The 72,089-nt window shown below is 39.1% G+C and overlaps 2 non-coding genes across 2 annotated transcripts; one reads left to right on the top strand and one right to left on the bottom strand.

Annotated features, from left to right (window-relative positions):
* Window positions 1–20,205: 20,205 nt before the first annotated feature.
* LOC130937269 (small nucleolar RNA R71) lies at window positions 20,206–20,312 on the bottom strand. Its single transcript, XR_009068493.1, has one exon. It is a non-coding gene; the product is annotated as a small nucleolar RNA R71 (small nucleolar RNA).
* Window positions 20,313–42,191: 21,879 nt separating this feature from the next.
* On the top strand, window positions 42,192–42,299 carry LOC130937387 (small nucleolar RNA R71). Its single transcript, XR_009068609.1, has one exon. It is a non-coding gene; the product is annotated as a small nucleolar RNA R71 (small nucleolar RNA).
* Window positions 42,300–72,089: the final 29,790 nt, after the last annotated feature.

Here is a 72,089-nt window from a genome sequence, read left to right as displayed (position 1 = left end):
CTGGCCAATCCTGAAACAAAAGTGGGAAGAAACATGGTTCAAGAGTTCTATGCTAATCTATGGCAGACAGAAAGGCAAAGAATCGTTGGAGCTGCTATCTTTGATCATAAAACTGTGGTCAGAGGAAAGATCATTCATACCAATCCTGACAGGATCAGGGAGATATTCAAGATTCCTCAACTAAAAGACGACCCAGACTCCTTTAATAGGAGAATGATGAGGGTCAATAAAGGATTGGACAGGATCTTGGAAGATATATGCGTTCCTGGAGCCAAGTGGACTACCAGCACAACTGGCGACCCAGTTCAACTAAAAAGGGAGGATCTAAAACCAGTAGCCCGAGGCTGGCTGGATTTCGTAGGGCGTTCCATATTGCCCACCAGCAACCGTTCTGAAGTAACCATCAAAAGAGCTGTCATGATTCACTGCATCATGTTGGGAAAAGAGGTAGAAGTCCATCAACTGATCTCATGCGAGCTATACAAAGTAGCAAACAGGAACTCTAAAGACGCCAGATTGGCCTATCCAAGCTTAATTTCTATGCTCTGCAAAGATGCCGGAGTGAAGATGGGAATAACAGAGTACATCCCAGTTGAAAAGCCAATTACTGGAATATCAATGGTCAGACAGCAACAAGATGATTCAACCAGGAAGAGAGCACAAGAAGCTCTCCAGAATTGCCTCAATTCGAATATTGGGAACATCTTGAAGCCTCTATTTCCAGATTGCAAGAAGCTATGGATCAAATAAAGGAAGAACAGAATAATCAAAGTAGCATGCTTTGCAAACTGCTCAAAGAACAGGAGGAGCAAGGGCGTGATCTAAGGGAGCTGAAGCGCCAAAAATTAATCCTTGAACAACACCCCAGAGATTAGAAGAACACGTCCTTCCTCAAAACAAAAGGTTGCTGAGTTCCAATTTTCCTGCTTTAATTTAGTGATAGCATTTTTTTTATTTGAAATTCACCTTAGGAGATATTTAGTAGTAATTAGTATGTCTATTTTGATTTTATTTCCAATTAAGCTATAGTTTATTTTTCTCATCATCATCAGGCATGAATAAAGTAGTAGATTTATTTTAGAATAAAGAAGTAATCTATATTTTTCGAGTTCTTAATAATAAAATTTATAATTAATTATATGTGGTGGCAATACTTTTTGTTCTCTGAATGAATGCTTGAACAGTGCATAAATTGTATTTTGAATTTGATGAACATTGGCTCCTGAAAGGATGAGGAACACGAAAAATATTATTGATGATCTGAAAAATCATGAAATTGATTCTTGAAGCAAGAAAAAGCAGTCAAAAAAAAAAAAATATATATATATATATATATATATATAATTACAATCAAAAGGAATAAAAGCCAAGCAGCCCTTAAAACCAAAAGGCAAGGGTAAAAAGGATCCAAGGCTTTGAGCATCAATGGATAGGAGGGCCCAAGGAAATAAAATCCAGGCCTAAGCGGCTAAATCAAGCTGTCCCTAACCATGTGCTTGTGTCATGAAGGTCCAAGTGAAAAGCTTGAGACTGAGTGGTTAAAGTCGTGATCCAAAGCAAAAGAGTGTGCTTAAGAGCTCTGGACACCACTGACTGGGGACTCTAGCAAAGCTGAGTCACAATCTGAAAAGGTTCACCCAGTTATGTGTCTGTGGCATTTATGTATCCGGTGGTAATACTGGAAGACAAAGTGCTTAGGGCCACGGCCAAGACTCATAAATAGCTGTGTTCAAGAATCAACATACTACACTAGGAGAGTCAATAATACTATCTGAATTCTGAGTTCCTAAGGATGCCAATTATTCTGAAATTCTAAAGATACAGGGAGATGCCAAAACTGTTCAGAGACAAAAAGCTACAAGCCCCGCTCATCTAATAAAGATCTGAGCTTCATTTAAAACTCTAAAATATATATTACTTCTTAATTTCTGTTAGAACCTATTTTATTCATCTAGTTGCTTGAGGACAAGCAACAGTTTAAGTTTGGTGTTGTGATGAGCGGATATTTTGTACGCTTTTTGGGGATAATTTCATGTAGATTTTAGCATGTTTCAGTTAGTTTTTAGTAGAATAATATTAGTTTTTAGGCAAAAATCATATTTCTGGACTTTACTATGAGTTTGTGTGTTTTTCTGTGATTTCAGGTATTTTCTGGCTGAAATTGAGGGAGCGGAGCAAAAATCTGACTTAGGCTGAAAAAGGACTGCTGATGCTGTTGGATCCTGACCTCCCTGCACTCGAAATGGATTTTCTGGAGCTACAGGAGTCCAATTGGCGCGCTCTCAACGGCGTTGGAAAGTAGACATCCAGGGCTTTCCAGCAATATATAATAGTCCATACTTTGCGCGAAGATTGACGACGTAACTTGGCGTTGAACGCCAAGTACACGCTGCTGTCTGGAGTTAAACGCCAGAAAAACGTCATGATCCGGAGTTGAACGCCCAAAACACGTCAAAACCTGGAGTTTGACGCCAAGAAAGGCCTCCACACGTGGAAAGCATTAGTCTCAGCCCCAGCACACACCAAGTGGGCCCCAGAAGTGGATTTCTGCACCAATTATCTCAGTTTATTCAATTTCTGTAAACCTAGGTTACTAGTTTACTATTTAAACAACTTTTACAGACTTATCTGGTACCTCATGACATTTTCAGATCTGAATTACATACTTTTGATGGCATGAGTCTCTAAACTCCATTGTTGGGGGTGAGGAGCTCTGCAGCGTCTCGATGATTTAATACAATTCCTTTGTTTTCCATTCAAACACGCTTGTTCTTATCTAAGATGTTTATTCGCGCCTAACTGTGGAGAAGGTGATGATCCGTGACACTCATCACCTTCCTCAACCCATGAACGTGTGCCTGACAACCACCTCCGTTCTACATCAGACTGAATGAATATCTCTTAGATTCCCCAACAGAATCTTCGTGGTATAAGCCGGATTGATGGCGGCATTCATGAGAATCCGGAAAGTCTAAACCTTGTCTGTGGTATTCCGAGTAGGATTCCGGGATTGAATGACTGTGACGTGCTTCAAACTTTAACCTGCTGGGCGTTAGTGACAGACGCAAAAGAGGGATTCTATTCCAGTAGGAGCGGGAACCAACCGGTGATTGGCCGTACTGTGACAGAGTGCGTGCATAGCTTTCACTGCGAGGATGGGAAGTAGCCATTGACAACGGTGACACCCTACATAGAGCTTGCCATGGAAGGAACCTGCGTGTGAGAAGAGGATTTCAAGGAAGAGTTGAAGTCAGAGGACAAAGCATCTCCAAAACTCCAACATATTCCCCATTACTGCACAACAAGTAACGCTTTTATTCTCTATTATTAAAGTAATAACTATTTATTCTACGCTCTAATTGGCAACGAAAATACGAGGCTAAAGAATCCTATTGGTATCCTGACTAAGCCAAATAAAATAACATTGATTGCTTCAAACCAATAATCTCCGTGGGATCGACCCTTACTCACGTAAGGTATTACTTGGACGACCCAGTGCACTTGCTGGTTAGTTGAACGGAGTTGTGTACATACTAAAGCTCAAAAGATAGAAATCACAATTTCGTCCACCAGGCAGCTATGGCAAATTATATATCAAATCGAAGCCCCGGACGTTAGCTTTCCAACGCAACTAAAACCGCATCGTTTGGACCTCTGTGGCTAAAGTTATAGCCGTTTGAGTGCAAAGAGGTCAGGCTGGACAACTTAGCAATTTCTCCATCTTCTTGTATTCCTTCCACTTTTGTATGTTTCCTTTCCATCCTCTGAGCCATTCCTGCCCTGTAATCTCTGAGATCACTTAACACACATATCAAGGCATCTAATGGTAATAAGAGAGGATTAATAATAAGCAAATATAAGATCAAAGAAGCACGTTTTCAATCATAGTACAAAATCAGGAAGGAAATATAAAACTATGCAAATATTATGAATAAGTGGGTAAAAGATTGATAAAATCCACTCAATTGAGCACAAGATAAACCATAAAATAGTGGTTTATCAACCTCCCCACACTTAAACATTAGCATGTCCTCATGCTAAGCTTAAGAGAAACTATAAAGATGAAGAGGAATGGTAGAATGCATGAAATGCAACCTATGAATGCAACTACATGCAAAATATTTCTACCCACTTAGTTAAAAGTAAACAACTCTTTCAAGAGGAAATATGAACTGGATTTCACTATTTCAAATCATGAAAATGAAGTACAAATAAACTTGCAAGAAGAAAATAGCTCATGAAAGCAAGGAACAAGGGATTGAGCATCGAACCCTCACTGGTAGTGTATACACTCTAATCACTCAAGTGTTTAAGGTTCGATTCTCTCAATTCTTCACTAACCTTGCTTTCAAAGGCTTGCTCTTCATCTAACAATCAACAAAAATTTAATGCACAAATACACAAATCAAGAGGTCTTTTAAGGGTTGTAATGGGGTTAGGGTCAAGGTAGGATTGTATTTGGTCAAGTGGACTAAAATCTGAATCCTTAATTAACTTAAACTTTCCACCTAACTTTAGACAATCGATGTAATCATAATACCACATCTAACTATCCATTAACTATGTTTTTCACATATTCATGCATTATAATTTCAAGTACAACTCATATGCATTGCTTTCACCACTTACTTTGGGGCATTTTGTCCCCTTTTATTATTTGCTCTTTTTCTTTTCTTTTTTCTCCTTTATTTTCTTTATATATATATATATATATATATATTTTTTTTTTCTTTTTTCTTTTGTTTTTCTCAATGCATATGATTAAAGTATTGAATGCATGAACATATTCTCAACATTCTTCACATTTTCAAAAAATTCTAACATACTCAATTCTCAAACCAAATGTTTCCAAACCCACTTTTCCCCACACTTAATTCATGAGCACTCTCACTAGTCTAAGCTAACCAAGGATTCAAATTAAGGACAATATTATTTTTCTGCTTAGAGTTAGTGATGAGCTAAAGTAAAGAACAAAGGGGTAAAATAGGCTCAAATTGGTTTGCAAAGGATAATGAAAGGTAAGGCCATATGGGTATGTAAGCTCAGTGAAACAAAGGCCTCAATCATATAAGTGCATGTATACATCAAACAATGGAAATATAGAATTAAGCAAGACAAATATCACAATTTTAGAGAGAAAAATACACACTAAAACAGAATTTTGGTTGATAAAATGCAACCAATTCAAATAGGCTCAAAAATCTCACAGGTTTTGTGTGTTCGAGTTCTAAACCATGTTCCAGTATAATATCTCTTCAAACAAGTGTAACATTAAATTTTATTCAAATTAGTGAAATTTTCTAAAAGGTTTCTTGAAAAAGAAAATATTACTTTAACCAAGCGGTAAAATATGCAAAAAAATCAAATAAATATGCAATTAAATATGCAAATGCAACAACTAACAAGAAAAATAAACCATTGGTGTTTGAAATAGGAAGGTACTAACCCACGGAGATCGGTATCGACCTCCCCACACTTAAAGATTGCACCGTCCTCGGTGCATGCTGAGATTTGCAAGTGGACTGGGGTTGTGGTTCCTCAGCTGGGGCTCTTTTGTTTCTTTCCTTGCCGGTAGTTTGGGAGTAGCTTTCTCTCCTTCCTTGGTGGCCATCCTGAAGAAGGAAAGAGAAAGTAATTTAAATTCAAATAGATATATAGCAAGGAAGAGAATGGAAGAGTGGTGATGGATGCACATTAGGATGTAATTGACATTAACACATGCTCTCGAGTACATGTGAAAAGCCAGCAATGAAAAATAGCCAGTGCATCGAAAGATAAGTGGATGCAAGGTGTTTATTGGCATGCCGGAAAAGGGCATGAGTAGCATAGACCAAGCATTACTTGTAATAAATTACCATGTTTGTATTGACAATTATATTCAATTAAAATAGTAAAGGGAGTTTATGGAAAGCAAGCATTCAATAGTATAAAGTATAATAGAGAAGTGCATAATGCCATATGGGCTTTTTCACAAATACATAGCATGTATGGTAAATAAGCGATTTGAAAGTATTAAATTGAACATGCAAGCAACCCTTTAAAAATTTAATTGTCAAACAATTTTGCAATAATCCATAATGACCCAAATAAAATTCCAACACCAATGAAAATAATGCAATGAATGAAAGTATGCAAATAAATTAAAATAAAATGAAAAAGAAAAATAAGAAGAATGAGGAAGGGAAGAAGGGAAGAAGAAGTAAGTAAGAAAGGAGGGAGGAAAAATTAGGATTGGGAAAGATAAAATATTTTGGCATATTAGGTTAAGGTGTGCGACGCTGGCGACGCGGTCGCGTAGGTAACGCGGCCGCGTGGTGCGCAATAAGGTTCGGTGACGCGGACGCGTGGGGCACGCGATCGCGTGACTGGATTTGTGCTAGTGGCGCGAGTGCAGCCTCGCGGTCGCATAACTCTCTGTTCAAAACTTAGTATTGCCAAATCCAGGGTGACGCGGTCGCGTGGTCGACGCGATCGCGCGGGTGGCCTTTTTCTTAAAATGACGCGGCCGCGTGGGGCATGCGGTCGCGTGGTAGGGCTTGGGCTTCCAGCACGAATCCAGCCCTATTTCAGCTCAACTTTCGGCCATGCACTCTTTTGACGTCGAAATCCTGGGCACGCGGCCGCGTGGGGCACGCGGTCGCGTGGGAGGCCATTATTCCCATATGACGCGGTCGCATTAGTGACGCGGTTGCGTGGGGTAATTTGTGCCGTTGGCACGCCTCCAGCGCTGCTCCTGCGAAACTCTCTGTTCATATTAATATTGTCTCCCATCTCCTTGCGACGCGGACGCGTCGCTGATGCGCTCGCGTCGCGTGCTCGCTTTTTTTTTAAATCTGAAAAATGAAGAATGCAGTGTTAATATGAATGTTATGCAAAACTCCAGGTTCAATATAATAAAATAAAATAAAACTTGAAAACAATCAAAACTAAATAAAATTAAAATTGGAAAAGGGACGATCATACCATGGTGGGTTGTCTCCCACCTAGCACTTTTAGTTAAAGTCCTTAAGTTGGACATTTGGTGAGCTTCCTATTATGGTGGCTTGTGCTTGAACTCATCCAGGAATCTCCACCAATGTTTGTGATTCCAGTGTCCTCCGAGGTCCCAAACTAAGCATGTAAAGCCCTTAAGAAGCTTCAAACAGATTCTTAGGCTCCCGGGGTGACAAATGCCAGAACAAATTCCAGGATCCCAAACTTTACTTTTACACCTATTTTTGTCTCGATCTGCATTTTTCCAGCCGGGTGAAAGGTGATCTGAATTCTCACTGTAGCGACCAAACAACTTCCTAGATCCATTCAGTTGAGCTTTATACCAACCTTTGCGTTTAAACTTAAAGCTTCCAACCATGATGAACCTTGCAGGACAATTCTTACCACTGGCCATCTTCCTCTTACTCTTAATGTCACAAAGAGATCTAAGTTGACCATCCGTCTCCAATAGCCCATATTCAAGTAGGATTAGAAAGCTATGGGATATGAATTTTACCCACTTGAATGTTGTGAAGGATGATGGCAACTTAGGGGGAGGTATTTTTAATGAAATTGCAAGCTCCACTCCCTTGTGCTCTTCTCTGATAATTACCACCTCCTTGAAAGCTTCTTCAATTTCAACCTCTTCTTCTTGGTAGCTTTCTTCCAATTCAATCTTCTCTTCATTGCTTTCCAAGGGCATGGGAGGTTGTGCTTCTTCTTCTTGAATCTCCATCTCTTGATCAACCTCTTCCAAGTCTTCAACTGTGATATGCCTTGGAGGTTGTACACCCTCCTTAGCATCAATTTCAAACGTCTTGGAAGGGGGTTCTATGACTGGACTTTCCCATGGAGGTTCTGCATCTCCTAAGTCTTCAACTAGCTCTTCTTCTTGAACAATGACAGCTTCTTCTACTTGTTCTAGTACGAATTCATTCTCTGTCTTGTCCACTGGGGTTTCTGGTATCTCCTTCATGCTACGCTCTTCACTAAATTGTCCACATGGAGCTGTGGCTGAGCCTTGTATATTTGAGCGCCTAGAAGCCCATTGAATTAATGCTTGCTCCACTTGTCGAATGGTTGCCTGAAATCGATCCACTGTTTCCTTGAAACGATCCTTTGTCTCTTGATGCACTCGGCTTTCATAAATAGGATCATAGTGCTCTTGGATTGATGGATATGGAGATGGTGAATATTGAAGTGGTGGTTCTTGTGAGTAATTGGGTTGGAATTGGGGTGGTTCTATATATGGTTCATATGGCTCATAAGGTGGTTGGTATGGTGGTTGAGGGTTAGGGTCATATGGAGGTGAATGGCGGAAAGGAGCTTGTGAGTATGGTGGTCCAAAGTTATGTTGAGGAGGGGGTTCATAGGCATATGGTGGCGGTTGTTGATAGTCCATTGGAGGTGTTTATTGCCATGAGGATTGATCAAGTCCTTGTGGCTCCTCCCATCTTTGATTGTTCCAACCATGGTGCCTGTTCTCATTGTAATTTCTTCTTCCTGCAACATTATTGTAACCAGACTCATAGCCAAAGGGGTGAGAGTTCATAGTAGCAAATAAAAAAATTAAAAACAAAAATAAAAATAAATTTAAATTAAAAGGTTATTTAAATTTTGAATTTGAAAATTAAATTTTGAAATTTGAATTTTTGAAAATTGATTTTTTGAAATAAGATAAGATAAAATAAAAATTTTAAAAATAAAAATATGAATTTTTTTTTCGAAAAAAATTAATTAAAAATATTTTTGAATTTAATGATAAAAGAGAAAAACAATAAAATGACACCAAATTTCAAATTTTTAGATCAAAACAAAGAAAACAACTAAGAACAGCTTGAAGGTCAAGATGAACGCGAAGAACAACTTGAAGATGAAGATGAACACTAAGAACAAATTTTTTTGAAAAATTTTGTAATAACTAAATAAAAACCAATAACCTCTTAATTTATGAAAAAGTAAAAATAAAAACAAATAAACAAGCAAAAATAAAATATTTACAATAACCAATAATAAGGCACACGTTTGCAATTCCCCGGCAACGGCGCCATTTTGACGTCGGGATTTTTGCCAGTAAAGAATTATTAAAAATATTCGTATTGTAGATATAGTCTCTAAACCGACAGAAATCACTTCGTACAAACGTTTTGGTTGTCACAAGTAACAAACCCCTAAATAAATTGATAACCAAAGTATTTAAACCTCGGGTCGTCTTCTCAAGGAATTGTAGGAAAGTATGTTCTTATAATTGGTTATGAAAAAGGTAAAATTGGGGTTATGGAAGAAAGGTGGGAATATATTATATGACAAGTAAAATAAAATAATAATAATTGTAAAATAAACCTTTGGTAAGGTACAAGAACTGGATGTCCTATCCTGGTTATCCTTATCAATTATGAAGAGAATTGGGTTCTTCTCCCACTTTGTTAATCTCTAACTATGAAGGTAAGTTAAGTGCATGAATTAATTCGAATCCTCAAATCCTAGTCTTTCCTTAGGAAAGACTAGAGTTATTGGAATATGAATTAATGAAATGAAGAAATCCAATTTTCAATCAATACTGAGTTTGATAACTCTAGAGTCACCAATTATTTAACCAAAGCCAAAAGGAATGAAAATTGAAACTACTGGAATAAAAATGCCTTCAGATGGGAAGCAATAATCATGTAAATAAAAGAAAGCAATAATAACAGAAATACCTCAAATAATATTAATTCAAAAGAGTAATCTGTAACATGGAAGAGTTCATAAATTAAATTGGGATAAATAAAAATAAAGAACCTGGGATTGAGAGTCACTCTTAAAACTAAGAGAAATCTTAAATCCTAATCCTAAGAGAGAGGAGAGAACCTCTCTCTCTAAAAACTACATCTACTCCTAAAATTGTGAATGTGAAAGCTTCCTCATGAATGAATGGATTCCCCCACTTTATAGCCTCTAATCTGTGCTTTTTGGGCCACAAACTGGGTTAAAAACAGTCCAGAAATCGCCCCCAGCGTATTCTGGTACGTACAGGTCGCGAAAAAGTGACGCGGCCGCATGGCTCACGCGGCCGCGCGGGTTGTGTTCCTGCCAGGTCACGCGTCCACGTGACCCACGCGTCCACGTGACCCACGCGTTCGCGTCGCCTGGCGTCGGGGCAGCTATGGCAAATTATATATCAAATCGAAGCCCCGAACGTTAGCTTTCCAACGCAACTAGAACCGCGTCGTTTAGACCTCTGTAGCTAAAGTTATGGCCGTTTGAGTGCAAAAAGGTCAGGCTGGACAGCTTAGCAATTTCTCCAACTTCTTGTATTCTTTCCACTTTTGCATGCTTCCTTTCCATCCTCTGAGCCATTCCTGCCCTGTAATCTCTGAGATCACTTAACACACATATCAAGGCATCTAATGGTAATAAGAGAGGATTAATAATAAGCAAATATAAGATCAAAGAAGCACGTTTTCAATCATAGTACAAAATCAGGAAGGAAATATAAAACTATGCAAATATTATGAATAAGTGGGTAAAGGATTGATAAAATCCACTCAATTGAGCACAAGATAAACCATAAAATTGTGGTTTATCATAGACTTCACAAAATCAATGGGAGAAATAAGAGAATACATAATAAATAATAATGAAAGAGATTAATTAAAGGTAGAAATAATCTTGTATTAATAAACTATGAAAAATAATCCAATGTCAACTCTGGGTAAATTAAGAATATGGAAGAGTAAATGAAAAGTAAAATAACAAACTATGATGATCAGTACTGGAGGTAGACTCTTCTCAAAAGCTAAAGCCAAAATTCTTCAAAATCCTAATTTATGAATGTTCAAGTGAAAAACCTAGGGGAGGAGTAAATTCAGATCTAAAAACTTAAAATTGTCTGGAATGAATTCTTCCTCTGTCTCTGCATGTTTCCTGGCTCTAATCTGTATTTCTGGGCCAAAAACTGGGTTGAAATGCGGCCCAGAATCTCTGCCAGCAACTTTTGTAATTCTGCAGATCGCGCACATCACGCGGCCACAATGTCCATGCAATCACGTCACTCAGCATTTTTCGTACCACGCGTGCGCGTCGTTCACGCATTCACGTCATTCGTGCAGCTTCCAATTAGCGCGGTCGCGTGAGCCATGCGAATGCGTCACTCTGATTTCTTCCATTTCGCGCGGTCGCGTGAGCCATGCGACCGCGTGACTTCTCGCTGGTCATCTCCTCAATTCCTTGTGTTTCTTCCATTTTTGCACGCTTCCTCTTCATTCCTTACGCCATCCTTGCCTTATGAAGCCTGAAACACTTAAACACACAGATCACGGCATCGAATGGTACGAAAAAAATAAAAATATACAACTAAAAGGTCTTTAGGAAGCAAGTTTTCAATCATAGAATATTTTTAGGAAGGAATTATAAATACATGCAAATCATATGAATAAGTGGGCGAAGACCTAATAAATACATGCAACCTATATACATATGAATGCAACTATATGATTTTGTCTACATGATTAAAAATAGATAAGTTCTCTAAGATAAAACATGGGGCAGATTTCACTAATTCAATTCATATTGTAAAAGCAGATAAATTTGTAAGAAGATAGCTCGTGAAAGCAGGGAATACAGGATTGAGCATTGAACCCTTACTGTTGGTGTGTGTGCACTCTAATCATCTCTAGTATATGGGGTAATCACTCTATCCTTCTCTAATCATGCTTTCGAAAATTTTGTTTTTCACCTAACCAATTAACAATTTTAAAATGCCCATGCAAACATCATGAGGTCTTTTCGTGGTTGTAATGGGGCTAAGGTAAGGGTGAGGATACACATATGGCTAAGTAAGCTTATACATTGAATCTTTAATTAACCTAAGCTCTCACCTAACATACATATATTCTATATAATTTTAACATTCATCTTAGCTACCCAAAATCTCCTTTTCACATTCCATATTCATGCATCAACCTTTATTTTAATTTTATCACATGTGCATTGATTATTAAACTCTGACTTATCATTGGGGTGATTTTGTCCCCTTATTTACTAACATAAAGGAAATTTTTTTTTATAGCTTATTAATGCATATAGATTTGTAATGTTCTTTTATGGTTTCAATTGGGATTTTTTATTGTTTTTCTGCTTAAGGCTAGTAATGTGGTAAAATATAGAATAAATGAGATTAACAACAGCTCAAAGTGGTTAACAAAGGTAATTAAAAGGGCTGGCTTATTTGGGATATGTGAGCTAAACAAACAATGGCCTCAATCATATGCATGCACATAACACATTAACATTGGACATATATGATAAAACAAAATTTAGATTACAATCATAGAGAAGAAAATACATGAGAAAAAAATGTTTATGGTTAAATAGTGTAACCATGCATTTAGGCTCAAAATCTCACGGGTTGTGTGTTCTTTTAGCTCAGAAATCCTATTCCAATTTCAACTTCAAACAAATTTAACATAAATGTTCTGATTTAAATTAGTGAAATTTTCAAAAAAAAATATATGGTCTTAAAAGAAACTTATTATCTTTTCAATCAGGTAGAACATGCATGCAATTAACCTACTAATATGCAATCTATCCTATTCTAAAGAAAAAGAAGTTGGTGTTAGGGGGAAGAATTATCTCCGGAAGTCAGGTACTGACCGACCTCCCCACACTTAAGGCTTTGCACCGTCCTCGGTGCCATCTGTCAGTAATAAGGGTGGGCTGGTGGCAGTATCTCCATAGTCGGGACCGTCATGGCTCCCTGTGCTGGTAAAGCAAGTGGAGTCTGGAGTGCCTGGGTCCTCGTCAGGTCTGTGGCTGCCTGTGAGTAGCTCCTTGAGGTATTTGAATCAGCGGTGGTTGTGGCGCTCTCGTAGCTTTCCTTTCTGGTCTTGTTGGTCTAACCTCTTCAGTATTTGATGCAGCAGCTGACTAGTAGATGGTGGAATGTCTGCAGCATCTTCTATGGACTGGCTGGTAGTGGCAAGTGGTGGCCTGAGATATCTCCCGTTAGGAACGTATTGATCATCCCGTGAAAGTATGGCTTTGGTGTCCCCAGCTTTGTGGGAGACTCCGGCTGCTGAGTCAAGATTTGAGACCAAGGCGGGAAAAGGAAGGTTGCCCATGATTTGCACGTGTCCCATAGCATTTCGGATGTGTCTTGGTAGATTTAGAGGCTAGTCTGTGAAGATGCACCATAGTAGAATGGCCATGTCTGCGGTGAAGGAGGACTCATGAGTGCTTGAAAAGACGTAATGGGACATAATTTGTGCTCATACGTGAGCCTCTAAGGTGAGTGCGGAAGCTGAGATCCCCTTAGGATGGGAACGATGGTTTTCGAAGATCCATTTGCTGCTAGGTTATGCAATAACTCTGAGAACAGTGTCCCAGTCAAATCTGTACACCTGGCACTCGAGTGCGCCTTCTTGAAATGCGTCCAATCCTTCTGGAGCAGGGGGAAGATCTAGTGCTCACTGAATGGCCTCTTCTGTAATGGGGACTTGCTTCTGACGGACATAAACAGACTGTAGGGTCGGCAGGTGAAAATTGGAGTAGAACTCAACTACCCAAGAAAGGTTAACCTGTCGTGGCTGTCTCTATAGGAATCCCCAATGTCTTTGTGCAATTTGTGGCTCAACAAAGTTGGTAATACGAGGTGGAAGGATAAGAAGATGTTTGTTGTTGTAATTTCGAGCTGCCAGAATGGGGAATATCTGCTCACAGTAACGATTGGGAAATCGTGCAGTGTCCTTTGCTGGGAAGGCTTTCTCCTTTTCATCGACCTTGATAATCCTTTTAATTCTTTTTGTTGAGGGCTTAACTGTAGTTAAAGAAGGCTCTGCCACCAATGCTCTTTTTGTTCTTTTTCTTACTGTAGATTTGGGGGTAGCTTTCTCCTTGCCTTTCTTGGTGGCCATCCTGAAAGGAAACGAGTAAAGACATGAATATTTCAAGGGTCATATCAAGGAAAAGAATGGGAAAGGTGGTAATCAATGCACAGGAAAGGATAATGATGTGAACACATGGTCATGACTACATGTGGCAAATCAACAATGGAAATAAAGCAAGTGCATGTGATGACAGTCAAATGCCAGGTGTTTATTAGCATGCCGGCAAGGGCATGGGTAGCATAGATCAAGCATTCAATGTCCAAGGTAGATTACCAAATCTTTCCAACTAACAATATGCTTGTAATAACAATTATATTTAATTAATAAAATATAAAAAGGGTTTTGTGAAAAGCAAGCATTCAGAGTAGTAGATTAAAAGAAATCTAAAAATAGTGCACAGTGTCATATGGGCGTTTTAACAAACACATAGTATGCATGTTAAATAAGGGATGAAAAAATTAATTTTGAACATGCAAGTAACCCTATAAAAATAATATATAATTGTTAAACAATTCCTAAATAATTTACAAGCAACATATAAGAATAATGACCCAAATAAATTTCCAACACAAATAGAAGGAAGAAGAAAAGAAACATAGATAGGGAAAGTAGAAGAGAAAGAAACAAAAAAAGAAAACATGAAAATAAAAAGAAGAACGAAAAAGTAGGAAAGGGAGAAGAGAAGAAAAACCTTGATAATGGTGGTAGGAAAGAGGGGGTAAAAGAGAGAAAGAAGGGAGGAAGAAGGAAGGGGGAAAAAATAAAACAGGAATGGGATGAGAAAAGAAAAGATAATCTGGCAGATTTGAATGAGTTGGGCGGCGCAAGCGACGCGGACACGTGGGGCACGCGATCGCGTGGAAAGCCCGTAGATGAAATGATGCGGACACGTCGGTCACGCGGACGCGTGACATGATTTGCGCTAGTGGCGCGAGGGCAACTTTGCGCTCGCACAACTCTCTATTTAAATAATGTTTTGCCAAATTTTGGGGTGACGCGATCGCGTGGTGGACGCGATCGCATGGATGGCCAGATTGATAAAATGGCGCGGACGCGTGGGGCACGCGTTCGCGTGGCAGGGCTTGTGCTTTTAGCACGAGTCCAGACCAAGTCCAGCTCAACTCTCGGCCATACACCCTTTTTACGTCGATTTATAGGGCACGCGTTCGCGTGGGCGATGCAGACGCGTGGGAGACCTTTTTCCCACATGACGTGGACGCGTGGGCGGCGTGGTCGCGTGGGACAATTTGTGCCACAGGCACGCCTCCAACCACACTTTCGCGTGACTCTCTGTTTCTTTTCTTCTCGTGTCTAAGGCACCTATGACGCAGACGCGTCATCGACGCTGTCGCGTCGTGTGCTCTCTTTTTTTTAAAGTAGGAATATGTAATATGAAGTATGTGGATGAGATGGAAAAGATAGGCATTAGTACTGAGAAGAGTTATTGACAAGGGAGGATAAGGAGAGGGGACGGAACGATCATACCATGGTGGGTTGTCTCCCACCCAGCACTTTGCTTTAACGTCCTTAAGTTGGACGCTCCACTAGCTCAGTCTTCTGCTGTGGGTGGATCTTCCAAGAGGAAGATCTCTAGTTCCTGGTTTTTCACCATCTTTTCACCATGGAATAACTTCAAGCGATGTCCATTGACCTTGATAAGTTCAGAGCTTGAAGGATGGCTCAAGTGAAAGACTCCGTATCGTTCCACCCGCTCTACTCGATACGGAGCATCCCATTTGGATCTCAGCTTGCCTGGCATGAATCGCATTCTGGTGTTGTAAAGTAGGACTAAGTCCCCTAGTTGGAATTTTCTTCTCTTAATGCTCTTGTCATGCACAGCCTTCACCATCTCTTTGTACAGCCTGGAGTTTTTATAAACTTCAAGGCGAAGGCTCTCTAATTCTTGTAGTTGCAACTTCCGTTCAGCTCCGGCTCTCTTATAGTCCAGGTTGCATTCCTTTACCGCCCAGAAGGCTTTGTGCTTTAACTCAACTGGGAGATGACAGGCCTTTCCATAAACCAAGCGAAAAGAACTCATCCCAATCGGTGTCTTGTATGCTATCCGATATGCCCAAAGCGCGTCTTGGAGCCTGGTGCTTCAGTCCTTTCTATGAGGCTTGACTACCTTTTGCAGTATGCGCTTTATCTCTCTGTTAGACACCTCTGCTTGCCCATTAGTCTGGGAATGATAGGCTGTTGATACTTTATGAATGATCCCATGCCTCTTTAGTAAAGCTGTTAGTCTCCTGTTGCAAAAGTGAGAGCCTTGATCGTTCACGATTGCTCGTGGTGATCCAAAGCGACAAATAATATGGTTTCTAACAAAGGAAACAACAGTGTTAGCATCATCAGTATGGATAGGAATCGCTTCCCATTTAGAAACATGATCTACAGTTAACAGTATATAAAGGTGGCCATTAGAATTTGGAAATAGACCCATGAAGTCAATGCCCCTGATGAGCGGATAATTTATACGCTTTTTGGCATTGTTTTTAGATAGTTTTTAGTATAATCTAGCTATTTTTAGGGATGCTTTCATTAGTTTTTATGCTAAATTCACATTTCTGGACTTTACTATGAGTTTTTGTATTTTTCTGTGATTTCAGGTAATTTCTGGCTGAAATTGAGGGAGCTGAGCAAAACTCTGATAGAAGGCTGACAAAGGACTGCTGATGCTGTTGGATTCTGACCTCCCTGCACTCGAAATAGATTTTCTCGAGTTACAAAACTCAAAATAGAGCGCTCTTAACAGCGTTGGAAAGTAGACATTCAGAGCTTTCCAGCAATATATAATAGTCCATACTTTATTCGAGATTAGATGACGTAAACTGGCACTCAACTCCAGTTCCATGTTGCATTCTGGAGTCAAACGCCAGAAACACGTCACTAACCAGAGTTGAACGCCAAAAATACGTTACAACTTGGCGTTCAACTCCAAAAGAAGCCTTTGCATGTGTAAAGCTCGAGCTCAGCCCAGGCACACACCAAGTGGGCCCCGGAAGTGGATTTATGCATCAATTACTTACTTCTGTAAACCCTAGTAGCTAGTCTAGTATAAATAGGACATTTTATTATTGTATTAGAAATCCTGTATCCTGGATTGTATTTTTGATCCTGTGATCATGTTTTGGAGGCTGGCCATTCGGCCATGCCTGAACCTTCATCACTTATGTATTTTCAACGGTGGAGTTTCTACACACTATAGATTAAGGGTGTGGAGCTCTGCTGTACCTCGAGTTTTAATGCAATTACTACTATCTTTTATTCAAATTCAATCTTATTTCTATTCTAAGATACTACTCGTACTTCAATCTGATGGATGTGATGATTCGTGACACTCATCATCATCCGTCCCTATGAATGCGTGCCTGACAACCACTTCCGTTCTACAAGCAAAAGCTAGAGTGTGTATCTCTTGGATTCCTGATGCATGACGCATGGTTGCCCTCACCTGACAACCGAGCCTTCCATTCCGTGAGATCAGAGTCTTCGTGGTATAAGCTAGAATTGATGGTAGCATTCATGAGAATCCGGAAAGTCTAAACCTTATCTGTGGTATTCCGAGTAGGATTTCGGGATTGAATGACTGTGACGAGCTTTGAACTCGCGATTGTTGGGCGTGATGACAAACGCAAAAGAATCAAGGGATTCTATTCCGACATGATCGAGAACCGACAGATGATTAGCCGTGCTGTGACAGAGCATTTGGACCTTTTTCACTGAGAGGATGGGATGTAGCCATTGACAACGGTGATGCCCTACATACAGCTTGTCATGGAAAGGAGTAAGAAGGATTGGATGAAGGCAGTAGGAAAGCAGAGATTCAGAAGGAGCACAACATCTTTATACGCCTATCTGAAATTCCCATTGATGATCTACATAAGTATTTCTATCTTTATTTTCTGTTTATTTATTATTATTATTATTCGAAAACTCCATAACCATTTATTATCCGCCTGACTGAGATTTACAAGATGACCATAGCTTGCTTCATACCAACAATCTCCGTGGGATCGACCCTTACTCACGTAAGGTTTATTACTTGGACGACCCAATGCACTTGCTGGTTAGTTGTGCGAGGTTGTGAAGAAAGTGCTGAGTTAGTAAATGCGCACACCAAGTTGAATGCCATTATAAGAGATCACAATTTCGTGCACCAAGTTTTTGGGATTGTTCGAGTTTGGACAACTGACGGTTCATCTTGTTGCTCAGATTAGGTAATTTTCTTTTTGTTTTATTTTCGAAAAAAAATTTTCAAAAATTTATCACCTATTTTCGAAAATTTTTAGAGTTTTTAAGAATGAATTCTAGAGTTTCATATAACATGTTTTAGCTTGGCTGGCTATTAAGCCATGTCTAATTCATAGGATTTTGATTGAGAACTTTGGATTTATTACTTTCTTTTTCCTATATGTTTTTCGAAAAATATAAAATAAAATACAAAAAAATAATAAAATCATAAAAATAAAAAATATTTTGTGTTTCTTGTTTGACTCTTGAGTCAACCTTTAAGTTTGGTGTCAATTGAATTTTTCTAAAAATTTATGCATTTTTCGAAAATCCATGCATGGTGTTCTTCATGATCTTCAAGTTGTTCTTGGTAAGTCTTCTTATTTGATCTTGATGTTTTCTTGTTTTGTATCTTTTGTTGTTTTTCATGTGCATTTTTGCATTCATAGTGTCTAATCATTAAAGATTTCTAAGTTTGGTGTCTTGCATGTTTTCTTTGCATCAAAAATTTTTCAAAAATATGTTCTTGATGTTCATCATGATCTTCAAAATGTTCTTGGTGTTCATCTTGACATTCATAGTGTTCTTGCATGCAACATATGTTTTGATCCAAAATTTTCATGTTTTGGGTCATAATTGTGTTTTTCTCTCTCATCATTAAAAATTCAAAAAAATAAAAAATATATCTTTTCCCTTTTCTTCTCTCAAAATTTTGAAAATTTGGGTTGACTTAGTAAAAAATTTTTTTTAAATAAGTTGTTTCTTTTAAGTCAAGTCAAATTTTCAAATTTAAAAATCTTATCTTTTTCAAAACTTTTTCAAAAATCAAATCTTTTTCATTTTCTTTTATGATTTTCGAAAATTTCAAAAATTATTTTCAAAATCTTTTCTTAATTTTATTTAAAAATTTTTGAAACTTAACTAACAAGTAATGTGATTGGTTCAAAAATTTGAAGTTTGTTACTTTCTTATTAAGAAAGGTTCAATCTTTAAATTCTAGAATCATATCTTTTAGTTTCTTGTTAGTCAAGTAATTAATTTTAATTTTAAAAAAAATTAAATCTTTTCCAACCATATCTTTTTAATCATATCTTTTTATCATACCTTTTTCAAAATTTTATCTTTTTCAAAAATTTGATTTCAAAATATCTTCTTATCTTCTTATCTTTTCAAAATTGATTTTCAAAATTTTTTCAACTAACTATTTGACTTTTTGTTTATTTCTTATCTTTTTCAAAATCACCTAACAACTTTTCTCTCTCTAATTTTCGAAAATATCTCCCTCTTTTTCAAAAATTCTTTTTAATTAATTAATTTTTTAAATTTTAATTTTAATTTTATTTCTTATGTTAATTTTCAAAAATCATTAACTCCTTTTTAAAATTATTTTCGAAAACTTCTCTCTCTCATCTTATTCTATTTATTTATTCATTTACTAACACTTCTCTTCATCTCCAATCTCTGCCCCTATCCTCACCCTTGTGTTTGGATTATTCATTATTCTTCACTCTTATTCCCTTTCTTCTTCTACTAACATAAAGGAATCTCTATACTGTGACATAGAGGATTCCTCTTCCTTTTCTGTTCTCTTCTTTCTCATATGAGCAGGAATAAGGAAAAAGGTATTCTTGTTGAAGCTGATCCTGAACATAAAAGGACTCTGAAGAGGAAACTAAGAGAAGCTAAATTACAACAATCCAGAGACAACCTTACTGAAATTTTCGAACAAGAAAAGGATATGGCAGCCGAACCCAACAACAACAATGCAAGGAGGATGCTTGGTGATTATACTACACCTACTTCCAAATTTGATGGAAGAAGCATCTCAATTCCTGCCATTGAAGCAAATAATTTTGAGCTGAAACTTAAACTAGTGGCTCTAATGCAACAAAACTACAAGTTTCATGGACTTCCATCAGAAGATCCCTACCAGTTTTTAACTGAGTTCTTGCAGATCTGTGAGATTGTTAAGACTAATGGAGTAGATCCTGAAGTCTACAGGCTCATGCTTTTCCCTTTTGCTGTAAGAGACAGAGCTAGAACATGGTTGGACTCACAACCTAAAGATAGCCTGGACTCTTGGGATAAGCTGGTCACGGCCTTCTTGGTTAAATTCTTTCCTCCTCAAAAGCTGAGCAAGCTTAGAATGGATGTTCAGACCTTTAAGCAAAAAGATGGTGAATCCCTCTATGAAGCTTGGGAAAGATACAAGCAGATGACCAAAAAGTGTCCTTCTGACAAGTTTTCAGAATGGACCATGATAGATATATTCTATTATGGTCTGTCTAATTTCTCTAAAATGTCACTGGACCACTCTGCAAGTGGATCCATTCACCTAAAGAAAATGCCTGCAGAAGCTCAGGAACTTATTAAAATGGTTGCAAATAACCAATTCATGTACACTTCTGAGAGGAATTCCGTGAATAATGGGACGCCTCAGAGGAAGGAAGTTCTTGAAATTGATGCTTTGAATGCCATATTGGCTCAGAACAAAATGTTGACTCAGCAAGTCAACATAATTTCTCAAAGTCTGAATGGATGGCAAAATGCATCCAACAGTACTAAAGAGGCCTCTTCTGAAGAAGAAGCTTATGATCCTGAAAACCCTGCAATGATAGAGGTAAATTAGATGGGTGAACCTTATGGAAACACCTATAATTCTTCATGGAGAAATCATCCAAATTTCTCATGGAAAGATCAACAAAAGCCTCAACAAGGCTTTAATAATGGTGGAAGAAACAGGTTTAGCAATGGCAAGCCTTTTCCATCATCTTCTCAGCAATAGACACAGAATTCTGAGCAAAGCACCTCTAACTTGGCAAATATAGTCTCTGATCTGTCTAAGGCCACTTTAAGCTTCATGAGTGAAACAAGGTCCTCCATTAGAAATTTGGAGGCACAAGTGGGCCAGCTGAGTAAGAAAGTCACTGAAACTCCTCGTAGTACTCTCCCAAGCAATACTGAAGAGAATCCAAAAAGAGAGTGCAAGGCCATATGGCCGAACCTAGAGAGGAAGGGGAGGACGTGAATCCCAATGAGAAAGACCTCACGGGACGTCTCCCAACCAAGAAGGAGTTCCTTATTGAGGATCCAAAGGAATCTGAGGCTCATATAGAGACCATAGAGATTCCATTAAACCTCTTTCTGCCATTCATGAGCTTTGAAGACTATTCTTCCTCTGAAGAGGATGAAGATGTAACTGGAAAGTAATTTGCTCAATATCTAGGAGCTATCATGAAGGTGAATGCCAAGTTATTTGGTAATGAGACTTGGGAAGGTGAACCTCCCTTGCTCATTAGTGAACTAGATACCTGGGTTCAGTAAACTTTACCTCAAAAGAAATAAGATCCTGGTAGAATCTTAATACCCTGTACCATAGGCACCATGACCTTTGAAAAGGCTCTGTGTGACCTAGGGTCATGCATAAATCTTATGCTACTCTCTGTAAAGGAAAAACTGGGGATCATTGAGGTACAGCCGGCCATATTTTCATTGCAAATTAAATGGCAGACAAGTCAATAAGACAAGCTTATGGATTGGTAGAGAACGTGTTGGTAAAGGTTGAAGGCCTTTACATCCCTGCTGATTTCATAATCTTAGACACTAGGAAGGTGGAGGATGAATACATCATCCTTGGAAGACCTTTCCTAGCCACAGTAGGAGCTGTGATAGATGTTAACAGAGGAGAATTAGTCCTTCAATTGAATGGGGACTACCTTGTGTTTATGACTCAAGGGTGTTCTTCTGTATACATGGAGAGGAAGCATGAAAAGCTTCTCTCAGTACAGAGTCAAACAAAGCCCCCACAATCAAGCTCTAATTTTGGTGTTGGGAGGCCACAGCCAAACTCTAAGTTTAGTGTTGAATCCCCACATCCAAACTCTAAGTTTGGTGTTGGAAGTCTACAACATTGACCTGATCACCTGTGTGGCACCATTAGAGCCCACTGTCAAGCTATTGACATTAAAGAAGCGCTTATTGGGAGGCAACCCAATTTTTATTTATCTAATTTTGTTTTTCTTTTATTGTTCTTTAATGTTTTATTAGGTTCTTGATCATGTGGAGTCACGAAAAAAATACTAAAATTAAAAACAGAATCAAAAACAGCAGAAAAGAAATCACACCCTGGAGGAAGGACTTACTGGCGTTCAAATGCCAGTAAGGAGCATCTGGCTGGCGTTCGACGCCAGAACAGAGCATTGATCTGGTGTTGAACGCCAGAAACAAGCAGCATCCTGGTGTTTGAACGCCAGGAATATACCCTGAGGAGAGCTGGCGCTGAACACCAGAAACAAGCATGGAACTGGCGTTCAACGCCAGAAACATGCTGCAATTGGGCATTGAAAGCCCAAAATAAGCATCAATTCGGCGTTTAAATGCCAGAATTGTATGCAAAGGCGTTTTACATGCCTATTTGGTGCAGGGATATAAATCCTTGACACCTCAGGATCTGTGGACCCCACAGGATCATCCCAGGATCTGTGGACCCCACAGGATCCCCACCTACCTCAACTCACCTTCTCTCCTCTTCTTCACATTCATCCTCTCTTCCCCATAAACACTCTTCCCCAAAAACCCTTTACCAATCACCTCAATCTCTCTTTCCAATTACCCACCTTCACCACTCACATCCATCCAGTCTTTCCCATAAACCCCACATACCTTCAAAATTCAAAATTTCTTTCCTACCCAAACCCACCCTAAATAGCCGAACCCACTCCCTCTCTCCTCATTATATAAACCCCTCCATCCTTCTTCATTTTCACACAACACAACCCCCTCTTCTACACCTTAGCCGAATACACATTCCCTCCTCTCCTCCATATTTTCTCTTCCTCTTCTTCTTTTCTTTCTTCTTTTGCTCGAGGGCGAGTAATATTTTAAGTTTGGTATGGTAAAAGCATAGCTTTTTGTTTTTCTATAACCACCTATGGCACCTAAGACCGGAGAAACCTCTAGAAAAGGGAAAGGGAAGACAAAAGCTTCCACCTCCGACTCATGGGAGATGGAGAGATTCATCTCCAAAGCCTATCAAGACCACTTCTGTGATGTTGTGGCCAAGAAGAAGGTGATCCCTGAGGTCCCTTTTAAGCTCAATAAAAATGAGTATCCGGAGATCCGACATGAGATCCAAAGAAGAAGTTGGGAAGTTCTGACCAACCCCATTCAACAAGTCAGAATCTTAATGGTTCGAGAGTTCTATGCCAATGCATGGATCACTAGGAACCATCATCAAAGTATGAACCCGAATCCAAAGAACTATCTTACAATGGTTCGGGGGAAATACTTAGATTTTAGTCTGGAAAATGTGAGGTTGGCATTCAACTTGCCCATGATGCAAGGAGATGTACGCCCCTAGACAAGAAGGGTCAACTTTGATCAAAGGTTGGACCAAGTCCTTATGAACATATGTATTGAAAGATCTCAATGGAAAAGAGACTCCAAAGGCAAGCCGGTTCAATTGAGAAGACTGGACCTCAAGCCTGTGGCTAGAGGATGGTTGGACTTCATCCAACGCTCCATCATCCCTACTAGCAACCGATCCGAAGTTACTGTGGATCGGGCCATCATGATTCATAGCATCATGAATGGAGAGGAAGTAGAATTTCATGAAGTCATCTCCCTTGAATTCTACAAAATAGCCAAAAAGTCCTCCACCATGGCAAGGCTAGCTTTTCCTCATCTTATTTTCCATCTATGTTACTCAGCTGGAGTTATCATAGAAGGAGACATTCCCATTGAGGAGGATAAGCCCATCACTAAGAAGAGGATGGAACAAACAAGAGAGCCCACTCATGGATCCCAAGAGACGCATAAGGAAGCTCATCACCAAGAAATCCCAGAGATGCCTCAAGGGATGCACTTTCCTCCCAACAACTATTGGGAACAACTCAACACTTCTCTAGAAGACTTGAGTTAAAATATGGATCAATTAAGAGTGTAACATCAAGAACACTCTATCATTCTCCATGAAATTAGAGAAGATCAAAGAGCAATAAGGGAGGAACAACAAAGGCAAGGAAGAGACATTGAAGAGCTCAAGGACATCATTGGTTCTTTAAGAAGAAAGCGCCACCATCACTAAGGTGGACTCATTCCTTGTTCTTATTTTTTTTTTGTTTTTCGGTTTTTATGCTATATGTGTGTTTATGTTTTGTGTCTCTACCTCATGATCATTAGTATTGAGTAACTATGTCTTAAGGCTATAAATAATTCCATAAATCCTTCACCTCTCTTAAATGAAAAATGTTTCTAATTCAAAAGAACAAGAAGTACATGAATTTCGAAATTATCCTTGAATTTAGTTTAATTATATTGATGTGGTGACAATACTTTTTATTTTCTGAATAAATGCTTGAACAGTGCATATTTTTTATCTTGTTATTTATGAATGTTAAAATTGTTGGCTCTTGAAAGAATGATGAACAAAGGAAATGTTATTGACAATCTGAAAAACCATGAAAATTGATTCTTAAAGCAAGAAAAAGTAGTGAAAAAGCAAAAGCTTGCGAAAAAAAATGGCAAAAAAAATTAGAAAGGAAAAGAAAAAGTAAGCAGAAAAAGCCAATAGCCCTTAAAACCAAAAGGCAAGGGTAAGGATCCAAGGCTTTGAGCATCAACGGATAGGAGGGCCCAAGGAAATAGAATCCAGGCCTAAGCGGCTAAATCAAGCTGTCCCTAACCATGTGCTTGTGGCATGCAGGTTCAAGTGAAAAGCTTGAGACTGAGTGGTTAAAGTCGTGATCCAAAGCAAAAAGAGTGTGCTTAAGAGCTCTGGACACCTCTATCTGGGGACTTTAGAAAAGCTGAGTCAGAATCTGAAAAGGTTCACCCAGTCATGTGTCTGTGGCATTTATGTATCCGATGGTAATACTGGAAAACAAAATGCTTAGGGCCACGGCCAAGACTCATAAAAGTAGCTGTGTTCAAGAATCAACAAACTTAACTAGGAGAATCAATAACACTATCTGAAATTCTAAGTTCCTATAGATGCCAATCATTCTAAACTTCAAAGGAGAAAGTGAGATGCGAAAACTGTTTAGAAGCAAAAAGCTATAAGTCCCGCTCATCTAATTAGAACTAATATTCATTGATATTTTGGGATTTATAGTATATTCTCTTCTTTTTATCCTATTTGATTTTTAGTTGTTTGGGGACAAGCAACAATTTAAGTTTGGTGTTGTGATGAGCGAATAATTTATACACCTTTTGGCATTATTTTTAGATAGTTTTTAGTATAATCTAGCTATTTTTAGGGATGCTTTCATTAGTTTTTATGCTAAATTCACATTTCTGGACTTTACTACGAGTTTGTGTGTTTTTCTGTGATTTCAGGTAATTTCTGGCTGAAATTGAGGGAGCTGAGCAAAACTCTGATAGAAGGCTGACAAAGGACTGCTGATGCTGTTGGATTCTGACCTCCCTGCACTCGAAATTGATTTTCTGGAGCTAAAAAATGTCAAATGGAGCGCTCTCAACGGCGTTGGAACGTAGACATTCAGAGCTTTCTAACAATATATAATAGTCCATACTTTATTCGAGATTTGATGACGTAAACTGGCGCTCAATGCCAGTTCCATGTTACATTCTGGAGTCAAACGCCAGAAACACGTCACGAACCAGAGTTGAACGCCAAAAATACGTTATAACTTGGCGTTCAACTCCAAATGAAGCCTCTGCACGTGTAAAGCTCGAGCTCAGCCCAGGCACACACCAAGTGGGCCCCGGAAGTGGATTTCTGCATCAATTACTTACTTCTGTAAATCCTAGTAGCTAGTCTAGTATAAATAGGACATTTTATTATTGTATTAGAAATCCTGGATCCTGGATTGTATTTTTGATCCTGTGATCATATTTTGGAGGCTGGCCATTCGGCCATGCCTGAACCTTCATCACTTATGTATTTTCAACGGTGGAGTTTCTACACACCATAGATTAAGGGTGTGGAGCTCTGCTGTACCTCGAGTTTTAATGCAATTACTACTATCTTTAATTCAAATTCAATCTCACTTCTGTTCTAAGATACTACTCGCACTTCAATCTGATGGATGTGATGATCCGTGACACTCATCATCATCCGTCCCTATGAACGCGTGCCTGACAACCACTTCCGTTCTACAAGCGAAAGCTAGAGTGTGTATCTCTTGGATTCCTGATGCACGACGCATGGTTGCCCTCGCCTGACAACCGAGCCTTCCATTCCATGAGATCAGAGTCTTCGTGGTATAAGCTAGAATTGATGGCGGCATTCATGAGAATCCAGAAAGTCTAAACCTTGTCTGTGGTATTCTGAGTAGGATTCCGAGATTGAATGACTGTGACAAGCTTCAAACTCGCGATTGTTGGGCGTGATGACAAGCGCAAAAGAATCAAGGGATTCTATTATGAGATGATCGAGAACCGAAAGATGATTAGCCGTGTCGTGACAGAGCATTTGGACCTTTTTCACTGAGAGGATGGGATGTAGCCATTGACAATGGTGATGCCCTACATACAGCTTGCCATGGAAAGGAGTAAGAAGGATTGGATGAAGGCAGTAGGAAAGCAGAGATTCAGAAGGAGCACAGCATCTTCATACGCCTATCTGAAATTCCCATCGATGATCTACATAAGTATTTCTATCTTTATTTTCTGTTTATTTATTATTATTATTTGAAAACTCCATAACCATTTATTATCCGCCTGACTGAGATTTACAAGATGACCATAGCTTGCTTCATACCAACAATCTCCGTGGGATCGACCCTTATTCATGTAAGGTTTATTACTTGGACGACCCAGTGCACTTGCTGGTTAGTTGTGCGAGGTTGTGAAGAAAGTGCTGAGTTAGTAAATGCGCACACCAAGTTGAATGCCATTATAAGAGATCACAATTTCATGCACCAGCCCCAAACATCAAAAATTTCACAGAAGAGCATAATTTGTTAAGGTATTTCATCCCTCTGGGATATATTACCAAACCTTTGGCATGGAGGACAAGATTTACAAAGATCAACAGCATCTTTAAAAAGAGTAGGCCACCAGAATCCACAGTCTAAAACTTTTCTAGCAGTTCGTTGAGGGCCAAAATGTCCTCCACTCACATCTCTGTTATGATTGTCCCTCCAACCTTGGTTGGGGTTATCCTACCATCCATGGTTGTAGCTGCCACCTTGATTATACCCTTGATTGGGGCGGTCATAGAAGTTTTGAGTGGCTGCCACAGTGTGGTCTTCCTGTTGGAGTTACGGACACTCATCAGTATAATGACTGTAATCTGCACAGATCCCGTATACTCTTTGTGGAACCAACTGTTGGCTGTGCTGTGGTGGAGAAGGCTGAACTTGCTGAGCTTGTTGTTGACTTAGTTGCATCTGCTTCAGTAAGTTGGTCATTTCACATAAGCTCTGAGTTATAGCAGCAGTCTCTTTGCTAGAGTATACCTCTGCAATAGCTCTTGACCGACCTTGTTTTTGCCTGTAATTTCTAGTAGATTCAGCTAAGTCGCTGATCAATTGCCATGCCTCTTCCGTGGTCTTGTACTTTTTCATAGACCCATTGCTAGCACCTTCCAATGTGGTCTTATCTTGAGATTTCATGCCCTGTGTAAAGTAGCCGAGCATCACCATCTTCTCAATCATATGGTGGGGACATGCTTCCAGAAGATTATTGAAGCGCTCCAAATATTCATAGAGAGTCTCAGATTCATCCTGAACGATCATGGACATGTCTTTCCTCAGTTTATCAGTAACCTCAGCTGGAAAGAATTTTTCCAAAAATTCTCTTCTAAGCGTATCCCAGTTAGAAATAGTTGCATCGGGTTGAGTGTAGCACCACTCTCTTGCCTTCCCCTCAAGAGAGAATGGGAAAGCTTTTAACAGAATAGAAGTTTCGTCAGTACCATCACTCTTAACAGTAGAACAAGCAGTCTGAAAATCCCTAAGGTGCTTGATAGGCTCTTGAGCAGGTAAGCCATGAAACTTGGGCATCAAGTTGAGTAGTGCAATCTTTATTTCAAAGTCCACAGCCACTGTTGGGTGGTGTGCCCGGAATGGCTGTAGTGTAAAATCAGGGGCTCCAGCCTCCTGGATAGTGACTCTCCTAGGTGCTATCATTTCACCTGCACGTAAAGCAACTGGATCAGTAGAAAAGGAGCTGGTTTCTTCCTTAGATGACGTTTCAGATTCGTCCTCGGAGAGGACTAACCGACGCCGAGCTTGCCTTATATGTGAAATAGTTCTTTCAATCTCAGGGTCAAATACTGGCAAGCTTGGATCAGAAAGTGAATGCGTCATTTAACGAAAGAAATGTGCAGCTCATAGTAACAAAAATAAAAATAAAAAATGCAATTAAATAAATTCCAATCAATAAATTAGCACACTATTGCAACTCCCCGGCAATGGCACCAAAAATTGACGTGAGCAAAAATTGGAAGATTAAGAATTAATTAGAGAAATGGCGTTGTGAGTACAGTTTTTAACCGGCAAAAATCCACTCGTCAATTTAGTAAACGGTTGTCACAAATTTTAGAAATAAAATACTAGGAGTATGAGTCCCAAGTCGTCTCCCAACGAGTTGCAGGAAGATGTGCTATTTTATCAATCAGAGGTTTTCAAAAGGGGTTTTGAATTTGATGAACAGAAAATTAAATTAGAGAAATTATATGATTTAAATAAAATCTTGACCGGGAGAAGATTAATTGGAAGTTATATCCTTGTTAGAATTTTATCAAGAGCAATTAATAATTAGTCATTGTTTACATTTAGTTAACCCTCAACGAATGAAGGAAAGTCAAATTAAAAGTCAACTTCTATTCACAAGTCCTAATCCTCTCCCTTGGGAATGATTAGAGTTAGTGACTAACAAGCCAACCAATAATGAACCAATTACAATTGAACTTTTGAGTATTCTAACTCAAGGTTCTCCTTTTAATCATCTCCCAATCAAGTTGGGGGACTACTCTATAATCATAATTGTAGACTTCACAAAATCAATGAGAGAAATAAGAGAATACATAATAAATAATAATGAAAGAGATTAATTAAAGGTAGAAATAGTCTTGTATTAATAAACTATGAAAAATAATCCAATGTCAACTCTGGATAAATTAAGAATATGGAAGAGTAAATGAAAAGTAAAATAACAAACTATGATGATCAGTACCGGAGGTAGACTCTTCTCAAAAGCTAAAGCCAAAATTCTTCAAAATCCTAATTTATGAATGTTCAAGTGAAAAATCTAGGGGAGGAGTAAATTCAGATCTAAAAACTTGAAATTGTCTGGAATGAATTCTTCCTCTGTCTCTGCATGTTCCATGGCTCTAATCTGTATTTCTAGGCCAAAAATTGGGTTGAAATGCGGCCCAGAATCTCTGTCAGCAACTTTTGTAATTCTTCAGATCGCGCACGTCACGCGGCCGCGTCGTCCACGCGATCGCGTCACTCAGCGTTTTTCGTACCACGCGTGCGGGTCGTCCATGCATTCGCGTCGTTCGTGCAGCTTCCAATTCGCATGGTCGCATGAGCCATGCGAACGCGTCACTCTGATTTCTTCCATTTCGCGCGGTCGCGTGACTTCTCACTGGTCATCTCCTCAATTCCTTGTGTTCCTTCCATTTTTGCACGCTTCCTCTTCATTCCTTACGCAATCCTTGCCCTATGAAGCCTGAAACACTTTACACACAGATCACGGCATCGAATGGTACGAAGGAAAATAAAAATATACAACTAAAAGTATATTTAGGAAGCAAGTTTTCAATCATAGAATATTTTTAGGAAGGAATTATAAATACATGCAAATCATATGAATAAGTGGGCGAAGACCTAATAAAACCACACAATTAAACACAATATGAATCACAAAATAGTGGTTTATCACTACTTCTCCAACGAACCGTGTTTAAAGGCGTACTCTGTCACACTTAAAGGTGCGATCTTGGTGGTGGCATAAATTGTGCGAACCTGAAAGTTGTGCCTGCATTGACTCCTTGCATTGTATGTGGGAACACTGTGGGTGGCCTAACATATGCATTGGATGGCTGCTGAAGAGTGTCCAAAGTTGGAGCCTGAGGCACAGGGGTCTGAACTTGTGATGGAGGAGGCCTCTTGGTGGATCTCTTTGTTCTCTTTATTTTTGTGGTTGGTGGCCTAATTGGTGGTGGCACTTGTGGTGTATGCAGCATATTAGGAGATGGATTCAATGTGGTAGTGGCCTATAATTTAAATTAGACATGAATGTAAGTAAACTCAATAGCTCAAAAAATGTTTAAGCAATTTAACAAATTTATATTTTACCTGTGGTTGGGTTTCGGCACCCAGAGATGCCTCAAATTCAGCTACTGCAGCATCCAAGGCTGCCTCTGCCTCTACATCCTCTAAGGTTTTCTCCCAATACAAATGAATGAACCATCTTCTAGGATTAGTAACCGTCAAAGATTCCAACAAGACAATATACTCACCACAATGACATCTTCCATCCATAATTTTTTTCTTCTTCATTTTTGAATGTGAAGCTCCTGAAAATCTGCTTCCTTCGCTTGTAGTTACCTCTTTCCTTGACACTGCTCAAATTCTATGAGCATAAATTAATTCAGAAATTAGGGTTCTTCGCTTGTACTTACCTTTGATGCCTGTGCTCGGGTTACCCTACGAAAATTGGGTTCTAAATGAGAAGAACGAAGAATTTGGGTTTAAATTGACCTTAAATGGTATTGAGTACACGTATGCCTACCAACACGTGTAATCGTCAACGTAAACAGTCCACGTATGCCATTCTGCTAAGGCTACATCAGACTTGGCTATTTTTGACAAACGGAAGAAATCAATTGTGGGTATCTGAGAAATTTTGATCTTCTATGGTTACTTTTGTTAGCGAATCAATCTTTCATGGTTACTTTTGGTGGTTTAGTCAAAACTTAATAAAAACTAAACAAAAACTACTAAAAACTATATGAAAGTGATGCCAAAAAGTGTATAAAATATCTGCTCATCACAACACCAAACTTAAACCGTTGCTTGTCCCCAAGCAACTAAAAACACAATAGGATAAAAAGAAAATTAAGATACAATAAATTTCTAAGTTTCAAATAAAGCTTAGTTACAATCAGATGAGCGGGACTTAGTAGCTTTTTGGTTTTGAATAGTTTTGGCATCACACTATCCATTGAAACTCAGAGATGTTGGCATCCTTAGGAACTTAGAATCTAGATAATATTATTGACTATCTTAGTTAAGCTTATTTTGATTATTGAACACAGGTTTTAGAGTCTTGGCTGTGACCCTAAGCACCTTATTTTCCAGTATTACCACCGGATACAATAATGCCACAAATACTTTAACTGGGTGAACCTTTTCAGATTGTGACTCAGCTTTGCTAGAGTCCCCAAATAGAGGTGTCCAGAGTTCTTAAGCACACTCTTTTTGCTTTGGACCACGACTTTAACCGCTCAATCTCAAGCTTTTCACTTGACACCTTCACGCTACAAGCACATGGTTAGGGACAGCTTGGTTTAGCCACTTAGGCCAGGATTTTATTCCTTTGGACCCTGTGATGACTTTCATTATTTACCCTTTTTACCTATGCAAAAGGACCATAAAAAGAGCACATATTCATTGTTTCAATGCAATTTCATGAGCTAAGTTAAGTATTGTGGTACATTGCTTTGAAATTGTTTGTGTTGAATTTCAGGTGAAAAGTGCAACAAAAAGGAAAGAAAAGAACAAAACAAAGCTGAGCGTATGAAAGTGGCGTGCCACTCGGAGCAAACGCCATAAAAATACATGGGCGCAGCACGCCAGGAGCTGGGCGTGGCACGCTCGTACAAGCCTCCAGAGAGCAATGCTGAAGGCCACAAAGGGGGCGTGGCACGCCAATCTGGGCGTGGCACGCCAAGACCATCAACCACTATGGGCGTGCCACTTGAAACATGAGGTGTGGCATGCCAGTTCATTAATCCTAAGGCCCAAACACTTGGGAATGCCACTTGATGCCGAAGGCGTGGCACGCCAAGCTCTTATCATCACTTGTGCGTGCCACTTAAGAAGCCAATCGTGGCACGCCAAGCTTGGAGAAGGCCATCAACACTTGGGCATGCCACTTGAGAATCATGGCATGGCACGCTAGTACGAAATTCCATAGGCAAGATTGAAGGTCCAAACACAGGGGCGTGCCATTTGGCCTCAAAGGCGTGGCACACCAGTCCTCATCCTCATTCGGGCGTGCCACTTGAAGGCCAAGGCGTGGCACGCCAAGTTTAAAAAGGGGGCAAAGTAACACATGGGCGTGCCACTTGGTATCGAAGGTGCGGCACGCCAAGCCCTCATCCTCACTCGGGCGTGCCACTTGAAGGTCCAACCTGTCCCTAACCATGTGTTTATGGCATGAAGGTCCAAGTGAAAAGCTTGAGACTGAGTGGTTAAAGTCGTGATCCAAAGCAAAAAGAGTGTGCTTAAGAACTCTGGACACCTCTAACTAGGGACTTTAGCAAAGCTAAGTCACAATCTGAAAAGGTTCTCCCAGTTATGTGTCTGTGGCATTTATGTATCCGGTGGTAATACTGGAAAACAAAGTGCTTAGGGCCACGGCCAAGACTTATAAAGTAGCTGTGTTCAAGAATCAACATACTGAACTAGGAGAATCAATAACACTATCTAAAATTCTGAGTTCCTATAGATGCCAATCATTCTGAATTTCAAAGGATAAAGTGAGATGCAAAAACTGTTCAGAAGCAAAAAGCTACTAGCCCCGCTCATCTGATTGGGACTAAGTTTCAATGATATTGTGAGATTCATTGTATATTCTCTTCTTTTTATCCTATTTGTTTTCGGTTGCTTGGGGACAAGCAAAAATTTAAGTTGTGTTGTGATGAGCGGATAATTTATATGCTTTTTGGCATTGTTTTTACATAGTTTTTAGTATAATTTAGTTAGCTTTTAGTATATAATTAGTAGTTTTATGAAAAATTCATATTTCTGGACTTTACTATGAGTTTGTGTGTTTTTCTATGATTTCAGGTATTTTCTGGCTGAAATTGAGGGACCTGAGCAAAAATCTTATTCAATTGATGAAAATGACTGCAGATGTTGTTGGATTCTGACCTTCCTGCACTCGAAATGGATTTTCTGGAGCTACAGAAGCCCAATCGGCGCGCTCTCAAATGAGTTGGAAAGTAGATATCCTGGGCTTTCCAGCAATATTTAATAGTCCATTCTTTGCCCGAGTTTTGATTACGCAAACTGGCATTCAAACGCCAACTTCCTGCCCTATTCTGGCGTTAAACGCCAGAAACAGGATAAAAGCTGGAGTTAAACGCCCAAACTGGCATAAAGCTGGCGTTTAACTCCAAGAAAAGTCTCTACAAATGAAAGCTTCAATGCTCAGCCCAAGCACACACCAAGTGGGTCCGGAAGTGGATTTCTGCATCATTTACTTATTTCTGTAAACCTAGTAACTACTTTAGTATAAATAGGACTTTTTACTATTGTACTATAGATCTTTTAGACCATTGTTCACGTTATGAGAGGCTAGCCATTCGGCCATGCCTACCCTATTTTCACTTATGTATTTTCAACGGTGGAGTTTCTACACACCATATATTAAGGTGTGGAGCTCTGCTGTTCCTCGAGTATTAATGCAAAGTACTATTGTTCTTCTATTGAATTCAAGCTTATTCTTATTCAAAGATATTCACTCGCACTTCAACCTGATGAATGTGATGATCCGTGACACTCATCATCATTCTCACTCATGAACGCGTGCCTGACAACCACTTCCGTTCTATCTGCAATCGCTTGAGTGTATATCTCTTGGATCTCTAATCAACGATTCACATCGTTTCCCCTCTGACAATGGGGCATCTGAATCTGAGAGTAGAATCTTCGTGGTATAGGCTAGAAACAATTGGCAGCATTCCTGAGATCCGAAAAGTCTAAACCTTGTCTGTGGTATTCCGAGTAGGATATGGGAAGGGATGACTGTGACGAGCTTCAAACTCGCAACTGTGGGGTGCAGTGACAGTGCACAAAAGGATAATTGGATCTTATTCCGACACGATCGAGAATCGATAGCTGATTAGCCATGCGGTAGCTGTGCCTGGTATTTTTCATCCGAGACGAGAAATCTGACAGTTGATTAGCCGTACAGAAACTATAGAAGACCATTTTCACTAAGAGGACGGGAGGTAGCCATTGACAACAGTGATCCCCAACATACAGCTTGCCATAGAAAGGAGTATGAATGATTCAATAAAGGCAGTAGGAAAGCAGAGATTCAGAAGGAATAACGCATCTCCATACACTTGTCTGAAATTCCCACCAATGAATTACACAAGTATCTCTATCTTTATTTTATGTTTATTTATCTTTTAATTATCAAAACTCCATAACCATTTGAATCCGCCTGACTGAGATTTACAAGATGACCATAGCTTGCTTCAAGCCGACAATCTCCGTGGGATCGACCCTAACTCACGTAAGGTATTACTTGGACGACCCAATGCACTTGCTGGTCAGCTGTGCAAAGTTGTGAAGAGACGTGTGAATCATGGTATTGTGCACCAAGTTTTTGGAGCTATGCCTGGTGATAACGATTTCGTGCATCAAGTTTTTGGCGCCATTGCCGGGAATTGTTCGAGTTTGGACAACTGACGGTTCATCTTGTTGCTTAGATTAGGTAATTTTCTTCTTGTTTCAATCTTTATTTTATTTTCAAAAAGTTTTCAAAAATCTTTCAAAAAATTTTTCTTCTTTTTCGTTTTTCCAAAATAATTTTCAAAAATTCCAAAAAAAATTTTAAAATCATAAAATCAAAAATATTTTTGTGTTTCTTATTTAAGTCTAGAGACAAGTTTTGAGTTTGGTGTCAATTGCATGTTTTAATTTTTCTAAAAATTTTTGAAAACTCATGCATGGTGTTCTTCATGATCTTCAAGTTGTTCTTGGTAAGTCTTCTTGTTTGATCTTTACATTTTATTGTTTTGTGTCTTTTTCTTGTTTTTCATATGCATTCTTGAATCCTTAGAGTTTAAACATTGAAAATTTCTAAGTTTGGTGTCTTGCATATTTTTCCTTTCTTGAAAATTTTTTAAAAATAAGTTCTTGATGTTTATCATGATCTTCAAAATGTTTTTAGTGTTCATCTTGACATTCATAGTGTTCTTGCATGCATCATTTGTTTTAAACCAAAATTTTTTTGTGTTGAGTCATTTTGTGGTTTTTCTCTTTTCTCATTAAATTCAAAAAATAAAAAAAATATATTTTCCTTATTTCACTCATAAATTTCGAAATCTTTGGGTTGATTTAGTCAAAAATTTTTAAATTAAGCTGCTTCTTGTTAGTCAAGTCAAGATTTCAATTTCAAAAATTTATCTTTTCAAAATCTTTTTCAAAATCAAATCTTTTTCATTTTTTTTCCTTTGTTTTTCGAAAATTTTCAAAAATCTTTTTGAAAACTTTTCAAAATCTTTTTCCTATTTTTACCTCATATTTTTCGAAATTAATACTAACAATTAATATTTTGATTCAAAAATTTCAAGTTTGTTACTTTCTTGTTAAAAAGATTCAAACTTTAAATTTTGGAATCATATCTTTTTATTTCTTGTGAGTCAAGTCATTAATTCTGATTTTAAAAATTAAATCTTTTTCAAAATAAATTTCAATCATATTTTTTCAATCATATCTTTTTCAAACTTAATTTTCAAAATATCTTTTTCTAACTTCTTATCTTTTCAAAATTGATTTTCAAATTTTATTCAATTAACTACTTAACTTTTTGTTTTATTTTAAAATTCTTATTTTTTTCAAAGCCATCTAACTACTTCCCTCTCTCTCTCTAATTTTCGAAAATCATTAACTTCTTTTTTAAAATTCTTTTTAATTAACTAATTGTTTTAAATTTTAATTTTATTCTACTTCTTCCTCTATTTTTGAATTCTAACTAAATTTTAAAATAAAAACAAAAATATTTTCCTTTTCCTTTTAATTATTTTCAAAAACTCTCTCTCTCTCTCATCTTCTTCTATTTATTTATTTAATCACTAACACTATTCTCTTCTTCTTATAATTCGAACCCTCTCTTCCTCTCTGTGTTCGAATTCTTCATCTCTTCTCTCTACATCATTCTTCTATTCTTTTCTTCTTCTACTCACATAAAGAAATCTCTATATTGTGACTAGGGGTGGAAAAAGGCCAAGCGGTCTGCCAGGGGCTTGCAGCCTGGCCTGTGTTTGGCCTGGCCTATTATAAAATAGGTATAGTCCCAGGCTCTTTTAAAAACCTTAATACATTAACAGGCTAGGCCCAGGCTTACTAATTAGCCTTATAGGCCTGTCAGGCCTGCTTGGGCCTGTTAAAATATAATTAAATATATAAATAATTATTTATTATTAATAAAATTATGAGATACTTTAAATTTATTATATTTTATTATAAATATTTTTTTATATTTTAAATATGTTAAAAGTTTAAATTTTTTTATAAATATTAAATATATGACATATTACATATAACTATTTTTATTAAAAAATAATTTTTTTAAATAATATTTTTATTTTTGTAAAAAAAATTATCAAGCCTTTTAACAGGCTTCAGGCCAGGCTAGGCTGAATAACAGGCCAGGCCTAGTACTTTATAAAGAGCCTATAACAGGCTGCAGGCTAGGCTCAGGCCAATCAACTGTATGACATGCCAGGCCTGTTAAGAGCAAAGCCTGGCCTGTTTCCACTCCTAACTGTGACATAAAGGATTCCTCTTCCTTTTTTGTTCTCTTCTTTTTTATATGAGCAGGAGCAAGGACAAGAACATTCTTGTTGAAGCTGACCCTAAACCTGAAAGGACTCTGAAGAAGAAGCTAAGAGAAGCTAAAGCACAACAATCCAGAGAAAATGGTGCGCGAAATTGTGACCACTACAACTTCACACAACTAACCAGCAAGTGCACTGGGTCGTCCAAGTAATACCTTACGTGAGTAAGGGTCGATCCCACGGAGATTGTTGGTATGAAGCAAGCTATGGTCACCTTGTAAATCTCAGTCAGGCAGACTCAAATGGGTATAGTGATAAAGGAATAAAGCATAAAGATAAAGATAGAGATACTTATGTATATCATTGGTGTAAGAGCTTCAGACAAGCGTATGAAGATGCCTTCCCTTCCATCTCTCTGCTTTCCTACTGTCTTCATCAATCCTTCTTACTCCTTTCCATGGCAAGCTCGTGTAGGGTTTCACTATTGTCAGCAGCTACCTCCCATCCTCTCAGTGAAAACGATTGCATATGCTCTGGTCACAGCATAGCGGAATTCATCTGTCGGTTCTCAATCAGACCGGAATAGAATCCAGTGATTCTTTTGGCGTCTGTCACTAACGCCCCGCCCTCAGGAGTTTGAAGCACGTCACAGTCATTCAATCATTGAATCCTACTCAGAATACCACAGACAAGGTTTAGACCTTCCGGATTCTCTTGAATGCCGCCATCAGGTCCTGCCTATACCACGAAGATTCCGATTAAAGAATCCAAGAGATATTCACTAAGCCTTGGTTGCTTGTAGAACAAGAATGGTTGTCAGTCACCTTGTTCATAGGTGAGAATGATGATGAGTGTCACGGATCATCACATTCATCAAGTTGAAGAACAAGTGATATCTTAGAACAAGAACAAGCGGAATTGAATGGAAGAACAATAGTAATTGCATTAATACTCGAGGTACAGCAGAGCTCCACACCTTAATCTATGGTGTGTAGAAACTCCACCGTTGAAAATACATAAGAACAAGGTCTAGGCATGGCCGTGAGGCCAGCCTCCCAATGATCTAAGAACTAGATGTCCAATGATGATAAATACAATAGTAAAAGGTCCTATATATAGAGAACTAGTAGCCTAGGGTGTACAGAGATGAGTAAATGACATAAAAATCCACTTCCGGGCCCACTTGGTGTGTGCTTGGGCTGAGCAATGAAGCATTTTCGTGTAGAGACTCTTCTTGGAGTTAAACGCCAGCTTTTATGCCAGTTTGGGCGTTTAACTCCCATTTAGGTGCCAGTTCCGGCGTTTAACGCTGGAATTTCTTGAGGTGACTTTGAACGCCGGTTTGGGCCATCAAATCTTGGGCAAGGTATGGACTATCATATATTGCTGGAAAGCCCAGGATGTCTACTTTCCAACGCCGTTGAGAGCGCGCCAATTGGGCTTCTGTAGCTCCAGAAAATCTACTTCGAGTGCAGGGAGGTCAGAATCCAACAGCATCTGCAGTCCTTTTGAGTCTCTGGATCAGATTTTTGCTCAGATCCCTCAATTTCAGCCAGAAAATACCTGAAATCACAGAAAAACACACAAACTCATAGTAGAGTCCAGAAAAGTGAATTTTAACTAAAAACTAATAAAAATATAATAAAAACTCAACTAAAACTACCAAAAACATACTAAAAACAATGCCAAAAAGCGTACAAATTATCCGCTCATCACAACACCAAACTTAAATTGTTGCTTGTCCTCAAGCAACTGAAAATCAAATAAGATAAAAAGAAGAGAATATACTATAGACTCCAAATTATCAATGAAACTTAGCTCCAAATTAGATGAGCGGGACTAGTAGCTTTTTGCCTCCGAACAGTTTTGGCATCTCACTTTATCCTTTGAAATTCAGAATGATTGGCTTCTTTAGGAACTCCGAATCCAGATAGTGTTATTGATTCTCCTAGTTAAGTATGATGATTCTTGAACACAGCTACTTATTGAGTCTTGGCCGTGGCCCAAAGCACTCTGTCTTCCAGTATTACCACCGGATACATACATGCCACAGACACATAATTGGGTGAACCTTTTCAGATTGTGACTCAGCTTTGCTAAAGTCCCCAATTAGAGGTGTCCAGGGTTCTTAAGCACACTCTTATTGCCTTGGATCACAACTTTATTTCTTTCTTTTTCTTTCTTTTTCTCTTTTATTTTCTTTTTTTTTTTCGTTTTTCTCCTTCTTTTTCTCTCTTTTTTTTTTGTATTCACTGCTTTTTCTTGCTTCAAGAATCATTTTTATGATTTTTCAGATCCTCAGTAACATGTCTCCTTTTTCATCATTCTTTCAAGAGCCAACAATTTTAACATTCATGAACCACAAATTCAAAAGACATATGCACTGTTTAAGCATACATTCAGAAAACAACAAGTATTGTCACCACATCAAACTAATTAAGCTAGTTTTAAAGATGAATTTGAAATCCTGTACTTCTTGTTCTTTTGTGATAAAAACAGTTTTCATTTAAGAAAGGTGATGGATTCATATTCATAGCTTTAAGGCATAGACACTAAGACACTAATGATCATAAGACACAAACATGGACAAACATAAGCATAATTTTCGAAAAACAGAAGAATAAAGAACAAGGAGATTAAAGAACGGGTCCACCTTAGTGATGGCGGCTCTTTCTTTCTCTTGAAGATCCTATGGAGTGCTTGAGCTCCTCAATGTCTCTTCCTTGTCTTTGTTGCTCCTCTCTCATGATCCTTTGATCTTCTCTAATGATGATGGAGTGTTCTTGATGCTCCACCTTTAGTTGTCCCATGTTGGAACTCAACTCTCCTAGGGAGGTGTTAATTTGCTCCCAATAGTCTTGTGGAGGAAAGTGCATCCCTTGAGGTATCTCAGGGATCTCATGATGAGAGGGGTCTCTTGTTTGCTCCATCTTCTTCTTAGTGATGGGCTTGAGGTCATGCCTTCTCAGTTGAACCGGCTTTGGATGCCATAATGGTTATGGAAAAACAAAAAGCAATGCTTTTACCACACCAAACTTAAAAGGTTTGCTCGTCCTCGAGCAAAAGAAGAAAGAAGAGAGTAGAAGAAGAAGAAATGAGGAAAAAGGGAATGGCTTTGTGTTTCGGCCATTAGGGGAAGAAGTGGTGTTTAGGTGGTGTGAAAATGAAGGAGTGAAGAAGGGTTTATGGGGAAGAGGTATTGAGGTGATTGGTGAATGGGTGAAGAAGAAGAAAGGGTGTGGTGGGTTGGTGGGGGTCCTGTGGGGTCCACAGATCCTGTGGTGTCAAGGAAAAGTCATCCCTGCACCAAATGGCATCAAAATCCACGTTTTGAGCCATTTCTGGCGTTAAACGCCGGGCTGGTGCCCATTCCTGGCGTTTAACGCCAGGTTCTTGCCCTTTTCTGGCGTTTAACGCCAGTCTGGTGCCCCTTTCTGGCGTTAAATGCCCAGAATGGTGCCAGACTGGGCGTTAAACGCCCAACTGCTAGCCTCACTGGCGTTTAAACGCCAGTGAGTTCTTCCTCCAGGGTGTGCTGTTTTTCTTCCTGTTTTTCATTCTGTTTTTGTTTTTTCAATTGATTTTGTGACTTCTCATGATCATCAACCTACAAAAAAGATAAAATAACAAAAGAGGATAGTTAATTATAAAACATTGGGTTGCCTCCCAACAAGCGCTTCTTTAATGTCAGTAGCTTGACAGATGGCTCTCATGGAGCCTCACATTTTCTCAGAGCAATGTTGGAACCTCCCAACACCAAACTTAGAGTTTGAATGTGGGGGTTCAACACCAAACTTAGAGTTTGGTTGTGGCCTCCCAACACCAAACTTAGAGTTTGACTGTGGGGGCTCTGTTTGTCTCTGATTTGAGAGAAGCTCTTCATGCTTCTTCTCCATGGTGACAGAGGGGTATCCTTGAGCCTTAAACACAAAGGATTCTTCATTCACTTGAATGATCAGTTCACCTCCATCAACATCAATCACAGCCTTTGCCGTGGCTAGGAAGGGTCTGCCAAGGATGATGGATTCATCCATGCACTTCCCAGTCTCTAGGACTATAAAATCAGTAGGGATGTAATGGTCTTCAACTTTTACCAAAACATTCTCTACAAGTCCATGAGCTTGTTTTCTTGAGTTGTCTGCCATCTCCAATGAGATTCTTGCAGCTTGTACCTCAAAGATCCCTAGCTTCTCCATTATAGAGAGAGGCATGAGGTTCACACTTGATCCTAAGTCACACAAGGCCTTCTTGAAGGTCATGGTGCCTATGGTACAAGGTATTGAAAACTTCCCAGGATCTTGTCTCTTTTGAGGTAATTTCTGCCTAGACAAGTCATCTAGTTCTTTGGTGAGCAAGGGAGATTCATCTTCCCAAGTCTCATTTCCAAATAACTTGTCATTTAGCTTCATGATTGCTCCAAGATATTTAGCAACTTGCTCTTCAGTGACATACTCATCCTCTTCAGAGGAAGAATACTCATCAGAGCTCATGAAAGGCAGAAGTAAGTCCAATGGAATCTCTATGGTCTCATTTTGAGCCTCAGATTCCCATGGTTCCTCATTGGGGAACTCAGAGGAGGTTGGTGCACGCCCATTGAGGTCTTCCTCAGTGGCGTCCACCTCCTCTCTTTCCTCTCCATACTCGGCCATGGTTATGGCTTTGCACTCTCCTTTTGGATTTTCTTCTGTATTACTTGGGAGAGTACTAGGAGGGAGTTCAGTAATTTTCTTGCTCAGCTGACCCACTTGTCCTTCCAAATTTCTAATGGAGGACCTTGTTTCAGTCATGAAACTTTGAGTGGTTTTGATTAGATCAGAGACCATGGTTGCTAAGTCAGAGGTATTCTGCTTAGAACTCTCTGTCTGTTGCTGAGAAGATGATGGAAAAGGCTTGCCATTGCTAAACCTGTTTCTTCCACCATTATTGTTGTTGAAACCTTGTTGAGGTCTCTCTTGATTCTTCCATGAGAAATTTGGGTGATTTCTCCATGAAGAATTATAGGTGTTTCCATAGGGTTCTCCTAGGTAATTCACCTCTTCCATTGAAGGGTTCTCAGGATCATAAGCTTCTTCCTCAGATGAAGCATCCTTAGTACTGCTTGGTGCATTTTGCATTCTAGACAGACTTTGAGAAATCAAATTGACTTGTTGAGTCAATATCTTGTTCTGAGCCAGTATGGCATTCAGAGCATCAATCTCAAGAACTCCTTTCTTCTGATTAGTCCCATTGTTCACAGGATTCCTTTCAGAAGTGTACATGAATTGGTTATTTGCAACCATTTCAATCAGCTCTTGAGCTTCTGTAGGTGTCTTCTTCAAATGAAGAGATCCTCCAGCAGAGCTATCCAAAGACATCTTGGATAGTTCAGAGAGACCATCATAGAAAATACCTATGATGCTCCATTCAGAAAGCATGTCAGAAGGACATTTTCTGATCAATTGTTTGTATCTTTCCCAAGCTTCATAGAGGGATTCTCCATCCTTCTGTCTGAAGGTTTGGACTTCCACTCTAAGCTTACTCAATTTTTGAGGTGGAAAGAACTTTGCCAAGAAGGCATTGACTAGCTTTTCCCAAGAGTCCAGGCTTTCTTTAGGTTGTGAGTCCAACCATGTCCTAGCTCTGTCTCTTACAGCAAAAGGGAATAGCATAAGTCTATAGACCTCAGGGTCTACCCCATTAGTCTTGACAGTGTCACAGATTTGCAAGAATTCAGCTAAAAACTGATGAGGATCTTCCATTGGAAGTCCATGGAACTTGCAATTCTGTTGCATTAGAGAAACTAACTGAGGCTTAAGCTCAAAGTTGTTTGCTCCAATGGCAGGGATAGAGATGCTTCTCCCATAGAAATTGGGAGTAGGTGCAGTAAAGTCACCCAGCACCTTCCTTGCATTGTTGGCATTGTTGTTGTTTTCGGCTGCCATGGGTTCTTCTTCCTTGAAGAATTCGGTCAGGTCCTCAACAGAGAGTTGAGTCTTAGCTTCTCTTAGCTTTCGCTTCAAGGTCCTTTCAGGTTCAGGGTCAGCTTCAACAAGAATGCCTTTGTCTTTGTTCCTGCTCATATGAAAGAGAAGAGAACAAGAAAACATGGAATCCTCTATGTCATAGTATAGAGATTCCTTGAGGTGTCAGAGGAAGAAGAGAAATAGAAGACAGAAGTAGAAAATTCGAACTTATCAAAGAAGATGGAGTTCGAATTTTGCATTAAGGGATAGTGTTAGTCCATAAACAGAAGGATGTGAGAAGAAGGGAAGTAATTTTCGAAAATTAAGTAAAAGATTTTGAAAAATTTTTGAAAAATACTAATTGATTTTCGAAAATAAGAGTGGGAAAGAAATCAAGTGATTTTTGAAAAAGATTTTGAAATTAGAAGTTAAAAAGATTTGATTGAAAACTATTTTGAAAAAGATGTGATTAAGAAGATATGATTGGTTTAGAAAAAATGTGATTGAGAAAATATGATTTGAAAACAATTTTAAAAGATATGATTTGAAAACAATTTGAAAAGATATGATTTTAAAAATTAATGACTTGCCTAACAAGAAAAGATATGATTCAAACATAAAACCTTCCTCAACAGAAAAGGCAAAAAATGTTCAATCAAATCATTAATTGTTAGTAAGTATCTTTGAAAAAGGAAAGAAATTGATTTTGAAAAAGATTTGATTGAAAAGATTTGATTTGAAAAAGATTTGATTTTGAAAAACTTTGAAAACTTGAAAAAAAATTTGATTTGAAAACAAAATCTTCCCCCTTGTGCCATCCTGGCGTTAAACGCCCAGAATGGTGCACATTCTGGCGTTTAACGCCCAAACTACTACCCTTTTGGGCGTTAAACGCCCAGCCAGGCACCCTGGCTGGCGTTTAAACGCCAGTCTGTCTTCTTCACTGGGCATTTTTGAATGCCCAGCTTTTTCTGTGTGGTTCCTCTGCAGTATGTTCTGAATCTTCAATTCTCTGTATTATTGACTTGAAAAGACACAAATTAAAAATATTTTTGGATTTTTAATAATAAGAAATAATCAAAATGCAACTAAAATCAAATAATAATGCATGCAAGACACCAAACTTAGCAGTTTGTGTACCATTGACACTAGCAAAATGAGAATGCATATAACAAAACACTCAAGTCAATAGAATTCAAAGATCAAAACGAGGAAATCATCAAGAATAACTTGAAGATCAATGAGGACACATGCATGAATGCAATAAGAACAGAAACATGAAATTGACACTAAACTTAAGATGAGACTCTAGACTCAAACAAGAAATATTTTTGGATTTTATGATTTTGCAATTTTTTTGTGCTTTTTCAAAAATTAAGTGAAAAGGAAAATAAAGGTATCAAAATTCTTAATTAGAATTCCAGGAATCATGCAATGTTAGTCTAAAGCTTTAGTCTAAAGGAATTAGACATAGCTAGCTAAGCTTCAGCAGGACATTGCATTCAAGAGCTCAATTGATGAGGATCAATCAGCTTTGGTAATGATAAGAACATCACCTTGAAACACTAGAATTCATTCTTAAGAACTCTGAAAAAAAAAATACCTAATCTAAGCAACAAGATGAACCGTCAGTTGTCCATACACAAACAATCCCCGGCAACGGCGCCAAAAACTTGGTGCGCGAAATTGTGACCACTACAACTTCACACAACTAACCAGCAAGTGCACTGGGTCGTCCAAGTAATACCTTACGTGAGTAAGGGTCGATCCCACGGAGATTGTTGGTATGAAGCAAGCTATGGTCACCTTGTAAATCTCAGTCAGGCAGACTCAAATGGGTATAGTGATAAACGAATAAAGCATAAAGATAAAGATAGAGATACTTATGTATATCATTGGTGTAAGAGCTTCAGACAAGCGTATGAAGATGCCTTCCCTTCCATCTCTCTGCTTTCCTACTGTCTTCATCCAATCCTTCTTACTCCTTTCCATGGCAAGCTCGTGTAGGGTTTCACTGTTGTCAGCAGCTACCTCCCATCCTCTCAGTGAAAACGATTGCATATGCTCTGGTCACAGCATAGCGGAATTCATCTGTCGGTTCTCAATCAGACCGGAATAGAATCCAGTGATTCTTTTGGCGTCTGTCACTAACGCCCCGCCCTCAGGAGTTTGAAGCACGTCACAGTCATTCAATCATTGAATCCTACTCAGAATACCACAGACAAGGTTTAGACCTTCCGGATTCTCTTGAATGCCGCCATCAGGTCCTGCCTATACCACGAAGATTCCGATTAAAGAATCCAAGAGATATTCACTAAGCCTTGGTTGCTTGTAGAACAAGAATGGTTGTCAGTCACCTTGTTCATAGGTGAGAATGATGATGAGTGTCACGGATCATCACATTCATCAAGTTGAAGAACAAGTGATATCTTAGAACAAGAACAAGCGGAATTGAATGGAAGAACAATAGTAATTGCATTAATACTCGAGGTACAGCAGAGCTCCACACCTTAATCTATGGTGTGTAGAAACTCCACCGTTGAAAATACATAAGAACAAGGTCTAGGCATGGCCGTGAGGCCAGCCTCCCAATGATCTAAGAACTAGATGTCCAAAGATGATAAATACAATAGTAAAAGGTCCTATATATAGAGAACTAGTAGCCTAGGGTGTACAGAGATGAGTAAATGACATAAAAATCCACTTCCGGGCCCACTTGGTGTGTGCTTGGGCTGAGCAATGAAGCATTTTCGTGTAGAGACTCTTCTTGGAGTTAAACGCCAGCTTTTATGCCAGTTTGGGCGTTTAACTCCCATTTAGGTGCCAGTTCCGGCGTTTAACGTTGGAATTTCTTGAGGTGACTTTGAACGCCGGTTTGGGCCATCAAATCTTGGGCAAAGTATGGACTATCATATATTGCTGGAAAGCCCAGGATGTCTACTTTCCAACGCCGTTGAGAGAGCGCCAATTGGGCTTCTGTAGCTCCAGAAAATCCACTTCGAGTGCAGGGAGGTCAGAATCCAACAGCATCTGCAGTCCTTTTGAGTCTCTGGATCAGATTTTTGCTCAGATCCCTCAATTTCAGCCAGAAAATACCTGAAATCGCAGAAAAACACACAAACTCATAGTAGAGTCTAGAAAAGTGAATTTTAACTAAAAACTAATAAAAATATAATAAAAACTCAACTAAAACTACCAAAAACATACTAAAAACAATGCCAAAAAGCGTACAAATTATCCGCTCATCAGAAAACCTTACAAAGAATCTCGAAAAAGAAGTAATGGCCGAACCCAACAACAATAACAATGCAAGGAAAGTGCTTGGTGATTTTACTACACCAGCTTCCAACTTCCATGGAAGAAGCATCTCAATCCCTGCCATTGGAGCAAACAATTTTGAGCTTATGCCTCAATTAGTTTCTCTGATGCAACAGAATTGCAAGTTTTATGGACTTCCATCAGAAGATCTTTTTCAGTTCTTAATTGAATTCTTGCAGATCTGTGACACTGTTAAGACCAATGGAGTTGATCCTGAGGTCTACAAGCTTATGCTTTTCCTTTTTGCTGTAAGAGACAGAGCTAGAATTCTCAACCTAGAGATAGCCTGAACGAACTCTTGGGATAAGCTGGTCACAGTTTTCTTAGCCAAATTCTTTCCTCCTCAAAAGCTGAGCAAGCTTAGAGTGGATGTTCAAACCTTCAGGCAGAAAGGAGGTGAATCCTTCTATGAAGCTTGGAAAAGATACAAGCAACTGACCAAAAAGTGTCCTTCTGACATGCTCTCAGAATGGACCATCCTGGATATATTCTATGATAGTCTGTCTAAATTGTCTAAGTTGTCATTGGACCGTTCTGCAGGAATCTTGTGATGGACCGTTCTGAAGAAAATACCTGCAGAAGCTCAGGAACTCATTGAAATGGTTGCAAATAACCAGTTCATGTACACCTCTGAAAGGAATCTTGTGAGTAATGGGATGCCTCAGAGGAAGGGAGTTCTTGAAATTGATGCTCTGAATGCCATATTGGCTCAGAACAAAATGTTGACTCAGCAAGTCAATATAATTTCTCAGAGTCTGAATGGATTGCAAGACGCATCCAACAGTACTAAAGAAGCATCTTCTGAAGAAGAAGCTTATGATCCTGAGAACCCTGCAATGGCATAGGTGAATTACATGGGTGAAGCCTATGGAAACACTTATAATCCTTCATGGAGAAATCATCCAAATCTTTCATGGAAGGACCAACAGAAGCCTCAACAGGGCTTCAATAATAATGGTGTAAGAAACAGATTTAACAATAGCAAACCTTTTCCATCATCCTCTCAGCAACAGATAGAGAATTCTGAGCAGAGCACCTCTAGTTTTGCAAATATAGTCTCTGATCTATCTAACGCCACTCTCAGTTTCATGGATGAAACGAGGTCCTCCATCAGAAATTTGGAAGCACAAGTGGGCCAGCTGAGTAAAAGAGTCACTGAAACTCCTCCTAGTACTCTCCCAAGCAATACAGAAGAGAATCCAAAAAGAGAGTGCAAGGCCATAACCTTACTTGGTGTGGCCGACCCTAAAAAGGAGGAGGAGGATGTGAATCCCAGTGAGGAAGACCTCATGGGACGTCCTATGGACAAAAAGGAGTTCCCATTTGAGGAACCTAAGGAATCTGAAGCTCATCTAGAGACCATAGAGATTCTATTGAACCTACTTCTGTCATTCATGAGCTCTGATGAGTATTCTTCCTCTGAAGATGATGAAGATATTACTGAAGAGCAAGTTACTAAGTACCTTGGAGCAATCATGAAGTTGAATGCCAAGTTATTTGGTAATGAGACTTGGGTGGATGAACCCCCCTTGCTCACCAATGAACTGAATAACTTGATTAGGCAGACATTACCTCAAAAGAAAGAGGATTCCGAAAGGTTCTTGATACCTTGCACCATAGGCACCATGACCTTTGAGAAGGCTCTGTGTGACCTGGGGTCAGGCATAAACCTCATTCCACTCTCTGTAATGGAGAAACTGGGAATCTTTGAGGTTCAAGCTGCAAGAATCTCACTAGAGATGGCAAACAAATCCATGAAAAAGGCTTATGGAATAGTAGAGGACGTGCTAGTGAAGGTTGAAGGCCTTTACATCCCTACTGATTTCATAATCCTAGACACTGGGAAAGATGAGGATGAATCCATTATCCTTGGCAGACCTTTCCTAGCCACAACAAGAGCTATGATTGATGTTGACAGAGGAGAGTTGGTCCTTCAATTGAATGAGGACTACCTTGTGTTTAAAGCTCAAGGATCTCCTTCTGTAACCATGGAGAGGAAGCATGAAAAGCTTCTCTCAATACAGAGTCAACCAAAAGCCCCCACATTCAAACTCTGAGTTTAGTGTTGGGAGGCCACAACCAAACTCTAAGTTTGGTGTTGGGAGGCCCCAACCATGCTCTGAATATCTGTGAGGCTCCATGAGAGCTCACTGTCAAGCTGTTGACATTAAAGAAGTGCTTATTGGGAGGCAACTGATGAGCGGATAATTTATACGCTTTTTGGCATTGTTTTTAGTATGTTTTTAGTATGTTTTAGTTAGTTTTTATTATATTTTTATTAGTTTTTATTTAAAATTCACTTTTCTGGACTTTACTATGAGTTTGTGTGTTTTTCTGTGATTTCAGGTATTTTCTGGCTGAAATTGAGGGACCTGAGCAAAAATCTGATCCAAAGACTAAAAAAGGACTGCAGATGTTGTTGGATTCTAACCTCCCTGCACTCGAAGTGGATTTTTTGGAGCTACAAAATCCCAATTGGCGCGTTCTCAGTTGCGTTAGAAAGTAGACATCCTGGGCTTTCCAGAAATATATAATAGTTTATACTTTGTCCTAGATTTGATGGCCCAAATAGGCGTTCTAAGTCAGCTCAAGAATTCTGGCGTTAAACGCCGGAACTGGCACAAAAGTGGGAGTTAAACGCCCAAACTGGCACAAAAGCTGGCGTTTAACTCCAAGAAAAGTCTCTACACATGGAAGCTTCAATGCTCAGCCGAAGCACACACCAAGTGGGCCCGGAAGTGGATTTTTATGTCATTTACTCATTTTTGTAAACCCTAAGCTACTAGTTCTCTATAAATAGGACCTTTTGCTATTGTATTTTCATCTTGGTTCTTCTGGTTCCCTCTCTGGGGCCGAAGCCAATGATCACCATTATCACTTATGTATTTTCAACGGTGGAGTTTTTACACACCATAGATTAAGGTGTGGAGCTCTGCTGTACCTCGAGTATTAATGCAATTACTATAGTTCTTCTATTCAATTCAGCTTATTCTTGTTCTAAGATATTCATTCGCGCCCAAGAACTTGATGAATGTGATGATTATGTGACGCTCATCATCATTCTCACTTATGAACGCGTGCCTGACAACCACTTCCGTTCTACATGCAAACAAAGCTTGAATGTGTATCTCTTGGATTCCTTAATCAGAATCTTCGTGGTATAAGCTAGAATCCATTGGCGGCCATTCTTGAGAATCCAGAAGGTCTAAACCTTGTCTGTGGTATTCTGAGTAGGATTCAGGGATTGAATGACTGTGACGAGCTTCAAACTCGCGATTGTGGGGCGTTAGTGACAGACGCAAAAGAATCACTGGATTCTATTCCGACATGATCGAGAACCGACAGATGATTAGCCGTGCTGTGACAGAGCGCGTTGAACATTTTCACTGAGAGGACGGGATGTAGCCATTGACAACGGTGATGTCCAACATACAGCTTGCCATGGAAAGGAGTAAGAAGGATTGGATGAAGACAGTAGAAAAGCAGAGAGACAGAAGGGACAAAGCATCTCCATACGCTTATCTGAAGCTCTCACCAATGAATTACATAAGTATCTCTATCTTTATTTTATGTCTTATTCATCTTTTAATTATCAATCATCCATAACCATTTGAATCCGCCTGACTGAGATTTACAAGATGACCATAGCTTGCTTCATACCAACAATCTCCGTGGGATCGACCCTCACTCACGTAAGGTTTATTACTTGGACGACCCAGTGCACTTGCTGGTTAGTTGTGCGAAGTTGTGATAAAAAGTTGAGATTGCAATTGAGCGTACCATGTTGATGGCGCCTTTGATGATCACAATTTTGTGCACCAAGTTTTTGGCGCCGTTGCCGGGGATTGTTTGAGTTTGGACAACTGACGATTCATCTTGTTGCTTAGATTAGGTTATTTTATTTTATTTTGTTCTTCAGAGTTCTTAAGAATGAATTCTAGAGTTTCAGATGATGTTTTCATCATCACCAAAGCTGATTGATTCTCATCAATTTAGCTCTTGAATGTAATGTCCTGCTGAAGCTTGGCTAGCCATGTCTAATTTTTTTTAGACTAAAACTTTAGACTAACATTGCATGATTCCTGGAATTCTCATTAAGAATTTTGAATCCTTTATTTTACTTCTCCATATAATTTTCGAAAAAGCACAAAAAAATTTATAAAATCATAAAATCAAAAATATTTTATGTTTCTTGTTTGAGTCTAGTGTCTAATTTTAAGTTTGGTGTCCATTGCATGTTTTTAATCTTCTAATTTTCGAAAATTACATGCATTATGTTCTTCATTGATCTTCAAGTTGTTCTTGATGATTTCCTTGCTCTGATCTTTAAATTCTCTTGTCTTGAGTGTTTTGTTGTTTCTCATACGCATTCTCAATTTGTTAGTGTCAATAGTATACAAACTTTTAAGTTTGGTGTCTTGCATGCATTGTTTATTTGATCTTAGTGGCATTTTGATTATTCCTCATCATTAAAAATTCAAAAAAAATTTTAATTTGTGTCTTTTCAAGTCAATAATACAGAGAATTGAAGATTCAGAACATGCAGCAGAGGAATTACACAGAAAAAGCTGGGCGTTCAAAATGCCCAATGAAGAAGGAAAACTGGCGTTTAAATGCCAGCCAAGGTACCTGGCTGGGCGTTTAACGCCCAAAAGGGTAGCATTTTGGGCGTTAAACGCCAGAATGGATACCATTCTGGGCGTTTAACGCCAGGATGGCACAAGAGGGAAGATTTTGTTTTTAATTCAAATTTTTTTCAAGTTTTCATAATTTTTCAAAATCAAATCTTTTTCAAATCATATCTTTTCAATCATATATTTTCAAAATCAATTTCTTTCCATTTTTCAAAAATACTTGCTAACAATTAATGATCTGATTCAACATTTCAAGTATGTTGCCTTTTCTGTTGAGAAAGGTTTAATGTCTGAATCATATCTTTTAAATTTCTTGTTAGCCAAGTCATTAATTTTAAAAATCAAATCTTTTTAAATTGTTTTTCAATCATATCTTTTTAATCACATCTTTTTCAAAATAGTTTTCAATCATATCTTTTTGATTTCTAATTTCAAAATCTTTTTCAAAATCACTTTATTTCTTTCCCAACTTTAATTTTCGAAAATTATTCATCAAATTTTCAAAATTTCTTTTAATCATTTTAAAATCTTTTATTTTATTTTCGAAAAGTTCTTCCCCTCGTCTCACATCCTTCTATTTAAGGATTGACACTCCTCCACTATCAATAATTCGAACTCTATCCCTCTTGATAAGTTCGAATTCTTCTACCTTCTCCTTCTATTCTTCTTTTCCTCTGACACCTCAAGGAATCTCTATACTGTGACATAGAGGACTCCATACTTTCTTGTTCTCTTATCTTTCATATGAGCAGGAACAAAGACAAAAGCATTCTTGTTGAGGCTGACCCTGAACCTGAAAGGACCTTGAAGCGAAAGCTAAGAGAAGCTAAAGCACTACTCTCTGTAGAGGACCTAACAAAAATCTTCAAACAAGAAGAAGACATGGCAGCTAAAAACAACAACAATGCCAACAATGCAAGGTAGGTGCTGGGTGACTTTACTGCACCTACTCCTAACTTCTATGGGAGAAGCATCTCTATCCCTGCCATTGGAGCAAACAACTTTGAGCTTAAGCCTCAATTAGTTTCTCTAATGCAACAAAATTGCAAGTTCCATGGACTTCCATTGGAAGATCCTGATAAACCACTATTTTATGGTTTATCTTATACTCAATTAAGTGGTTTTTATCAACTCTTTACTCACTTATTCATACTATTTGTATGGTTTTACATTTGCCTTCCTAATTATGTGCTTTGATTGAAAACATGCTTCTTTGGCCTTATGTTCCATATGTTTAATACTCTCTTATTACCATTAGATGCCTTGATATGTGTGTTAAGTGATTTCAGAGATTACAAGGCAGGAATGACTCAGAGGATGGAAAGGAAGCATGCAAAAGTGGAAGGAATACAAGAAGTTGGAGAAACTGCTAAGCTGTCTAGCCTGAGCTCTTGACACTCAAACGGCTATAACTTTAGCTACAGAGGTCCAAACGACGCGGTTTCAGTTGCATTGGAAAGCTAACGTCCGGGGCTTCGATTTGATATATAATATGCCATAGCTACCCAACGCCAGGCGACGCGAACGCGTGAGTCACGCAGACGCGTGACCTGGCAGGAACGCAACCCGCGCGGCCGCGTCACTTTTCCGTGACCTGTACGGACCAGAAAGCACTGGAAGTGACTTCTGGGCTGTTTCTGACCCAGTTTCAAGCCAAGAAAACACAGATTAAAGGCTGAAAAGTGGAGGAATGAGGAGAGACTTTAGATGCTATTCATAATTCTCTTTTTATTATTTTAGATGTAGTTTTTAGAGAGAGAGGTTCTCTCCTCTCTCTTAGGATTAGGATTTAGGACTTCTCTTAGTTTTAGGAGTGACTCTCAATCCCAGGTTCTTTATTTTTATTTATTTTTCAATGTTCCATGTTTAGATTGATTTTCTTGATTAATGTTATTTGAGATATTTCAGATTGATGACTGCTGTCTTTTATTTATAAAAATAATTTGGATTTCCTGTTGCCCAATTGGCTTATGAATGTCTTCCATGTTAGATTTTACTGCTTTGAATGAATTAAAGGTATTCCAGATATTTATGATTTTAATTTAGCTTTTTACATTCTTGGCTGTGGTTGATTAATTGGTGACCCTAAGGTTATCAGCTCCATTGTTGATTGAAAATTGGATTTCTTCATTTCATTAATTCATATTCCAATAACTCTAGCCTTTCCCAAGGAAAGACTAGGACTTGAGGATTCGAATTAATTCATCCACTTAACTTACCTTCATAGTTAGAGGTTAACAAAGTGGGAGAAAAATCCAATTCTCATCACAATTGATAAAGATAACTAGGATAGGACTTCCAGTTCTTATACCTTGCCAAGAGATTTTATTAGTATTATTTTATTTTACTTGTCATATAATATATTCCCGCCTTACTTCCAAAACCCCAATTTTACCTTTTTTATAGCCAATAATAAGAACATACCTCCCTGCAATTCCTTGAGAAGACGACCCGAGGTTTAAATACTCGGTTATCAATTTTAAAGGGGTTTGTTACTTGTGACAACCAAAACGTTTGTACGAAGGGATTTCTGTCGGTTTAGAGACTATATCTACAATGCGACTGTTTTTATGAAATTCTTTACTGGCAAAAATCCCAACGTCAGATCCTCATCAGTTTTTAGCTGAATTCTTGCAAATCTATGACACTGTCAAGACCAATGGGGTTGACCCTGTGGTCTACAGATTTATGCTATTCCCTTTTGCTGTAAGAGACAGAGCTAGGATATGGTTGGACTCACAACCTAAAGAAAGCCTGAACTCTTAGGAAAAGCTAGTCAATGCCTTTTTGGCAAAGTTCTTTCCACCTCAAAAATTGAGTAAGCTTAGAGTGGAAGTCCAAACCTTCAGACAGAAGGAAGGAGAATCCCTCTATGAAGCTTGGGAAAGATGCAAACAATTGATCAGAAAGTGTCCTTCTGACATGCTTTCTGAATGGAGCATCATAGGTATCTTCTATGATGGTCTGTCTGAACTGTCTAAGATGTCATTGGACAGCTCTGCTGGAGGATCTCTTCATCTGAAGAAGACGCCTGCAGAAGCTCAAGAACTCATTAAAATGGTTGCAAATAACCAATTCATGTACACTTCTGAAAGGAATCCTGTGAACAATGGGACGAATCAGAAGAAATGAGTTCTTGAGATTGATACTCTGAATGCCATATTGGCTCAGAACAAAATATTGACTCAGCAAGTCAATATGATTTCTCAAAGTCTGTCTGAAATGCAAGCTGCACCAGGCAGTACTAAGGAAGCTTCATCTGAAGAAGAAGCTTATGATCCTGAGAACCCATCAATGGAAGAGGTGAATTACATGGGAGAACCCTATGGAAACACCTATAATCCTTCATGGAGAAATCATGCAAATCTCTCATGGAAGGATCAACAGAGACCTCAACAAGGTTTCAACAACAATAATGGTGGAAGAAACAGGTTTAGCAATGGCAAGCCTTTTCCATCATCTTCTCAGTAACAGACAGAGAATTCTAAGCAGAGCCACTCTGACTTAGCAACCATGGTCTCTGATCTAATCAAAACCACTCAAAGTTTCATGACTGAAACAAGGTCCTCCATTAGAAACTTGGAGGCACAAGTGGGTCAGCTGAGTAAGAAAGTTACTGAACTCCCTCCTAGTACTCTTCCAAGCAATACAGAAGAGAATCCAAAAGGAGAGTGTCAGGCCATCAACATGGCCAAAATTGGAGAGGAGGAAGAGGCAGTGATCGCCACTGAGGAAGACCTCAATGGACGTCCACTGGCCTCCAATGAGTTCCCTAATGAGGAACCATGGGAATCTGAGGCTCACACTGAGACCATAGAGATTCCATTGGATTTACTTCTGCCATTCATGAGCTCTGATGAGTATTATTCCTCTGAAGAGGATGAAGATGTCACTAAAGAGCAAGTTGCTAAGTACCTTGGAGCAATCATGAAGCTAAATGACAAGTTATTTGGTAATGAGACATGGGAGGACGCACCTCCTTTGCTCACCAAAGAACTGGATGACTTGACTAGGCAGAGATTACCTCAAAAGAGACAGGACCCTGGGAAGTTCTCAATACCTTGTACATTAGGAACCATGACCTTTGAGAAGGCTCTGTGTGACCTAGGGTCAAGCATAAACCTCATGCATCTCTCTGTAATGGAGAAGCTAAGGATCTTTGAGGTACAAGCTGCAAGAATCTCACTAGAGATGGCAGACAATTCAAGAAAACAAGCTTATGGACTTGTAGAGGATGTTCTGGTAAAGGTTGAAGACCATTACATCCCTGCTGATTTTATAGTCCTAGAGACTGGGAAGTACATGGATGAATCCATCATCCTTGGCAAACCCTTCCTAGCCACAGTAAAGGCTGTGATTGATGTTGACAGAGGAGAATTGATCATTCAAATGAATGAAGAATCCTTTGTGTTTAAGGCTCAAGGATATCCCTCTGTAACCATGGAGAGGAAGCATGAAGAGCTTCTCTCAAAACAGAGTCAAATAGAGCCCCCACAGTCAAACTCTAAGTTTGGTGTTGGGAGGCCACAACCAAACTTTAAGTTTGGTGTTGAACCCCACAGTCAAACTCTAAGTTTGGTGTTGGGAGGTTCCAACATTGCTCTGAGTATCTGTGAGGCTCCATGAGAGCCCACTGTCAAGCTACTGACATTAAAGAAGCGCTTGTTGGGAGGCAACCCAATTTTACTATATCTATCTATTTTCCATTGTTATTTTATGTTTTCTATAGGTTGATGATCATAAGAAGTCACAAAAACAATTGAAAAAGCAAAAACAGAATGAAAAATAGAAAGAAAAATAGCACACCCTGGAGGAAAAACTGGCTGGCGTTTAAACGCCAGTAAGGGCAGCAAAATGGGCGTTTAACGCCCAGTCTGGTACCATTCTGGGCGTTTAACGCCAGAAAGGGGCAAGAAGCTGGTGTTAAACACCAGAAATGGTCAGCAACCTGGCGTTTAATGCCAGGATTGGCTGAAAGGGCATTTTTGCACGCCACATGGTGCATGGATGAGCTATCCTTGACACCTCAGGATCTGTGGACCCCACAGGATCCCCACCTACCCCACCACTCTCTCTCTTCTTCACCCATTCACCAATCACCTCAATATCTCTTCCCCAAAAACCTCTCACCTATCAAATCCCACCATTCTTTTCACCACTCACATCCATCCTTGATAAAACCCCACCTACCCTACCATCTAAATTCAAACCACTTTCCCTCCCAAACCCACCCATAATGGCCGAACCCTACCCCTCTCTCCACCCCTATATAAACCCTTCTTCACTCCCTCATTTTCACACAACCTAAACACTACTTCTCCCCCTCCATCTCCTCTATTTCTTCTTCTTCTACTCTTTTCTTTCCTCTTTTGCTCGAGGACGAGCAATCCTTCTAAGTTTGGTGTGGTAAAAGCGTTGATTTTCATTTTTCCATAATCTTTGAGGCACCTAAGGCCAGAGAAACCTCTAGAAAGAGGAAAGGGAAGGCAAAAGCTTCCACCTCCGAGTCATGGGAGATGGAGAGATTCATCTCAAGGGTGCATCAAGACCACTTCTATGAAGTTATGGCCATGAAGAAGGTGATCCCCGAGGTCCCTTTCAAACTCAAAAAGAGTGAATATCCGAAGATCCGACATGAGATCCGAAGAAGAGGTTGGGAAGTTCTTACCAACCCAATTCAACAAGTCGGAATCTTAATGGTTCAAGAGTTCTATGCCAATGCATGGATCACCAAGAACCATGATCAAAGTGTGAACCCGGACCCAAAGAATTGGCTTACAATGGTTCGGGGGAAATGCTTAGATTTTAGTCCGGAAAATATAAGGTTGGCATTCAACTTGCCCATGATGCAAGGAGATGAACACCCCTACACTAGAAGGGTCAACTTTGATCAAAGGTTGGACCAAGTCCTCATAGACATTTGTGAAGAGGGCGCTCAATGGAAGAGAGATTCAAGAGGGAAGCTGATTCAACTGAGAAGGCATGACCTCAAGCCCGTGGCTAGGGGATGGTTGGAGTTTATCCAACGCTCAATCATTCCCACTAGCAACCGGTCCGAAGCTACTATAGACCGGGCTATCATGATTCATAGCATCATGATTGGAGAGGAAGTAGAAGTTCATGAGGTTATATTCCAAGAACTTTATAAGGTGGCAGACAAGTCCTCTACCTTGGCAAGGTTAGCCTTCCTTCATCTCATTTGTCACCTCTGTAATTCAGTTGGAATTAACATAGAGGGAGACATCCTCATTGATGAGGACAAGCCCATCACTAAGAAGAGGATGGAGCAAACAAGAGATCCCACTCATGGACATGAGGAAATTTCTCATCATGAAATCCCTGAGATGCCTCAAGGGATGCACTTTCCTCCACATAACTATTGGGAGCAAATCAACACCTCCCTAGGAGAATTGAGTTCCAACATGGGACAACTAAAGGTGGAGCACCAAGAACATTCCATCCTCCTCCATGAAATTAGAGAAGATCAAAGAATCATGAGAGAGGAGCAACAAAGGCAAGGAAGAGACATTGAGTAGCTCAAGCACTCCATAAGATCTTCAAGAGGAAGAGCAAGCTGCCATCACTAAGGTGGACCCGTTCTTTAATCTCCTTGTTCTTTATTTTTGTGTTTTTCGAAAATTATGCTTTATGTTTTTCTTATGTTTGTGTCTTATGATCATTAGTGTCTTAGTGTCTATGCCTTAAAGTTATGAATGTCCTATGAATCCATCACCTTTCTTAAATGAAAAATGTTCTTAATTGAAAAAGAGAAGAATTGCATGAATTTCGAATTTTATAACAGATTAATTATTTTGATGTGGTGGCAATACTTTTGATTTCTGAATGTATGCTTGAACAGTGCATATGTCTTTTGAATTTGTTGTTCATGAATGTTAAAATTGTTGGCTCTTGAAAGAATGATGAAAAAGGAGACATGCTACTGAGGATCTGAAAAATCATAAAAATGATTCTTGAAGCAAGAAAAAGCAGTGAATTCAAAAAAAAAAAGCAAGCAGAAAAAGCCAATAGCCCTTTAAACCAAAAGGCAAGGATAATAAAAAGGATCCAAGGCTTTGAGCATCAATGGATAGGAGGGCCTACAGGAATAATATCCTGGCCTAAGCGGCTAAACCAAGCTGTCCCTAACCATGTGCTTGTGGCGTGAAGGTGTCAAGTGAAAACTTGAGACTGTGGTAATACTGGAAAAGAGTGTGCTTAAGAAAAGGTTCAACTAGTTATGTGTCTGTGGCATGGATGTATCCGGTGGTAATACTGGAAAACAGAGTGCTTTGGGCCACGGCCAAGACTCATAAAGTAGCTGTGTTCAAGAATCATCATACTTAACTAGGAGAATCAATAACACTATCCGGATTCAGAGTTTCTATAGAAGCCAATCATTCTGAACTTCAAAGGATAAAGTGAGATGCCAAAACTGTTCAGAGGCAAAAAGCTAAAAGCCCCGCTCATCTAATTAATACTGATCTTCATAGATGTTTTTGGAATTCATTGTATATTCTCTTCTTTTTATCCAATTTGATTTTCAGTTGCTTGGGGACAAGCAACAACTTAAGTTTGGTGTTGTGATGAGCGGATAATTTATACGCTTTTTGGCATTATTTTTAGTATGTTTTTAATATGTTTTATTATATTTTTATTAGTTTTTATTTAAAATTCACTTTTCTGGACTTTACTATGAGTTTGTGTGTTTTCCTGTGATTTTAGGTATTTTTTGGCTGAAATTGAGGGACCTGAGCAAAAATCTGATCCAGAGACTGAAAAAGGACTGCAGATGCTGTTGGATTCTGACCTCCCTGTACTCGAAATGGATTTTCTGGAGCTACAGAATCCCAATTGGCGCGCTCTTAATTGCGTTGGAAAGTAGACATCCTGGGCTTTCCAGAAATATATAATAGTCTATACTTTTCCCGAGATTTGATGGCCCAAACAGGCGTTTCAAGTCAGCTCAAGAATTCTGGCGTTAAACGCCGGAACTGGCACAAAAGTGGGAGTTAAACGCCCAAACTGGCACAAAAGCTGGCGTTTAACTCCAAGAAAAGTCTCTACACATGGAAGCTTCAATGTTCAGCCCAAGCACACACCAAGTGGGCCCGGAAGTGGATTTTTACGTCATTTACTCATTTTTGTAAACCCTAAGCTACTAGTTCTCTATAAATAGGACCTTTTACTATTGTATTTTCATCTTGGTTCTTCTGGTTCCCTCTCTGGGGCCGAAGCCAATGATCACCATTATCACTTATGTATTTTCAACGGTGGAGTTTTTACACACCATAGATTAAGGTGTGGAGCTCTACTGTACCTCGATTATTAATGCAATTCTATTGTTCTTCTATTCAATTTAGCTTATTCTTGTTCTAAGATATTCATTCGCACCCAAGAACTTGATGAATGTGATGATTATGTGACGCTCATCATCATTCTCACTTATGAACGCGTGCCTGACAACCACTTCTGTTCTACATGCAAACAAGGCTTGAATGTGTATCTCTTGGATTCCTTAATCAGAATCTTTGTGGTATAAGCTAGAATCCATTGGCGGCCATTCTTGAGAATCCGGAAGGTCTAAACCTTGTCTGTGGTATTCTGAGTAGGATTCAGGGATTGAATGACTGTGACGAGCTTCAAACTCGCGATTGTGGGGCGTTAGTGACAGACGCAAAAGAATCACTGGATTTTATTCCGACATGATCGAGAACCGACAGATGATTAGCCGTGTTGTGACAGAGCGCGTTGAGCATTTTCACTGAGAGGACGGGATGTAGCCATTGACAACGGTGATGCCCAACATACAGCTTGCCATGGAAAGGAGTAAGAAGGATTGGATGAAGACAGTAGGAAAGCAGAGAGACAGAAGGGACAAAGCATCTCCATACGCTTATCTAAAGCTCTCACCAATGAATTACATAAGTATCTCTATCTTTATTTTATGTCTTATTCATCTTTTAATTATCAATCCTCTATAACCATTTGAATCCGCCTGACTGAGATTTACAAGATGACCATAGCTTGCTTCATACCAACAATCTCCGTGGGATCGACCCTTACTCACGTAAGGTTTATTACTTGGACGACCCAGTGCACTTGCTGGTTTGTTGTGCGAAGTTGTGATAAAGAGTTGAGATTACAATTGAGCGTACCATGTTGATGGCGCCATTGATGATCACAATTTCGTGCACCAGCAACCTAATTTTTTTTATCTATCTATGTTAAATTTCCATTATTGTTTTATGTTTTCTTTTGGTTGATGATCATGTGGAGTCACAAAAACAACTGCAATAATCAAAGCAAATTCAAAAACAGCATTAAAAATAGCACACCCTGGAGGAAGAACTTACTGGCTTTTAAACGTCAGTTAGGGTAGCAAGATGGGCGTTAAACGCCCAGTCTGGCACCATTCTGGGCGTTTAACGCTAGAAAGAAGCATCATACTAGCGTTTAACACCAGAAACAGGCTACAGCTTGGCGTTAAACGCCAGAAAAGGTATAAAAGCTGGCATTTAATGCCAGAAACAGGCAGCAGTCTGGTGTTAAACACCAGAATTGCACTCTAATGGCATTTTTGCACGCCTAAATAGAGCAGGGATGAGAAGTCCTTGACCCCTCAGGATCTGTGGACCCCATAAGATCCCCACCAACCTCAACTCATTCTCTCTCTCTCTCTCTCTCTCTCTCTCTCTCTCTCACCTTTTTATAACACTCTTCCCCAAATACCCTTCACCAATCACCTCCATATCTCTTCCCTATAAACCCCTCATCCCTCCTTCAATTTCACACATCACAAACACTTTATACCCCCTTGGCCGAACTCACTCTCTACTTCCATCTCCTCCATTTTTCTTCTTTTTCCCCTTCTTTCTTTCTTTTTTTGCTCGAGGACGAGCAAACCTTTTAAGTTTGGTGTGGTAAAAGCATGGCTTTTTGTTTTTCCATAACTATTTATGGCACCTAAGGCCGGAGAAACCTCTAGAAAGTGGAAAGGGAAGGCAAAAGCTTCCACCTTTGAGTCATGGAAAATGGAAAGATTCATTTCAAGGGTCCATAGCTCAGTAGTAGAGCATTTGACTGCACATCAAGGAGCTATGAGGGAGGAGCAAAAAAGGCAAGGAAGAGACATAGAAGAGCTCAGGCATTCCATTGGATCTTCAAGAGGAAGAACTATCCGCCATCACTAAGGTGGACCCGTTCTTTGATTTCCTTGTTCCCATTTTTCTGTTTTTTGATTTTATGCTTTATGTGTTATCTATGTTTGTGTCTTTATTACATGATTATTAGTGTCTAGTGTCTATGCCTTAAAGCTATGAATAATTCCATGAATCCTTCACCTCTCTTAAATGAAAAATGTGCCTAATTACAAAAAGAACAAGAAGTACTTGGATTTCAAATTTTATCTTGAAATTAGTTTAATTATTTTGATGTGGTGGCAATACTTTTTGTTTTTCTGAATGAATGCTTGAACAGTGCATATTTTTTATAGTGAAGTTTATAAATGTTAAAATTGTTGGCTCTTGAAAGAATGATGAACAAAGAGAAATGTTATTGATAATCTGAAAAATCATGAAATTGATTCTTGAAGCAAGAAAAAGCAGTAAAAAAAATATGGCGAAAAAAAAGAGAAAGAAAGAAAAAGAAAAAAAGAAAAAAAAAGCAAGCAGAAAAAGCCAATAGCCCTTTAAACTAAAAGGCAAGGGTAAAGAGGATCAAAGGATTTGAGCATTAATGGATAGGAGGGCCCAAAGGAATAAAATCCTGGCCTAAGCGGCTAAATCAAGTTGTCCCTAACCATGTGCTTGTGGCATGAAGGTCCAAGTGAAAAGTTTGAGACTGAGTGATTAAAGTCGTGATCCAAAGCAAAAAGAGTGTGCTTAAGAACTCTGGACACCTCTAACTGGGGACTTTAGCAAAGCTAATTCACAATCTGAAAAGGTTCACCCAATTATGTGTCTGTGGCATTATGTATCCGGTGGTAATACTGGAAAACAAAGTGCTTAGGGCCACGGCCAAGACTCATAAAGTAGCTGTGTTCAAGAATCAACATACTAAACTAGGAGAATCAATAACACTATCTAAAATTCTGAGTTCCTATAGATGCCAATCATTCTGAATTTCAAAGGATAAAGTGAGATACCAAAACTGTTCAGAAGCAAAAAGCTACTAGCCCCACTAATCTGATTGGACTAAGTTTCATTGATATTGTGAGATTTGTTGCATGTTCTCTTCTTTTTATCCTATTTGTTTTCGGTTACTTGGGGACAAGCAACAATTTAAGTTTGGTGTTGTGATGAGTGGTTAATGTATACGCTTTTTGACATTGTTTTTACATAGTTTTTAGTATGATTTAGTTAGCTTTTAGTATATAATTAGTAGTTTTTATGCAAAATTCACATTTCTGGACTTTACTATGAGTTTGTGTGTTTTTTTGTGATTTCAGGTATTTTCTGGCTGAAATTGAGGGACCTGAGCAAAAATCTGATTCAGAGGCTGAAAAAGGACTACAGATGCTGTTGGATTCTGACCTCCATGCACTCGAAATAGATTTTCTGGAGTTACAGAAGCCTAATTGGCGAGCTCTCAATTGCGTTGGAAATTAGACATTCTGGGCTTTCTAGCAATATATAATAAGCCATACTTTGCCCGAGTTTTGATGACGCAAACAGGCGTTCAAACGCTACCTTCCTGTCCTATTCTGGTGTTAAACGCCAGAAACAGGATAAAAGCTGGAGTTAAATGCCCAAACTGGCATTAAAGCTGGTGTTTAACTCCAAGAAAAGTCTCTACACATGAAAGCTTCAATGCTCTGTCCAAGCACATACCAAGTGAGCCCGGAAGTGGATTTCTGCATCATTTACTTATTTCTATAAACCTAGTAACTAGTTTAGTATAAATAAGAATTTTTACTATTGTACTAGAGATCTTTTGGACCATTGTTCACGTTCTGGGAGGCTGTCCATTCGGCCATGCCTATCCTATTTTCACTTATATATTTTCAACGGTGGAGTTTCTACACACCATAGATTAAGGTGTGGAGCTCTGCTGTTCCTCGAGTATTAATGTAAAGTACTATTGTTCTTCTATTGAATTCAAGCTTATTCTTATTCTAAGATATCCACTCGCACTTCAACCTGATGAATGTGATGATCCGTGACACATCCTCATTCTCACTCATGAATGCATGCCTGACAACCACTTCCATTCTATCTGCAATCGCTTGAGTGTATATCTCTTGGATCTCTAATCAACGATTCATATTGTTTCCCCTCTGACAATGGGGCATCTAAATCTGAGAGTAGAATCTTCGTGGTATAGGCTAGAAATAATTGGTAGCATTTCTGAGATCCGAAAAGTCTAAACCTTGTCTGTAGTATTCTGAGTAGGATCTGGGAAGGGATGACTGTGACGAGCTTCAAACTCGTGACTGTGGGGCACAGTGACAGTGCACAAAAGGATCATTGGATCTTATTCTGACACGATCGAGAACCGATAGCTGATTAGCCATGTGGTAGTTGTGCCTGGTATTTTTCATCCAAAACGAGAAATCTGACAGTTGATTAGCCGTACAGAAACTGTAGAGGACCATTTTCACTGAGAGAACGGGAGGTAGCCATTGACAATAGTGATCCCCAACATACAGCTTGCCATGGAAAGGAGTATGAATGATTGAATAAAGGCAGTAGGAAAGCAGAAATTCAGAAGGAATAACGCATCTCCATACGCTTATCTGAAATTCCCACCAATGAATTACATAAGTATCTTTATCTTTATTTTATGTTTATTTATCTTTTAATTATCAAAACTCCATAACCATTTGAATCCGCCTGAGTGAGATTTACAAGATGACCATAGCTTGCTTCAAGCCGACAATCTCCGTGGGATCGACCCTTACTCACGTAAGGTATTATTTGGATGACCCAGTGCACTTGCTGGTCAGCTATGTGAAGTTGTGAAGAGACGTGTGAATCATGGTATTGTGCACCAAGTTTTTGGAGCCATGCCTGGTGATAACAATTTCGTGCACCAATTGCCAAGAGGTCAATGAGTTGCATGATTGAAGATGAGATGACCTAGATCTAATCCAAAGAGAACAATATCTCCCGATCTCAATAAATTCCCCTATTCTCATCTTCCACATTCTTTATAGTTTTCTTTATAATTCTGTTAATCCCCATTCCCATTTATAATTCAGTCATTTATAATTCTGCACTTTACATTCTTGCCATTTTCTTTTATGCGCTTTATTTCTTTTCTTCTTGAGCCATTTACTTTCTCATTCATTTACAATTTCTGCAGTCATACTCTATATTGCTCAGCTTAACTAATTCACCAATTGATTAACATTGCTCAAATATACCAATCTCTGTCGATACAATCCCACTCCTAGTGGGTTATTACTTGACGATAATTTTGGTGCGCTTGCCAAAAAAACGGATTCATCATCAAAAATTTTGTGGGGTATGAATTCCAGTCATCAAGTTTTATGGCGCCGTTGCCGGGGATTGGCTTAAATTTGACAATTACTAAATTGATTGTGGAGCTAGATTAAGCATTTTCTTTACCTTGTTATTACCTTTTCAGTTTTTGTTTTATTCTCTTCCTATTCTGTTTTATTTCCATCTTGATCATTTTAGCTGCTCATTGTTCAAACTCCCATTTTTCGCACTGTCATATTAACTGTTCGACTAATTGCATCAACCAAGCTAACCACTAATCTTAACAAGAGTTTTTACTTCACTTGTCTTCTGCTGGCTATTTGCTGAATGTATGACAGGTAGAAGGGGAGAAACTTCATCTTCCTTCGATAGTGAACCTGAGAGGACCTTCTGTAGATTAAGGAGGGAAGCAAGAGGCAAAGGCATAGTTAGCGAGGAAGTAGTGGAGGAAGATCTAGAAGCTACCATGGAGGAAGAAGTAAATAACCATGTTGGAGAGGAAGCTGGCAATCATGTTGAGCAAGAGAGGAGAGTCTTAGGTCCTACATCAACCCAAATCCAGGAAACTGTAGCAGCAACATTCTGAAGCCAACAATCCATGCTAACAACTTTGAGTTGAAACCTCAACTTATCACACTTGTCCAGAATAATTGTTCATATGGAGGAGGTGCTCAAGAGGACCCCAAATCAACATCTCACTGCATTCTTGAGGATATGCGACACTGTAAAGTCCAGTGGTGTACACCCTGACACCTACAAGCTACTCTTGTTTCCTTTCTCACTCAGGGATAAGGCAGTAAAGTGGTTGGAGGCGTTCCCCAATGAGAGCTTGACCACATGGGAGGAGGTTGTGAACAAATTTCTAGCAAGATTCCACCCACCACATAGGGTCAATAGATTGAGAACTATGGGTGCAAACCTTCACGCAGCAAGATGGTGAAACACTTTATGAGGCCTGGGAGAGGTTCAAAGACTTGACAAGGAAATGCCCTCCGGATATATTCAACGAATGGGTTCAGCTACACATCTTTTGTGAAGGGCTATCATATGAAGCAAAAAAGGTTGTGGACCACTCTTCAGGGGGTTCACTCAACAAGAAGAAAACTATTGAAATAGCCATAGATGTTATTGAGACAGTGGCCGAAAATGAGTATTTTTATGCTTCAGAAAGAACTCAAAAGAGAGGAGTGCTGGAACTCAACTCTATGGATACCTTGTTGGCTCAAAACAAGGCAATTGCAGCACAACTAGCAGCCTTAACAAAGAAAGTGGAGGCTAGCCAAGTCTTAGTTGTCCAGGCTCAAGCACCACCTCAAGAAAAAGATGCACCAGAAGCTCAAGGTGAGTGGGAGCAAGCAAATTATGTGAACAACTCATCTAGACCACTATATGATCCAAACTCTAAGACATACAACCCAGGTTGGAAGAACCACCCAAATTTTGGATGGGAAAACCAACAAGACTACAAGCCATACCACTCTAACCATCACAACAACCATAACTCTAACCACCAATCAAGTAATAATAGACTCCACCATAACTCACGAAACACAACATATCACCCTACACAGCAAACACATAACAACCATCACCAAGATGCATCAACCCCTACCATACAACCATGTGAAACCAGCAGCAGTTTCTCAAAATTGGAGGCAGCCATAGCTCAATTGTCAACACAATTGACCGAAACTGTCTCTACTATTCTAGAAAGGCAGCTGCAGGCTGACAGGAAGATAGATGCTATCCATGAAGAGTTGAGGTCCAACATAAAGAATCAAGGGGCAGCGATCTCAAAATTAGAAGCACAAGTAGGAAGTTTGTCTAAGCAAATACCCATGCCCACACATACCTTTCCTAGTGACACCATGACTAACTCAAGGGGAGAATGCAAAGCCATAACACTAAGGAGTAGAAAAGTTATGGAAGAAACACTCCCGAGTCAAAGTCACCAGGAAGAAGAGGATACAAGGGAACCTGAAATCAAGAATGAAGAAAGGGCCTCTGCACCATCCTCACCAAAGCAAGTTCTAAAGCCTTATGTGCCAAAAGTACCCTATCCATAAAGGCTGAGAAAGGTTGGGAAGGACAGCCAATTCACCAGATTCTTAAAAATCTTCAAGAAGCTCCAGATCAACATACCCTTTACTGAGGCATTAGAGCAAATGTCACTCTATGCTAAATTTTTGAAGGATTTCATGACAAGGAAGAGGAACTAGGGTGAAAAAGAAACTGTGGTACTCACTAAAGAGTGTAGTGCTATAATACAAAGGAAGCTTCCCCAAAAATTGAAAGACCCTGGGAGTTTCTAAATCCCCTGTATCATTAGGGACATGAACATTGAGAAGGCATTATGTGATCTTGGAGCTAGCATAAACATCATGTCTTTAGCCATGATGAAGAGAATGAGAATAGAAGAGGCCAAACCAACAAGAATGGCACTCCAATTGGCTGACAGAACATTTAAATTCCCCCATGGTGTGGTGGAAGACCTATTGGTGAAGGTGGGAGAGTTCATCTTCCCAACTGATTTGTTGTGCTTGACATAGAGGAAGAGGCCAATACATCCATCATCCTGGGAAGGCCATTCCTAGCTACTGCTGGAGTCATAATAGATGTTCAAAAGGGAGAGTTAGTCTTGAGACTACATGAAGAAAAGATGGTCTTGAAATGTCTTCAAGGCAATAAGCTACCCCAAGGAGTCCATTAGTGAATGCATGGTGGTGGACACAATTGAGACCCTAGTTCAAGGAGTCCTAGAGGAAGAACCATGTGAAGAAACCCAAGAGCAAGACTAATAAATATCATGTGGTGAGCAACCATTGGAGGCTTTGAAAGAACAAATCATGCCCGACAAGTCAAAGAAGTTAGAAGTGGAGGCACCAAAGTTGGAGCTAAAAGCCCTGCCCCTAAATTTGAAGTATGCTTACTTGGGTGATAACAACACATACCCAGTAATCATCAATTCAAGTTTGAGTAGACAACAAGAAGAAGGGGTACTCCAAGTGCTACAACAACACAAGGATGCTATAGGGTGGACACTTGCGGATCTAAAGGGAATCAGCCCTTCAATGTGCATGCACAAAATCCTACTTGAGGAAGGTGCAAAGCCATCAAGACAACAACAGAGAAGGCTAAACCCAACCATGAATGAAGTGGTCCAAAAAGAGGTGTTGAAACTGTGGCAAGTAGGGGTGATTTACCCCATTTCAGATAGCTCTTGGGTGAGCCTTGTCCAAGTGGTCCCTAAGAAGGGAGGGATCATTGTTGTGCCAAATGAGAAGAATGAACTAATACCCACAAGAATAGTGACCGGATGGTGTATGTGCATCGACTATAGGAAACTCAATAAAGCCACCCGAAAAGACCACTTTCCCCTACCTTTCATGGACCAGATGCTTGAAAGGCTCGTAGGACATGAATACTACTGCTTCCTGGACGGCTACTCTGGCTACAATCAAATAGTTGTGGACCCTAAGGATCAGAAGAAACCCTCTTTTACTTGTCCCTACGGAGTCTTTGCTTATAGGAGAATGCCCTTTGGATTCTGCAATCCACCTGCAACATTCTAAAGGTGCATGCCCTCCATCTTCTCAGACATGATTGAGAAGTTCATAGAAGTGTTTATGGATGACTTTTTTGTGTTTGGGGATTTATATTCTGATTGCCTATGTCATCTTGCCATGGTGTTAAAGAGATGCCAAGAAACCAACCTAATTTTAAACTGGGAGAAGTGCCATTTTATAGTGAATGAAGGGGTGGTTCTTGGTCATAAGATCTCTAATAATGGCATAGAAGTGGACAAGGCAAACGTGGAAGTAATCGAGAAGTTTCCTCCACCTTGCAATATTAAGGCAATCAGAAACTTTTTGGGACATGCTGGATTCTATAGGAGGTTTATTAAAGATTTTTCAAAGATTGCAAAACCCCTTAGCAACCTACTTGTCTCAAATACCCCCTTTATTTTTTATAGAAAGTGTATGATAGCCTTTGATGAACTTAAAAATAGACTTTCCTCTGCACCTATTATAGCACCACCTAGCTGTGATCTACCCTTTGAATTGATGTGTGATGCATCTGATTTGCTATTGGTGCTATTCTAGGACAGAGGAAAGACAAGCTAGTACATGTTATTTACTATGCTAGCAAGGTCCTTAATGAGAATCAAAGGAACTACACCACTACAGAGAAGGAACTTTTAGCCATAGTCTTTGCTTTTGATAAGTTTAGATCATATCTTATTGGCTCTAAAGTTACTGTGTTCACTGATCATGCAGCCCTCAAATATCTATTGACTAAGCAAGAATCCAAGCCTAGGTTGATAAGGTGGGTCTTGCTACTTCAAGAGTTCAACATAGAGATTAAGGATCGAAGCGGAGCTGAGAACAAGGTGGCCCACCACTTGTCAAGAATCCCACACCAAGAGGATGAAGCACAACAACTTGAAGTGAATGAAAGTTTCCTTGATGAGCAGTTGATGATGATTAAGGAGAGTTCTTGGTTTGCTGATATAGCCAACTTCAAGGCTATTAGGGAGCTGCCTACCAACATCAACAAGCACATGAGGAAGAAACTGATCAATGATGCTAAACTATTGATGGGATCTTGAGGAGATGTATTTCACAAGAGGAAGGGCAAAAGGTATTGTGGCAATTCCACGGATCTGCATATGGTGGCCACTTTAGTGAAGAAAGAACAGCAGCAAAGGTGCTCCAATGCGGATTCTCCTGGCCAACAATATTCAAGGAGGCCAATGAATTGGTGTCAAGGTGTAATGAATGCCAAAGAGCTGGGAATCTACCCAAGAGAAATGAGATGCCACAACAATTCATACTAGAACTTGAACTATTTGATGTATGGGGAATTGACTTCATGGGTCCATTCCCCACCTCATACACAAATAATTACATTCTAGTGGCAGTGGACTACATCTCCAAGTGGGTGGAGGCTATTGCAACCCCAACAAATGACAATGGGGTGGTCATGAACTTCCTTAGGAGAAACATTTTCAGCCGGTTTGGAGTTCCTAGAGCCCTCATTAGTGACGGAGGGACACACTTCTGTAACAGACCCTTGGAGACCCTACTTTTGAGATATGGAGTGAAACATAAGGTTGCAACACCTTATCACCCTCAAACAAGTGGGCAGGCTGAGATATCAAATAGAGAGTTAAAGCAGATCCTAGAGACTGTGGGAGCTTCAAGAAAGGACTGGTCAAGGAGGCTGGATGACGCTCTTTGGGCATATAGGACAGCCTTCAAAACACCCATAGGTATGACCCCATATCAGTTGGTGTATGGGAAGGCATGTCACCTACCCCTTGAGCTTGAACACAAAGCCTTTTGGGCACTTAAGTTGCTAAACATTGATGGTAATGTTGCTAGGGAGAAACGGATCTTGCAATTGCAAGAATTAGAAGAGCTTAGATCTCAAGCATATGAAAATGCCAAAATCTACAAGGAAAAAGCTAAAAGATGGCATGATCAAAAGATAGCAAGAAGAGAGTTTGTAGAGGGTCAAAAGGTGCTCTTGTACAACTCAAGACTCAAATTCTTCCCAGAGAAACTTAAGTCTCCATGGTTAGGACCTTTTACTGTCCTTAAGGCATCCTCATATGGTCATGTAGAACTCATGGAGGACAAAACTCAAAGAACCTTCACTGTCAATGGCCATAGGCTCAAACATTACTTGGGAGGCTCTTTGGAGGTGCAGAGAGTGAGCTACAAGCTCAACTAAAGAGGAAGGAGTGTCAAGCTAATGACAGTAAAGAAGTGCTGGTTGGGATGCAACCCAACGTTCATATCCTTTTGATTTATTGCTTTCTAGAAATAGTTTTAGGTAGTTTAAATTTCAGTCTGATACTTTTACTTTATAGATGATAGAGTAACTCAACTGTTTGATAGTTGGTGATATTGCAATTTGTTTCCTTTCCCTTGTTTTTCTTTTTCTAGAAATGCAAATTGATGAACACACTTATTGATGATAAGTGATTGGGCTGGGAACTAGCTAAAAAGCTAAGTTTGGTGTGGCCACTAACCACTTAATCTAGGCTTACAACCCTTTTGAATAAATTAATTTTGAGAGTAAGCCCAGAGATTAAGTTTGGTGTGGCCAACTGACGTCAGGATTTTTTTGCCAGTAAAGAATTTCATAAAAATAGTCGCGTTGTAGATATAGTCTCTAAACCGACAGAAATCCCTTCGTACAAATGTTTTGGTTGTCACAAGTAACAAACCCCTAAATAAATTGATAACCGAAGTATTTAAACCTCGGGTCGTCTTCTCAAGGAATTGCAGGGAAGTATGTTCTTATTATTGGTTATGAGTTTGTAAATTGGGGTTTTGGAAGTAAGGGGGCAGTATGTTGCACAAAAATTAATAAGAAAAATAAATAAATAACTATAAAATAAACTCTTGGCAAGGTATGGGAACTGGAGGTCCTATCCTTATCAATTGTGATGAAATTTGGATTTTTAATCTCACTTTGTTAACCTCTAACTATGAAGGTAGATCAAGTGGATTAATTAGCTTAATCCTCAGGTCCTAGTCAATTCCGATGGAAAGACTAGAGTTATTGGAGCAACTCCCAATTTCAATCACTGCTTTATTGACAGCTCAAGCGTTACCAATTACTTAACCAAAGCCAAGAATGTAGAAAGCTAAATTAAAATCACAAATATCTGGACTACCTCAGATAAAATACATTCCAAGCAGTAAAATCTAACATGGGAAAGTTCATAAGCCAATTGGGCAACATAAGTCAAATACAAATAAAAGCATTAGAATATCTGAAAGTAAAAGAGAAATATGAAGAAAAAGGAATAATTGAACCTGGATCGAGAGTTACTCCTAAAACTAAGAGAAATCCTAAATCCTAAGAGAGAGAGAGGAGAGAACCCCTCTCTCTAAAACTACATCTAAAAACATGAAAAGTGGATTATGAGAGCCTCCTCATGAATGAATGGATTCCCCCACTTTATAGCCTCTAATCTGTGTTTTCTGGGCCGCAAACTGGGTAAAAAAACAGCCCAGAAATTGCCCCCAGCGTATTCTGGTACGTACAGGTCGCGGAAAAGTGACGTGGCCGCATGGCTCACGCGGCCGCGCGGGTTGTGTTCCTGCCAGGTCACGCGTCCGCGTGACCCACGCGTTTGCGTCGCCTGGCGTTAGGGCAGCTATGGCAAATTATATATCAAATCGAAGCCCCGGACATTAGCTTTCCAACGCAACTAAAACCGCGTCGTTTGGACCTCTGTAGCTAAAGTTATAGTCATTTGAGTGCAAAGAGGTCAGGCTGGACAGGTTAGCAATTTCTCCAACTTCTTGTATTCCTTCCACTTTTGCATGCTTCCTTTCCATCCTCTGAGCCATTCCTGCCCTATAATCTCTGAGATCACTTAACACACATATCAAGGCATCTAATGGTAATAAGAGAGGATTAATAATAAGCAAATATAAGATCAAAGAAGCACGTTTTCAATCATAGTACAAAATCAGGAAGGAAATATAAAACTATGCAAATATTATGAATAAGTGGGTAAAGCATAGTTGTCAGAACCGAACCGGTCAAGTCACTGGGTCACTGGGTCACTGGTTCAACCGGTGGGTCACTGGTTGAACCGGTTGACTCGGTATTATGCAAATAAAAAATAAAAATAGTCAAAAACCTAAAATTAAATTTTGAAATACATATTTTTACTAACATTTTAAGAACAATTAAGTCGAATTCTATAAATAACTAATACAAAAATAGACATATAATTAGTTCATACTACTATATAGTATCTTAATTACACACAATAAGAATAACAATCTATGAATTATATCCAAAGAATAATTTCAAAGTCTAAATATTTTTATATAATTAAATAATTATATAAATTTTTTTTCTCAGAATAAATAATTTTTATTTAATTTTTATATTCATTATTATTTTTTATTTTAAAATTAATTAATCTGTACTTCAATCAA

This window comes from Arachis stenosperma, chromosome 6, assembly GCF_014773155.1.
Source record: "Arachis stenosperma cultivar V10309 chromosome 6, arast.V10309.gnm1.PFL2, whole genome shotgun sequence".
In the NCBI taxonomy this organism is placed as follows: Eukaryota; Viridiplantae; Streptophyta; class Magnoliopsida; order Fabales; family Fabaceae; genus Arachis; species Arachis stenosperma.
This window is presented reverse-complemented; position numbering and strand designations above follow the sequence as displayed.